The 72089-nt window shown below is 33.3% G+C and overlaps 1 protein-coding gene across 1 annotated transcript; it reads left to right on the top strand.

The window, feature by feature from the left end:
* Positions 1-20522: 20522 nt before the first annotated feature.
* LOC149415695 (caspase-7-like) lies at positions 20523-53408 on the top strand. Its single transcript, XM_089642530.1, has 9 exons — positions 20523-20562; positions 23465-23608; positions 25154-25223; positions 26425-26562; positions 26734-26906; positions 27332-27746; positions 29297-29425; positions 50833-51029; positions 51435-53408. Exons 2-9 carry the CDS (start codon positions 23606-23608, stop codon positions 51753-51755), a joined length of 1446 nt encoding a protein of 481 aa, XP_089498656.1. The 5' UTR covers positions 20523-20562; positions 23465-23605; the 3' UTR covers positions 51756-53408.
* The last annotated feature ends 18681 nt before the right edge of the window (positions 53409-72089 follow it).

Genomic DNA, 72089 nt, shown 5'->3' with positions numbered 1-72089 from the left:
AATACAAAAATGTTAAGTGTTTGAGGGAGGGGTGGACAAAGTGGCAGGGGTAATTACGGGAATTCCAGAAAGAACAGAGCGGTTAACTGGAAATATGTCTAGAATAGAACTATAAGACAGATTAATTTGGTTATTTATTATACTGGAGTTATTATTGAGGGATTTTCTGATTTCAAGTGCTTCTAAATTATCTAATTTTTTGCCTTTATATATCGGTGAAGAATTTTAACCCCTTTATCTTTACTAAAAGTATGATCGGTGGAAATGAGATGATTTGCAAACTCCGAAAAATTATTGTTATTTAAACATCTTAAATGTTCCGTGATTCTAATATTTATATTTCTAGTTGTCTTACCTATGTAGAACAATGGACAATCATTGCAATATAGTTGGTAAATGCCTGAGTGGCTAAATTTGTGATCTTTATCTTTAGTATTTTTAAGTAATTTTCCCAAGTTGTTATCAGTATAGAACGCGGGTTTAATGTGGGTAGGCGAATTTTTTGTACTGAGTGAAGAAAAATTGTATATGTTAATTGGATATATTGGACTTATAGTCCTATTCTAGACATATTTCCAGTTAACCGCTCTGTTCTTCCTGGAATTCCCGTAATTATCCCTGCCATTTTGTCCACCCCTCCCTCAAACACTTAACATTTTTGTATTTATATGTCAATATTTTGTGTAGTAGATCAGTTTTAAATATTCTCCTGACAAACAAATTTATGTGTTTTATTATAAATTATGATGAGCCACAAATTGAATGCTTTTTACAATTAAGTATTTTAAATTTGTTTTCTTGTTCTTGTGTTGTTCATTTTGGGAGGTTTTTTTTGTATGGATGCAATGATTTTCCACACAAATAAATAAGGTCCACAGCACTAAGTATTTGAAAAGACACGTCTCGTATTATACCTATGTCAGCAATTCTTACAAGATTTCTGGCGATATGTAGGTCACTAAAGGAGGACGATTTTGATTTTACTCGTATGTTGTGCTATTCGTCAATAGTTATCTGGACCATTAAAAGGTAGATACTGATTCAAGTGGCTTTGGTTATTTTGTTTATTTCTTTTCAGCTATTCGTCAAACAGCTATCTGGACCATTAAAAGGTAGATATGCTGATTAAAAAAAAAAAAAAACTAAAACGTTGAAGCCGATTGCACCGAAACAAATCCGTACCATTAAAAGGTGGATATTGTTTTTCGTGTGTGTTTTTCAACTTATATTGTTTGTTTTGTGTTATTTCTTTTCAGCTATTCGCCAAACAGCTATCTGGACCATTAAAAGGTAGATATGCTGATTAAAAAAAAAAAAACTAAAACGTTGAAGCCGATTGCACCGAAACAAATCCGTACCATTAAAAGGTGGATATTGATTTTTGTGTGTGTTCTTCAGTTTATATTGTTTGTTTTGTGCTATTTCTTTTCAGCTATTCGTCAAACAGCTATCTGGACCATTAAAAGGTAGATATGCTGATTAAAAAAAAAAAAAAAAAAACCACTAAAAGGTAGACGCCGATTGCACCAAAACAAATCCGTACCATTAAAAGGTGGATATTGATTCTCGTGTGTGTTTTTCAAAGTATATTGTTCATTTTGTTTTATTTCTTTTCAGCAATGACCATACGGAAGCATATCCGATCCATTAAAATGTGGATACTGATTCTCGGGTGTGTTTTTCAGTATATTTGGATTATTTAGTGCTAATTAATGATTTTAGTATATTTGTCGCTTTATATATAAAATATAAACATATGTGTGTGCGTCACGATATACGATGGGAAGTTCTGCCTATATACTGCTCCCTTGTGCAAATATATTTACTATTCAATATTAGTTTCTCACTCCTTATGTGAACTCGATTTTTTATTTTGATTTTTTTTGTTCATTGCCCACTGCTTATTTGCATTTTTTTTAAATATTTTCTTATGTTTCGCTTTCATGTTAACGCTTCTCTTTGAATCGTTCCCGCCGGGGATCGAGACAACTACGCCATGACGAACGAGTTTACGCTACTGCTCGCGGCCCTTTGCAGAGAGAGCCGATGCCATCACTTGCTGCTGTTGCTCTTACGATTATGTGCACCGTATTTCCAAAAAAAAAATATTTATATAAATAATAATTTGAAATGTCGTGCACAAATTTCACCATGTAAAATATGTAACTTTTGGGCGTAGGTTTTTAATGCTGAATCTCTATGTGGATGACTTCTTTTGTAGCTTTTGTCAAAGGGGTTTTAAGAGATTTAGAGTCAAAAAACTTTCATTCCCACTGCAGTTTTTTCGTTGTGTTTTCGGGGAAGTGTTATGAAACGAACTTTCTTAAAATTAAAACATTCAACCCCGTAATATTTTTTTAAAATCAAGTACTTTGTATTTTTTAATTTCTTTCATATGGTAACCCCGTGGCTGCGTTTAAAATGGTGTGACCGTTTCCGGGGGGCGGGGCAAAGCCGCGGATCCCCAAAGGTCCAGGCGGGTAGACTTCTCTTTGGGTTTAGCTTTGGTAACGAGAGGTTCTTATGGGCTCCGCTTTGAATTCGAGACTTGCTTTGCTAAACAGTGTTTGTCAATTAATTACTAGTATATTTCGATTCATTTTTTCTACTGCCTGCCCCCTGGATGTCTACCAAACTACCTGCGGTATCGTTCAATGCTTTATTTTATTAATTTCTGTCTCTGCTTTCTTCCCATTAATTTAACATCATTTTTTCATTCTTTTAACCGTCCACAAAGAGATTTAAGCTTTTCCTACGCGTAGATTCCAGTGCTGTAATATAGGTCTTCTTGAAGGCATTTAAAAGCACCACAATAATAGTGTTTTATTTCTAAGAAATCGCTTTGTTCTGTCCACTCCTAGAAGGCGTCTTATCTCTCTTAACTCAAACGAACTAAAAACACGGTACCTGCTTGAGCTAGCCAGGTATTCTTGAATATATATTACATTTCTATACGCGGTTCGATTCCGTGGAAACCCTTTATCTAACAATTGATAAACACCTAACTTTTTAGAACATATGCAGAAAATAACCTGGCGGAACCTGGTTTTTTCACCCATTCGGTATCTGTACCTACAGGGTTAGTGTTTTTAGGCAAGAGAAAGGGTTTTTTTTACAAATTGGACACTTGCAGGTAATACGATTGGATGTGAAATGTTGGCAAATGCAATTACTTGCCAATGAGCTTATTTAATTTGCAGTCCTATCTCAAAAATCATTTAAAATTAATTTTAACATTTTTTTGTTTATTTTCGATCATCCTTTCCGATGACTTTTTGTGAGTTTTGAAAACCCTCTCTTTATGACCTCATTCAGATTGGGATTCATTCTACGGCGCCGCGACTTTATTGTGGAAGTTGGAGCTCGGCTATTCACAAAGTGGTAAGCTCTAAATTCTATATTTTTATTATGTAATTCACGTGTTTGATCGGAAACTTCATTCAAAACAGCAAATGTGTTAATACAGATTCGAATGAAATAAAAAAAATGGACTGCAGCAATAATTGAAGACCTCCCCGGAAGAACAATCTATATGAAAAACCAATTTTGTTTAGAAGAGACAAAAATCTATGTTACACCTTCGTATTCAAAATATTAAGAAAAGAACAATATATTTAAAAATATATATTCACAAAAATTGATATATAGGCAAAAAAAATTAATAAAACTTAAAAAAACATTACATTGTTACATTTATATAAATGTGATGTAAGAGCAATGCTTTCCCTCACAATATTTTACATCGCAGATACTATACTGAAACAACACTTTACTAAAAAACAATTTCGTATATTTTTTTATTTTTTTTTATTTATTAAAAGTATACAATACAGAATATAGTATATTATATAAAACATTGTACTCCCAGGAGTTAATAAACTCATTGCGGGAATGATATGCATTACATGAAACATATAGTTGTATGTATTAAATGGACATATGATGGGACATATACAACATTATTATTTCAGATAGTCATTAATAAGTTGAAGTTTGAGCATGTTAGTTTGGGTTTTTTTACATTGACTTGCACATTTGATCTCGTTGGGTAGTTGATTATATTTTGTGTGAGCTATGTATTCTAGGGATCTTAGTCCATATTTTGTTGATTTGATTTTTGGTATATGAAGTTTTTTGTGATTTCTTGTGTTGTCTTGGTGTACGTCGCAATTGTAATAGAGTGTAGTGTTGGAATGTGCCGAGTGTTGAATTACTTGTAATATAGTTTTCGTTATTTCAAAAGTGGGAATGGTATTAAAAGGAAGTATTTGGGTGTTTCTGTAGATGTCTTTGACATGTGTGTCCCAAAGTAGACTGAAAATATTTCGCAGGGCTCTATTTTGGACGACTTGGACTTCTGAAATCATTTTTTTTGTATTAAATCCCCAGGTTCCGGCGAAATATATTAGATGTGAGTGAATCATAGCATAGTAAATCGATTTTAATAGAGAGGGAGGAAGTAACCCGCAAAGTCTATATAAAACACCAGTTATAGGAGTAATTTTGGATAGAACATGTTTAAATTGGTGATTCTATGTGAGTTGTGAATCAATGAAAAGGCCAAGATATTTTGTAACATCAGCCCTTTCAAGGCGGTTATTATCAAGACTTATATTAAGACTTACATTTTTTTTATTTGCAAACAGTATGTAATGTGTTTTTTTTATGTTTAGGCTAAGTTTGTTTAATCGCAGCCAGTTTGCCAGGGAAGCTATATCCCTTTCCATTTTCTTTTCAAGTTCGTTTAAATCATTATTGTGATAAAGAATCACTGTGTCATCTGCATAGAGTTGTATTGTACCCTTAAGTCCCCATTTAACAATATCATTTATGTATATTAAAAATAGTAATGGTCCAAGTACGGAGCCCTGATGCACGCCACATTTTATCGTTCCCATGCTGCTTGTCCCTTTTCCAACAAAGGTCTGACAGTGTCGGTTAGAGAGGTAGCTACACAGTAACTTCAGGGGAGTGCCTACTATGCCTAGGTGTTCTAGCTTCTTTAGTAGTATCCCATGGTCAACTGTATCGAATGCTTTTTTTAAATCTATAAATAAGCCTGCAGCATGCTTACCCTGGTCTATATGCTTTTGGAGGGCGTATACAAAATCGAAAGCAGCACATTTTGTGTTAGATTGGTTTCTGAATCCATACTGTTGGGATGCGAGTAAATTGTTTGATAAGAGATATTTAGTGAGCCTAAGCTTAATAACCTTTTCAAAAACTTTAGAGACGACAGATAGGATGGATAAAGGACGATAATTAGAAGGATTTTTTTTGCAATCATCTTTGTAAATCGGAATTATTTTTGCTATTTTTAGTTGATCTGGGAAGATTCCACTATCCAGGGATTGATTAATAAGAAAAACAAGGTGGTCAGCTAATGTATCTTTGCAAAAGTTCAGGTACACTGGTGTAATTCCATCTAAACCTGGAGATGTATTAGACTTTAGTTGAGAGATGATACTGAGAACTTCTGTTTTATTTGTTTTGGCCATGTATAAGGACTGGATTGCTTTTTGATCCGTGTTTATAGTGATAGAATCATCTGGATATGATGCGATTGTGGCTGCTAAGTTCTCCCCAACTGATATAAAGAAGTTGTTAAAAGTTGAAGCTATCTGTGTTGGGCATGTTATTTCTTCATTATTAATGAGAAGACATTCAATTTTATCTTTCTGGGGTGTCGAGCTATTTGTTAGAATTGCATTTATTATTTTCCATGTCTGTCGCGGATTACGCAGGTTTTCTTTAAATATAGTCGTGTAGTATTTGGTTTTAGCATATCTTCTATAGTTGGTAACTTGATTTCTTGTTTTATTTCTCAGTGCTGTGAATATATCACTTTGCTGATTTTTTTTCCAGAGTTTAAACGCATTGTTGCGCTGTTTGATAAGTGCATTTAATTTTGCATCAAACCATGGAGTATTACCCCTCCGTTGGTCTCCTATGCGTAACTCAGATTTATGTTGGGATGATTTTATTGCTGTTTTGATGTATTCATTAAAATTATTATAGTTTTCATTGGCATTACTGGTGGTTTCGTGTGGAAAGTTGTGGGATTCTAAATATGTTTTTAACATGTTTTTATCGGTTTTGGTGTTGTTTGAAAAAGAATGTATTCTATTATTAGTGTGATTTTTCAAGCTGTTTTGGTAATCTAATATCAAAATGTTATGATCACTTAGGTAGGCATCTATATTTGTAGTAGTTGAGGAAATATTTTGTCTGTTTGAGATGATATGGTCTATTAGAGAAGTAGAGGTATCTGTTACTCGTGTAGGATAGGATGTGTTACATATGAAACAGTTGTATGAGTCTAGCGTGTTGATGTACTTAAGAGATGTATTATTTTTTTGAAGAATGTCAATGTCGAAGTCACCAAAGATAAGGGTATCATTTCTACAGTTATTTAAAATAGATTCAAGAAACATTAAGAATTTGTTAATGTTTGAGGTAGGCTTTCTGTATATAACATAAATATTTAACGGTTTAAAATTTCTATTACGGATATTAATTCCTAAGAAAGAATTTTCACTATAATGTTTTTCGATAGTTGTAGCATTTAGTGAATGGTGTGTAGAGAATCACCCCTCCTCCTCTTTCATTGGTGCGAGACGCAAATGTACTTTGGTAGCCGTCGATGTTGAAGAAGCACTCCTCACCATCTTCCAACCAGGTTTCGGATATTGCAAGTACGTGTACAGTGGGTTTGAAGCTCTTTAAAGTTTCTTCAATCTTGTCAATTTTATTTCTGATACTTCTCGCGTTAAGATACATTATTCGAAGGCTATTTTTTATTGGCTTATAGTCCTCAATTTTCTCATATTTGTATTCATTTATACTGGCCTGGGTCCCGGATGCTGTAGTTACAGTTGAGTTAGCCATAGTCAACTCTCTCCATTGTGCGTGAAATCATTATGGTACGGTAGGGGCAGTCCCTATCGTTTGATCTGTGTTTTGGTGCTTCAATTTTGCCTTTGGCCATTTTAAAGCAGTTCCAGCAACGGAATTCTTCTTTTTGTTCCTTTTTTGTGCAGTCAGATGATTTGTGTTCACCAGCACAGTGTAGACAACGATCTTTTGATTCAGTACATCTCGCGGCGGAGTGACCGTATCCCATGCATTTATAGCACTGCATGATTGGGCAGCTGTCTTCGACTCGGACTCGCTGGAATCCTATATTTATTCTTTCTTGTTTTAACATAGCTGAATGTACTTCTTTTTTGACGATCAGAATAACATTTCGTAGCCTATCATTTTTCCTGTTGTTTGTGAATCTTAGAATTTTAATAGCTTCCTTATCATTTCCAGTGGCTTCGTAGATAGTATCATTTTGTTGCAAGATCATGTCTAATATTTCGGAATCTTGTGTTTCTTTTTCGATCCCTTTCAAGATAATATTAGGTCTAAGACGTTTGCCCTCATGAGCAACCAAGTTACCATTGGTCAGCCCTGGAATTGCTGTTAGGATCTTCTGTGCATCTGACTTTTTAGGGCAGGTAATTATGACCTTGTTATTTTTGGCCTTTGACATTCCACTGACACCCACTCTGAGGTCGGCTGGCTTGATATTATCCTTTATTGTTGAGGTGATGGATTCTGACGTCGCTTCTTGGTCTGATGACGACACTATTACGGCATGTCTGGTGCGATCTCCTCGATTCCCTACTGCCGAGGCGTAACTGAGTACGGGTTCTTTTTGAGCGTTGGCGCAGAAAGCTGACATTTCCCTACAGTGTCTTTCTTCCATCTTCAGTTGACATTCTGCATTCTGCACCTTGGTTTCAAGTAATTCGACTTCCAGAGCATGAAGTTGTTTTCCCAGTGTGGCTCCTTTCTCAATTACACTGGTCAATATTTATTTTTTTAAGTGCTGTCCCTTAAGCATAGCTAATTTTTTTATATGTATTTAGTATCCATAAACACGAAATGAAACAAAAAATTTTTTTAATAGGTCAGGTTTTTTTATTATTTAACAAAGTTTTTTTACATAATTCTTCCATAGTATGACGGGTTAACAAAATTTCAAAACTAATTTAATTTAATTTTTTTTGCTCCTGATTTGCGCTTGTGAGTATTTTGAGAGTCTCTCTGCAGGGTCTAGCAATAGTCTGCTAGCATAGATGGACTCCGCTTTCCTTGGTATCACTTTTCCATATCCGCAATGTCCTGGTGAAATCGTTCGCCGTGCTCGTCACTGACATCTCCCATATTTTTGGGGAAAAAATTCAAATGAGAGTGAAGGAAGTGTATTTTTAGTGACATGTTACATCCCATGTTTTTATAGGCCATGAGCATTTCAGACACAATGCTGATATAGTCTTCACTTTTATGACTTCCCAGAAAGTTCTCGACAACATTCTTGAAGGCTGACCAAGCGGCTAGCTCGACTGGTCTCAACACTGTTATAAAATTCGGATCAGTCAAGACCTCCCTTATTTGTGGTCCCACAAATATTCCTTCATTAATTTTTGCGTAATATTAAAAAAATTATATATATATATAATAATTTTTAAAATTTTGCTTTAAGTAAATCATGCCATTTCCATCCTTAGAGAAGCTTTTTGAAAAAATTTCATCAAACCCAATTTAACATGTAAGGGTGTAAGTAAGATATCTTTAGATTTTACTAAGGGAGCATGTTGAACATTCTTCGTGCCAGGTTTAAGGTGCTTTCTAGTAGACCAGTCCTTCTTGGCATAATGGTTTTTCCTGTCTCTGCTGTCCCACTTCCACAGAAAACAACAATACTTTGTGTATCCCGCTTGCAGTCCTAGTAGGAGCCCAATTATATTTAGATCACCACATATTTTCCATTCGTATTTTACAAATTTATTTTTTGTTAACAGCAGCTTCATTTTGTCATAATTCTCTTTCATGTTTGCAGCATGACCAAATGAAATGGATGGTCAAAAATCAAAAAATCAATGATAACTCACGAATAAAAATGAATTAATACACATTTTAGTAAAACTTTAAACCCATAAAAACCTGACGTGATAGAAAAAAATCAGATTTGGCTACTTTCGTTAAAGGGACAAAAAATGTGTTGACCAGTGTTATCAAATTCATTGACTTACTGGATAGTTTTGGACTCCGGCAATGGGTCAACGAACCAACTCATGATGCTGGTGGAATTATAGACATTTTTGTATCCATGTGTAATAGCCCACCACTGATCGCTAAAGTCTGTGATATAGGCTTATCAGATCATCGACTTGTCCGGACCGAAATTCATTTCAACCCGCCAAAAGTGTCATATAAAACAATAGAATCGAGGGAATGGCGTAAATTTAATTTCGAAAATTTCCTTGAAGATCTCAAAAATTCTTCTCTATGCAAAGAAAGCAACTGGGAAATTAAGACGACGACAGATCTCATCGAGGAGTATAACACCAATCTTTCAAATTTATTAATAAAATATGCTCCAACCACCTCGAAAACGTGGAAAGTTCGGAAGTCTGACGGCTGGTTTGACGAAGAGTGCCGAAGCCAGAAAAGGCGAATGAGGAAACTAGAGAGGTCATACAGAATAAACCCCGATGTTACTACACGAGATGAGTGGATAAATGCTCAAAATGAGTACAGAAACAAAATAAGTGCCAAAAGATCAGATTATTGGATCAATAAAATTGACTCTGAGCGGAAAAATCCACGACGTCTCTGGAACTCGGTCAAAACTATCATCGCTGGTAATACTGTTCCAACTGCTACAGAAATTACACCGCAGGCCTTCTCTAAGTTTTTCTGTGAAAAAATAGAAACCATACGCGCCTCCACATCTTCTGCCCCTCCGCCAAGATTTACAGCCAATTCCACAAGGATACTGTCATCTTTTGAACCTACAACGCTGGAAGAAGTAGGAAAGTTGATCCTTAGTTCGCCAAACAAAAAATGTACTCTTGACCCTATCCCAACATGGCTTCTCAAGAAATGTTGCAGCGTGTTATCCCCTTTCCTAGTTCACGTGTTTAATAAGTCCCTAAGCACAGGTGACTTCCCGGAGCCACTTAAGTCTGCAGTAGTTACTCCAATTATTAAAAAACCACAGTTTGATGCTGACAACCTGGGTAATTATCGACCTGTATCAAATCTGCCTTTCTTAGCTAAACTCCTAGAAAAATTGTGGCTTCTCAAATAATCTCCCACTTAAATCTGAATAAATTAATCACCAATCATCAATCTGCATATAGGAGGTTCCACTCAACAGAAACCGGATTACTTCGTGTCCTGTCAGATATAACCCTTGTCATAGAGTTAGGTAAGTTAGCACTTATTTCACTTTTGGATATGAGCGCTGCATTTGATACCATTGACCACGACTTTCTCATTAAGAGACTAGAAGTAACGTTTGGTTTACATTCTAACATCAAATATTGGCTAGAATCCTATCTATCCAATCGCTCGCAAGCAGTAAAAGTTGGAAATAAACAGTCCAACTTCACAAAACTCTCTTCAGGGGTACCCCAGGGATCCGTTTTGGGTCCACTTTTCTTCATTCTTTTTACAAATGACGTCGCAAAAATTATCGAGTCATTTGGTCTTTTATCTCACTGTTATGCCAACGATCAGCAAATATACTTTTACTGCTCACCAAATGAGATCGACTGCCTAAAAATTCGCACAGCTGAGTGTCTAGAAGCAATCAATCTCTGGATGTCCTCAAATAAACTTAAGCTAAATCCTTCAAAAACGGAGTTTCTCTGGGCAGCCACACATAGACGCCAACATTTAATAGAAAACTCACCAATCGCTATTTCCGGCAACGACGTAACTGCTAAAACAACCGTCAAACTTCTGGGAGTTTATCTGGATTCAGACCTTTCTTTAAAAAGTCAGGTAAATAATACCGTTAGCACGGGGTTTTTCTACCTTAGACAACTTAAGTCAGTTCGTAGGAACCTTTCAACAGAGGCAACTAAATTACTTGTGAACTCATATATAGTATCACGTCTTGACTATTGCAACGGCATTTATGCAAATCTTCCTAAATGCGAAACTGATAAACTACAATCAGTGTTCAACGCCGCAGCAAGGCTTATCACTGGGGTACCCAAGTTTTCGCACATTTCGGAGCACCTCCGAAATCTTCACTGGCTGAAGTGTCCTGAAAGGATCCAGTACAAGCTATTCTGGATGGTGTTTAAAGCTATCAACGAAATGGCGCCACCGTATATTACTGAGCTATGCATTCCGGAAAATACTGGTCTAAGGCAGTCAAGTCTTAGATCAGCGACATCATCTGCAATTGGAAGGTTGAAAGAGCCTAAGCGAAATCCGAACACTAAGTTTGGTGATCGTGCATTCGGAGTATCCGGTCCTAAGGCATGGAATAAACTTCCTGTGGAATTGAGATGTATAACCAGCCCAACAGAATTTAGATCCAAACTAAAAACTCACTTTTTCAGACACTCATTTCCATAAATCCGTCATTATATCCAAATATTTCTTTTTTTTTCTTTTTTTTATACTGTAATTGTTACATTACCTAGCGGTTCCGTTTATTCAATTTTTCTATTAACTTGCCTACCAATGGACAATGGACAATATCAGCGGGAACATAACAAGTCAATCGGTTCAATTGTTGGCAGATGAATCATCTAAATGCGTTTAAGATTGACGATTGATTTTATTCATTAATTTCATTCATTTAACATATATATCCAGCTAACAATAAAACACCCTAATATAATGGAACTTCCTTCTTCTTCTGGCGTTAGTAAGATTAGATTGTTAATATTAATTTTAGTTGTAAGTTGCTAAATATGTAAATACTCGTATATATGTCGTTAAGATAGTAGTTATAGGCCTTAGTCGTAATCACTAGATATAAGTCTTAGAGATAAGTCAGTAGTTCTAGTATTAACTATTTAAGAAATATATTTGTACAGCGCCCTTGAGGTGATTTCTCACGAAAACGGCGCTATATAAATTAGCCAAATATTATTATTATTATTATTATTATCTCCAGTAAAGATGAGATTATTGTGTCGCGGATTTCTTTGGTTATGTTATTTTTGAGAGGCTCGGCTGCTTTCAGTGCCAGAGTGGCAATTTGAACAATATTCATGGCTGTCTCGGACTGTTTCGTTTTCTGGAGAAAAGTTTATTGGGGGATTTCAACAGAAGTCAGAATCGGTTTGGTTTTGAGAGGAGGAATTTTGTCTTCGTTGATAGATGGAAGCGCTGGACTGGACTCGTGTGTTATTGGTGAGGATCTTGTAGTAGAGGAGAATGTTGTTGCGGTGGTGGTAGAAAGAGCAGAGTTGGTGTTAGTGGGGATTGACGCTTGTTTATTAGTCTTAATTTCCTTCTTTTGTCGTTTATCCATAACTTTTCTGCTTTCGGCTCGGGTTTGTCTTGGGGACTTAACTAGTTCTGGACTGCTAATGCTCCGGATTATCGGTGACCTCGGCGTGGTTCCCGATTTTTTAAAAGGATCTTAAGCCCCTGGGGGGGTACACGGGGGATCTGCCATTTAAAGTTTATTTTAATGTTTACATGTCACTAAGACTTGTATTGTATTTATTGTAATGTCCTGTTTTTTTTTCACTTGTATATTTATTTTTATATTTATTAATATTTATGGAAAAAAAAAAAAAAACGGTAATTATTTATTTGGAGTTAATGGGGTTCTAACTGTCGTTCTTCGAAACTCGGCGCTAACGCGTTCGCCTCTAGTCCAAATTCCACTTTTGTTATACCGTCAAATAATAAATTATTATAATAATAGTGTCAGCACTTGGGATTTTTAAGAATTTATTTAAAAAATATCAGATAACATTTTATCTCAATATTCATTAATTCATCAATCTTATAACAACAACAGCTGATATAACAGTTGATACGCTAATTAAAGCGGCAGTGTTTGCGACAGTAGAACTGTGATTAGGGGCATTTCTGAACGCAACATAAACATACAAAAGTTTTCATTTGGTTAAAATCATACCACTATTAAGTTTACCATTTTCGTAGTTTCGGGTTTAAGGTATACGTCGAGGATATGGCTATTATCCGCAGCAACACAGATAAAACAAAGAAGTTCACCGGTTTCGCCCTTTCCTAGTACAAAAGCATCGCAGCTGACCTTAGATGATTTCCGGGAAGGTATGAACGTATTTGAAACCCACATCTATAGAAAACTAGAAAGAGAAAACTTAAAAAACATTAGGGTTAATTAGTTCACAATACTAAGAACTTATCAAAAAATTCAGATGGTACTCATTAATAACATATAAATTGGAAAAATCTATTACATAAATGTATTGAAAATTGCTGATTCAGAATACCAACTCAAAACCGACTACATCGAAATAACTGGGATTTATCTTCAAGAACACGAAAAACGTGTTTTTGCCTGCACAAGAAAAGACTGTAAATAATAAGCACCGGCACACATCAGCCCTCAACCTGTGTAATGATTTAAGTAAAACACCGTGACGTGTTCTATCAAAACCATCATATAAGAAAGACGATTCAAATCAAAATTCACATTTTAATTACAAGTATTGTACTGGTATACAGAACGTACAAAGGGGTATAGCTTATAGGTAGTTCCTATTTTTTACAGCCAACCCAGTTCACAATAAATAAAAAATTGGCCAGCCTCTAGGTTTTCAGTATCAATGGCTAATTCATTTGGTAGCCAGGAAGAATTGGACGGCCTTTAGGTTGTCAACATCAATGGCTAATTCAGTCGGTAGTAAGGAAGAATTGGCTGGCCTCTAGGTTGTCAGCATTATTGGCTTATTCAGTCAGTAGCCAGGAAGAATTGGCCAGCCTCTAGGTTTTCAGCATCAATGGCTAATTCAGTTGGTAGCCAGGAAGAATTGGCCGGCTTCTAGGTTGTCAGCATCAATGCAGCAGGGATTGGCTAGCCTCTAGGTGATCAGCGGCAGTGGGAAGTTCAGTCGGTTGCCTGCAGGTATTCGTCAGCCCTTAGGTTGTCAGCATCTGTGGCTGGTTCAGTCAGGAGAAATTCATCAGCCTCTAGGTTGTCAGCATCAATGCAGCAGGGATTGGCCAGCATCTAGGTGATCAGCGGTAGTGGGCAGTTCAGTCGCAGGAATTCAGCGGCGGCATGGTCATTTGATTATAAGGGCCGGTACACAGAGACGCCCCATTATTGTAATGATGACAGATGCGCCTGGCTCAGCTGATATAGTGCCGGCTGTAAACAGCTCGTTGCACATAGTTCAAAAGCATTTAAAATGCAAAATGGAAAATACCCATTTTGCATTTTGAATTTCCATTTGAAATAATATTATTTGAAATAAAGTACATCTCTGCTCAGAACGCTCTTGAAGGGTGAAAGACAGAAAAAGGTGAAGGCATACTATGTTACGGGTGAAGGCATACTATGTTACGGGTGAAGGGATACTATGTTACGGGTGAAGGCATACTATGTTACGGGTGAAGGCATACTATGTTACGGGTGAAGGCATACTAAGTTACGGGTGAAGGCATACTATGTTACGGGTGAAGGCATACTATGTTACGGGTGAAGGCATACTATGTTACGGGTGAAGGCATACTATGTTACGAGAAAATTGAATAACGAACTACGTTTTCTGAAAAATAAGCGTTTTTGAGACATTGTCGCATATATTATTATTATGCAACATTCAATTAAAAAAAGCCTTTTTCTCTTTTTCTCTAAGGTTTTGAATTTAATTTGTATCTTGAAATTTATGAAATCATTGAATTAGATGCCAACTGTTTAACGCGGCGCTCGAAATTCGATGTTCCTTTTTGCATTTTTCATTTAATGACTTTTATAGCCACGATTCCAACACAATGGGCACTTGAATTAATAAAATTACAGCCTTTTTTACACATTTTATGAAAAAAACTTTTGGTTTTTATTGTTCGCTGGAATTTTTTTTATTTATTTTTTATTTTTTTATTTATTGAATAAATAGTTAATACATATCAAGAAACAAGTCCTTGATGTATTATACAAGATTTGCCTTGTCTAGTTAAATTCTATTTAAAAATAACCTCACGTTGGTGTAATTTCACAATTCAACACTATCGAATTCCACCGCCTCGCTTAGAAATCCTAGATAATATAAATAAATACATATTCCATTCAATATAAAACAGAGCACAAAGTTATTCTTCAAGTCCCATAATGTAGTTTACTCATTTGTCAGCTAATAGAGAAGCCCAGCAGCTTACGTCACAAATTTGGAGATAAAAATAACAATCCAACTCTGTTTAAACTCGCTGTACAAGCGTTCAAACTCGTGAGCGAAACGTGAGCGAAGTGTTGTAAAATGGACACAAAGCCCCAAAGAAACTAATGCTTACAGCCACTTTTAGGTGCTAAATAAGTGCTGAATCAGGATTAATAAATAACACAAAATGATTTCAATATATTTGATTTTTGTTCTTGAATTTCTATACAGGTCCTGTAGAAACAAAACATATACATTTTTATTATTTGGCATAGGTTTTCTCTTTAATTTACCAAAGTTTTTATTTAGAATGGTATATACTTATTGAAGAAAGCAAACACTTTATGACTTGACATTATTTTATTTTATTCGGTTTTACGCCCAGCCGGGCTTTTGCATGCATTTTAAAACAGAATATATCCAGTGAGCTATCTTAAATTTTACAAAAAAAAATTAAACCTGATGAATATAAAATAATATGAGTAAAACAGTAACATAAAAATTATAGAGACTAGAACGATACTACTTATCATTAAATAATTATAATACTATCATTAAATGAAGAGTTATTTTGTGTTCAACCCATTGTGTCAACTAGTTTTCATTAAAGTTAACCTTCTTCAAGATAGAATTATTGTAAACTAAGATAAGTACTAAACTACTTTACATTAAATATAATGTAAGATTAACATAAAGAGAGAGATAAATCAGATAATGTTGCGTATATACGAGCCGAGATGTGAAATGTGAATTACCCCCAAGAATTGCATTTTGTAAACACCTCTGGGCTGGAACCCACAATACTGGATAAACCTACTTGATTCTGTGCAAAGGAGGACGGTCCGTCTGATTGACATTCCAGTGTTAGCACACCGATTGCCATCTCTAATACACGGATGCAATGTGGGCATGCTGAGTCTGTTCTACAGATGTTTTAATGGAGCCTGTTCTTAGGAGCTGGTAGCATTGATAGCGGTGCACCGGTGCAAATGCGTGAAACTCAACGTGCACGATCGGAATACCCGTTCACAGCTGGTGTATTCTTTACAAGAACGGGCCGCTTCTTTGTCTGGTTATTGTGTAAGACGGCTCTTCTGTGGAACGAGTTCCCGGCATCTGTTTTCCTTCCGTAATCCGCCTCACAACGCTGCCCAACCGGGTGGCGCCAAAGCTCCCCTGTCTTTACAACATACAGACACTATTATTTGTAGCTTTATTACACCCTCCCCTCCACATAGCATGCACAATAATATACACTATACCTTGTAGATATATTATACCCTCCCCTCCACATGTCATGCTCAATAATATACACTATAATTTGCAGGTATATTTTACCCTCTCCACCACAGCATTCTCAAAAATATACACTATAATTTGCAGGTATATTATATCCTCTCCACCACAGCATGCTCAAAAATATACAATATAATTTGCAGGTATATTATACCCTCCCCACCACAGCATGCTCAAAAATATACACTATAATTTGAAGCTACATTAAACCCTCCCTCCACATAGCATGCGCAATCATATACACTATTATTTGTAACTTTATGAGGTTTATGGGAGGTTTGTGGAATAAGTAGGCAAGGTAGGAAGAAAGGTGATGCATGGTGGGATGATGAGATTAAAGCACTGGTCTCAGAGAAGAAGAAAGCATGGTTATGTCTGATTGCGGCTGGCAGTGCTTCCAGCGAAGAGAAGTATCGAGCGAAAGAAGTATATAAGGAAGGTGTTGTCCAAGTATGGAGTGAATACAAATCTGACTCAGGCAATTGCGTCTCTGTATGAGGGAAGCGTTGCATGTGTTAGGGTAAACGGTGGTTTTACGGGGTGGTTTGATATCACAATAGGTGTTAAACAAGGCTGCGTAATGTCACCGTCGTTATTCAATATATACATGGATAATTGTATGCAAGAATTGACAGAGGTAGGATTTGGGGCGAATTTGAATAATTTGAAAGTATGTTGCCTGTTGTATGCTGATGATGCGGTGCTGATTGCTAGTAGTATAGATGATCTACAGTCTCTCGTGTCTAGGATGAACGAAGTATGCATGAAGAATGAGTTAATGATGAATGTAAGTAAGTCTAAAGTAATGGTGTTTAAAAGAGAGAGTACGAAAACAATGTGCAATATAATTGTGAATGAGGAATACTTGGAACAGGTGGATGAGTTTGTGTATTTAGGAAGTATGTTTACGAGAGATGGGAAGGCTGACAGAGATATTGAAAGAAATGAAAATGCAGGTAATTCCGTTAATGGAGGACTGAACGCAGTTGGCGCTAACAAAAAATTGTCCAAAGAAGCGAAGTTAGCAGTCCACAACGGAGTGCTGGTACCTACCTTTATGTATGGAAGTGAGGCATGGAACTGGCAAAGAAAGGATGAAAGTAGATTAAATGCTGTTGAAATGAGATCCCTGAGGCGTATGTGTGGTAAAACCATGTTTGAACGTCTGAGGAATGTGGAGATCCGCAAAGAGTGAAAGGCTGATGTAAGCGTAATGAGTAAGATTAAGAAAGGGACGCTTAGATGGTTTGGGCATGTAGAGCAAATGAGCGAAGATAGGAGTGTAAGGAGGATATATGATGCAAATGCGAATGGTAGTAGAAGTCGGGGACGCCCGAGGAAGACATGGCACAATCAAGTGAATCAGATACTCGAGTCGGGCCATGTCAAGAGTCAGAATAATAGAAGAGTATGTATGAGACGATGTATGAATGTGAATGAGGCAAGAAGCGTGTGCCAAGACCGAGTTGTATGGCGGTCCGTCCTCTCTGCCTACCCCTTTCAATTGATAATATTTTAATATTGAAGGCAATATTAGTGATTTCTAAACGAAAATCTGAAACAGAAAAATCAGAAAAGGAAACGGTCACATCTGGGACTCGAACCCAGGACCCTTGTCTTTCCGGGACAGTGCTCTACCAACTGAGCTAATGGGACCCTATTCCTCTCGGTCACTTTTAACTGTATCATACTTCGAATAAGAACTACTCACATTGTCTTCATTTTTCGCGTTTCACCGCACATTTTTTTTGTTTTGATTTTTCTGTTTCAGATTTTCGTTTAGAAATCACTAATATTGCCTTCAATATTTAAATATTACAATTTGAGGTTTTACTCAATAAAGTTATTCCGAAAAATAAATGATAATATTTTGGTTATTTGTAATCGAAAACATTTGTTTATTATTAGTCGTCATTAGAAAACAACAATTCAATTATTCCAATTGAGAGTTGAGACCGACCATAATACCGTTTATCTATGGTAGTCATTAATCAAATATTAACTTTAAATATTTATCATTTTGGGTAATGCTTTGTGGAGGTCTTTTAGAGGGAAGGAAGGAGTGAACGTGGGTCTTGAAGAGACCCATCAGGAGGGAGGAAACACAGAGGCCCACAAATTATTCAACAGTTGAATTGTTAAACTCAACTCAATTGAAAAACGGCCCGATCTTCCATTGAAATAACGATAAAACAACGACAGCATTCCCACTCTAGGGTGAAGGGATTTTATAAGTATTTTGGGTCTCCAGACCAGACCAGAGGTGGCTGTCAAATTCAGTTGGGTGAAGTTGCAATTTGTACAGATTCAGCAGTTGTGTACCATTAAAGTATCTTCTGCGGGTCCTGTACAGTATGCTCAGATTGCCCAGCTTCTGAAAGAAATGAATCTTCTATGTTATTTTATGATTTTATGTTACTTAAATGTTATAAAAACAAATCAATGTATAATTTCTCATTAGTCATGAGTCTTAACTTATCAGTAATAAGGTAGGAAAGGCTATCTCCCAGATCCTAGATAATTTTAAATGTAAAATTACCTTAAGCGGCCATTTGCGGCCAACCAGTTTGTTAGTAGTCTCAATCAAGAAACACTAAAAATTTGTAAGGATTTTTAAATATTACAAAACGAAACATGCCGACTACATTTAGATATTATATATTAATTAACATATATTTGTTAGATCGGTGACAGCATAGCAATTTTTTAAAATTACGTTAGCATAATATCTCTTTTATGAATAAAAATAGAATCCAAAGGATCGCAGTGATGAGTAGGAACCACGCTCACATTTGACTTAATATTTCACACCATCAAAGCTTTCATTATAAAGTAATAATATCTGGATGATCTGTATAGCGCCGGTTTTTGTAAGAAATCACCCCGAGGGCTCTGTAAAAGTATGTATTATGTTTCTACAATGCTCGATCTCATAACTTACTATAGAATAGACTTTCACCTTGTCTAAAAGATTGCATCCACCAGTTCGTCGATCACTAATACAAAACTATATGTACAATGCGTTAGACCAATGAACGTGATGTTGCTTTAAAATGTGCATATATTATTATTTATTTGTATTCTCTACAGGCAGATAATATACAGAACCTCCCAGTTCACTTAAGAGTATTACTTTATTGTGTATTAGATAAATTTAGTTACAGTTTGCACGCCGAACTGTCACATTATTAAATATATTAGTTTTACAAATGAATACTATATTGTCCTCCACGCTAGGAGTTCACCTGTGTTGTGGAGGACTTTTTCAATTGTAAAGTTATATAATAGTAAACAATACAGTGGAGTTAGTTACACAGAGAAACAATAAAAATTAAAATAGATTTTAACAAAAACAAATGACGAAATTAAATATTAAAATTGAATATTAAAAGGATTATAGCCAGTTCCATATGTGTATTTTTTATTCTGTAAGATTAGATGTTTTATATTGTGTTGGAAGTGAATTGTATAGTTTTATTGCCTGGAATCTGTAGTGTTTTTGTCCAAAGGATGTGTTGGTTTTTGGTATAAGTAGTTGGTGTGCATGCCTTGTTCTGGTATTGCGTGAAATTTGTGAAGTTTTAAATGTGTTTAGGTTCTTGTAAAGGAAAGTTAGTATTTGTTTTGAATCTTCAACACTGGGAACATTGAAACACAAATAATTAGAAATACCAATATTAAAACTGGTATTTAATAAAAAAACATTTATTTACGTTCGTAAATTAGCGTTTTTAGTTATTAAAGCTATCAGTTCTAATCTACGAGAACAATGACCAATTTACCGACTTAACAAGTTTTCCAAATTTATTAATTGATCAGTTTATCGAATTACCAAATTACTACTATCAAATTAACCAAATCATTAATTTAAAAAAAAAAATTAAATCTTTTACATTTTACCAATTTACAGTTTTTTTAAGTTTAGCAAAACAATGGCACTTTTAACAAGATTTAGTTTGACACCCCTGATTTCTTATCATGCAGCCAAATAATCTTTCGATTATAATAATCCGGCGATACATGATCGATCGTGAACAAACGAAGGAATTGCTCAGTGATCAGAACTACTTTTGGGCATTACCACGTAAGTTTTTTAACTCTTAATAAATTGTAATCCTGCCACAAACTCATTCATAGAGAATTTATAGTCGTTATATTAGTCTTTAGACCGTTTCGTACGCCACATAACTATTATGGCCATTGCCGAAAAATGGTTCGAAATCCCGCTTGTGGTTGCGTCGTTCAGTGATCAAACGATACCCACTTGTAATCTCTATCATATGTGCCCAGCAGTGACAAAAATGAGTTTATAGTTAAAAACAAGAATTTGATCAATCAGTTTCTTTACTTCAATATTTGAGATTACAATTTTTGTATAATTACTTTCACTTATGTTTTTGAAATCCTAATGTACTAACCGTTTTTTCTCATGTCTATACGCAGTATAACATTTGGAATCGGGTCGTTAATACAAGTGAAAAAACCTCGTCCAAAAGTGTGTTCTGTTTTATTTTGCGAAGTTCAGGAACAAATCTTTTAATGTTTTATGATCATTTTCTAAAAAACCTAGTTTACGACATTATACAATATAACCATAACCAAAAAGAGGTCCATAAGAAGGAGATGTTGAACTTTACATCGTATATATTAATATCACTGACCTTAACGAGAGCAATGAGAAAATTAATATCAGGATTCGTGAGACAAAAAGACGATACAGCTTTCCGTCGGAGAGATTATTGATAGAATAAGAGCAAAAATTCTTCTAATATTCACAATATTTGGCAAAGTTAGTCAGGGAGAGAGGAATTATACGAACGCGTGATTTTCTGGTTGAAGGAAGAATTCTCTTCCAGGCGTGTTCTTACAATATGGTTATAAGAAGTCTATAACTTTTTGTTTGTTTTTATTGTAGATAAAAGAAAATTACATTTTACTAGAAATAACTAATACATTACCATAAATACATTACATAAAGATATTTTTCAATTTCATTGTTTCGTTGATACAGCATAAAAGTGAACTTTTTTTTTTAAATGTACCTACACTTTTTTCATTACTTAACAATAATAACATACCTCAATCACAAAATCAATGTTAGGCAAGATAATATTCTTATTTTACTACATCAAAACTATTTACTCCAGATATCTTATAGTGTTAGCTATCATATATTTATTATTTTATAAACAAATTATTATTTCTTATCCAAAAGTACCACAAAATCGCTGACAGCCCTGAATTATTAAAGCCAAATTGCTATACTTTCCCAGCTATTCCAAGAAGAATTTTGAAGATAAGAATAATCTCACTACCAATTACTCTAATGTAATATTTTGCTAGATTATACAAATTATCAAGTCGTCATTTTATACATATTAATATTCTGATCAAATAAAATATTCTCTGTTATCATAACATTCTCTACCTTAATAGAATTTATTTTATATTAATTACTATTCATTATCATAAAGACCTCATACCTGGATTTATGTTAGGTCTTTTACAAACCTAGTATTCATTCAACTATTACTACTCTAGTAGATATTTCTTTAAATTATGTATTGTCTCACTGCAATTCTATTAACAACTGTATCATTTGCAATAATATTTTTGTGTACACATTACTTGTTCTGTAATTTATTACTAATATTCTCCTGTGTAGCACTGTATGCTTATTATCTGACATATAACTTCATTGTAAAAGCCATTTTATGGCGTTTAAATAAATATATATACCAAAAATAAACAACCAGATTCACGTACATCGCCATCTTTGCTTCGCTTCCGCTGTTTTCACTCCCGCCGGTAAACCTGCCAAAGCACAAGTAACTATTTAACAACATGATTTTGCATTACTTCTTTGTGCTTCGCCTTAAGTCTTGTAATAATAATAAATTCAAGTTTTTCACTGTTCGAACAACGCGCAACGTTATACTTACACCGCGATTATAACTACTCTAGGGATGGAGGCTAAAAGTACATACTATAATAATATATTTAATAGAAGAATCATTGTTCAAGCAAAGTTTCCACTTATTGGGAATATTGTATTGTAGGAAGAATTCAAACAGATGAGGTTGTATGGGAATTTTCATTTTTCTTTTGAAAATATAAAGTTTTATGCAGATATCATTTGAAAGTTGCTTGTTAGTTGAAATTCCCGAAAAATAGTACTAAATGAATTCCTAAGCGTTATTAATTTTTAACGTTGACGTATTTTCCGGGCTGGCAGAAACAATATAACTCCATACAACTCTGTCTCGTCAAACACCTCATACTTCATAGTAAATATTTTTATACAATTATGCGTAAGGGTTCCAACTGCTCCCAATCGCCAAAGGAGCCCTCTAGGCTATGGTATCCGCAATTGGGTGAAGTTGATGTTGTGAGACTAAGGGTAGTGTGGAGGGGAAAGAGACGGGGTAGTGGAAGATGAGGAAGTACCTGGCAAACATGGCTAAAGCCATTTCAAACAAAGGTTCTACTCTTTCACCGGGCAATTCCGAGACCATCGCTATTCTGGAACGTGCCACAAATACATTATATATTATTTTTAACGAAATACTTGTGAAAGAACACAAAATAATTGATCCCTCAACCTTTGGATTCGTAATCGAGTACCTTCCCCTCGACCACGGAGGGTGTCAAATTTACTCACATATTCTATTATACTAACCTATTGCTATTATGTTTTTTTGACAAGACCCGACCGCTCGTTTTTTAGAATTTTATTTCTTAATTTTATTTTTGTAATTTATACATTTAAGGTTGCAAATTACTAATTAATTTTTACATGCATACTATATTTTCTCTTGCTTGATGTGGTTCTTACACAACATCTTGAAACTTCCAATTAGAATCTGCCACACCTTTTACTCACAATAAATACATATATTTTATTTCACCTGTATTTTTCATTTTTATTAACAATTAGATTTAGCTATCATCTACTAAATTTATGTAATTTTTTGGTTGTTTTGTAGGTTCCGGACAAATAGAAGTAAAAAAGAAGAAGAATAGTAAATCTCACTTAAGTCCCTAAAATGGTGTTACCATTCTTACCAAAACAAGATAAAGAAACAGATTAAGTATTGGGACCTGATGAAGAAAACTCTCCTGGCAATATGGTAAGTAAATACACAATAATTCACATGGAAATCATTCTCCAGATGGATTATGGTAGAAGTTGTGATGTTTCAGTTGGTTTTGGTGGTGGTTGTTGTGATAATTGTTAGATGGTTGGGGTTATGGTTTTTTGGTGGATAATTCAATGGTTTGGTAGTTGTAAGCGCAATAAGCTAATATTAATAATTTTGTAAAATAAGACAAATTATTTAAGCCGTCAAAAAAGAGTATTATTTGTATTTCAAGATGGTAGATAAAATCACAGTGTGTTCGTAAATGAAAGTATAAGTGCAGTAATTTTGACGTAGGAACTGTAAATTTGCTTAATCGGAATACTGTGTCATTACTTACCGAGAGCGGTTAAATTGCGAGAACATCAAAAACAATATATTTTTTTAACTAAAAACTAGAATTTTTTGTTTTTTTGGTAAAACATGAAAGATTCGATGCTTAATAACCTGAGAAAGACTTCTTAAATAAGACTCGATTCATTTTTGCTAAGTCTGTAGTTGTTTTAGTTACGACGCACAATGGGCCGCATACCTTGAAAGTTGGCACCAAATCAGTGGTTATAATTACATCAAACGTTTATTAATTCTTAGTTCAATACGGATAAATTAAGAAAAAAATGTTAGGAATGTCTAACATATTTAGTACAAAAATTTAACTTATTGAAAAATACAATAGAAATTGAGTTACTCAAAATGCTCACTTCATTCCACGAGCCATTTTTTCGAGAAATTTATTTACAACATAACTAAACGCCTAAATGCAAGACACCGAGATAGCATTTATGTTTTTACAAAAAGATTTCGATGATAAGTATTCTCGCCTTCAATATTTTTTTATTGAAAGTACCGCTCCTATATTGCATTAAATCAAATATATTTTTTTGCAATATCAATTATCACTTTAAAATAACCTAATTTATTTACAACAATATAAGACATAACTGCTTTAAATTGTGACAATATGCTGTCGTCATTACTACTTAGTAACGCTATCGGGTCTTGTAATAACTCTTTCGTACCGTACTTATTGTTTGAAAAAAGATAGATTTCAGAGCTTTTTCCTCCCTATTTAGACAAAATTTCAATGGGTATTTTACGTTTTTCAGTTGGTGGCGTTATTGGCTCTAAGCGCTATTTTTTCATTTGATTTTAATTACACGTTCATTATTTGTATTTTGAAATGTTATTTTTGTGTTTTATCTCGACTTCTGCACCCATCACTTTAATTTTTTGAATTTCATAATAAAATGACATATTTTTTTACTAGGTTGTTAGAATCCTGTTCTTATTTCAAATTAAAGCCGCAAAAACTAAGTAACATAAAATTAATTTAGTCTTTTATTGCATTGTTCTTAACCAGATATCAGATCCACATTGATTTGCTTATGAAATCTTGATAGGTTATGATTTTTAAACTTAAATTTCAAACCAATCTCTTTCCGTCAATACCGCAATGGAGGCCACACACTTTTGGGGAATAATGAAAAAAAATTTGAACTTCAAAACTTTTCATTGTACCGAACACTTGAATTTCAGGAACCCAGCCAATTACCAATTAACAAGAAACGAGGGATAGTCTACATGTTTTTACAAAAAGATTTCAAGGGTAAGTATTCTCGCTCCCAACATTTATTAATTAACTTCGTTACAATAAAAGTAACACTCCTATGTTGCATTTGATCAATCATTTTTTTGAAAAATAATCACTTCAAAATGTTAATTTCATTTGTAAGTAAAAAAAATCCCAAATTTTCAATGTCATTACAATATCTCTTAGGCACGTTTTCACATTTTTTTATTAATCTTTGCACCATTTCGCATTATTGTTTTTCCAAATTGGCACAAAGGATAGCAAATAATTTTAAGCAATAATTACTCCCGAGTCAAAAATAAGCCGATGTAACTTAGTGGTTCAGAGCACCTGACCGGCAATCAGAAGGTGCTGGTTCGATTCCCGTCGGTTTATTTTTATTCGGGACATATTTTCAATTTGTATGGATATTTCTGGCGACTAATTATTGTTTATAATAATTTGTTTTCCTTTTATTCTATGCATAAGAAACCTTGTTTTATAAAAATAAATTTATCATTAAAAAAATAACTATTATTTTACAAGCAATAATTATTCACCTGAAACACTCATCCACATTGAAAAATCTCCTGATAAAAGATACATGACGCCAACGGGACTCGAACCCGTGTCCCTTCGATTTCCGGTCGACAGCTCTGACCACTGAGCTATGGCGGCTTATCTCTTACCCGCGAAATGATTCAATATATAATTTCGCGGGTAAGAGATAAGCCGCCATAGCTCAGTGGTCAGAGCTGTCGACCGGAAATCGAAGGGATACGGGTTCGAGTCCCGTTGGCGTCATGTATCTTTTATTAGGAGATTTTTCAATGTGGATGAGTGTTTCAGGTGAATAATTATTGCTCGTAAAATAATTGTTACCCTTTGTGCTATGCATAAAAAACCTTGTCTTAAAACATTAGTTTACCAAAAAAATAATAAAAAATAACTATTTTCTTAGAGAGGCTGTTATTTTAATTTGTATTTTTTTTAATATGTGCTAAAGAGATCTTGGGTACTGATGAAATTAGTAATAAAAAAGATAAGAATTCATCATTACAATGAACTCACAATAAGAACAGTATTATAATAATAAAAATTTAGATAGTATTAGGAAATTTAAATAAAATATTATTATTTACTTGGTCGATTTTTGATTTAATAATATGTACCGATTATCTGTTACATCATCATGTTTTACATAATTATATTAAAAACTGTTTATTAACTGTTTTAGATTATGTGTCGAGAAAAATAGAAGACATCGAGGCAGATGTTCTGAACATTACAACGTGTTTCCAGAATTATGGTTTTGATGTGTCTCCACCAAACATCAATTGTAAAAAGGATGAAATACTAAATATATTAATTGAGGGTACGATACATACAAAATCTTTTTTGCCAGTTTCCTTGTTCCCTTTTTAGCATAAACTTCCAATTTGAAGTAACTTGATATGAGATATATTCACTGAACTGCCCCGGAGACCGTAAAGGCGGGGCTATTTAATCAGTCCGTCATGATTCATGTCATTTTGGTTGATTTCAGCACGGGAACATATTATAGAGAGTGAGTACGAGTGTGTAGTGGTGTTTGTAGTTACGCACTCCCCAGAAGCAGGACAACTTCTATGTAACGGTGATATAGTTAATGATGAAGACATTATTAAACTGATGAAAGATGAAGAACTTAGCAGTGTGGATAAGTTGCTCGTTTTTCAGGTAGGTACTTCATTTCCCAAACCTTTCTAGTTAAAATTTGGATTAGAACTACAAAAATAATTTTTTTCTTACTTCATTGTTTGTCTGATATTATTTATTCTTATCAGTTCTAATTTTGAAAATTTAATGTTCATTGCAAATGAATAGTTTTACGCATTTCGCAGGAATACGCAATAACTTAATGTATGTTTAATGTGGAATATAATTTTTTTAAATGTTTATTTGTAGTGTGTAGTTACCTACGGGTGTTTATTCACCTCCACTTAAATTTGAATCCTTTTTCTTTAAATTAGTTACTCGTCTTTTTATGTTTGTTCTGCATTACTGGCAAAATTGTAATTATTATCGCAAAATTTTTCCAGGCTTTTCAGTGCTGATCCTTAAGGCCAATGAATTCAGTTAAATAAGGTACTTTATTATTTCAGGCATCCCAAGCAACTGAGGTTTCTAAAGAAGAGTCAGGGTCAGAAGAGGACGCTTTACCATATGATTTTGTTCGTTATCCTATTGAGGCCAATTTTTTCATCATTAAGAGTTCATTTGAACGCAATACAAGAGAAAATGGATCTTTTTTCTTAAAAGTGTTTTGCAAATTTTTTGAGAATATTGGAAGTCAATCCTTATTCAATGTTATGGTTGAAGTCCTTGGTGAGCTAAAAGCTAGTATTTTTCCCCCGCACGAAAAACCACGAAATAATATACTGCCTGAAGTAACTAGCACTTTAATAAGTCCTAGTACTTTTATCACTCCGAAGAATTCATCCCGTTACGAAGAAAAAGATTTATTAGGAAAACTTATTGTTTTTAACTATAATCACACATCTCACAAATTAGGATCCGGTAAGTACTCAATTAAAATAATAATTTATTGTAATTGAGTTAATGAGTAAAACCTCAAATTGTAATTTATAATTACTGAAGACAATATTAATCTTAAACGAAAATTTGAAACAAAAGTTATTTTTATTAAATGAAGATAATGTTGTTAGTATTTATTCGAAGTATAAAACAGTTGAATATGACCAAAGGAAATAGTTTCGGGTTACCTCAGTTGGTAGAGCGGAGTCCCAGTAAGGCGAAGGTCCTGGGTTCCAGTCCTAGATGTGACCGTATCTTTTTCTGTTTCAAATTCAGACTTTTGTTATACATTTTCCAGTACCACCCACACAGCTGACATAGATGACATAGGCCCTGAAGGATTTTTTACCTCTGAACCTTCTTTACAGAGCCAATGTAAAAAACATTTTAACATAATAGAAAACTAGACAAACGTCAATTCCCCAACTCCAAAATGTTATAAAACAATGGGGCAAACTGAATATAAATATCTACTACCCGAAAGTATCGTAAATATAAACAGCATTAAATATTCTAAACTTCATCGTAAAAAGCTCACTGGGAAATATAATTTTAATACTTTGATAACATTTTCATTTTAATCAATAATTATTTACTCGAAATACCTATATACATTGAAAAAATACATTGCCGGTCAGGTGCTCTACCAAATGTGCTTATTTGGCATATATTCAATAATTGAATATCTTGGGATTTGGTAGTGAGACAATGGAAGATAGTGGTTGTGATGTCACAGCGTTTATTTGAGTGAGTCAGTAGCGCAGTTGTGAGATGACTCCGGACCGACGACGATTACACCAGGTGTAAGCGGCAATGAGGGCGGCGGAGTGGTCCAGACGGTAGAGTCAATGGGTCGATACTGTGGGGATGTGTTCAGCACTGACGTCTTCCGGCTAATTCAGTGTGAAACAGGATAGCCGAAGGTATGATGGACCTGGTCGGTAGATGTGTGGGAGATGCAGGCCGGTAACGATGTCGCGGGTCCAAGGCCTCTACGTCTCGACGCACCCGTTTAGTAGGTGCGCCGAATGCTAGCACCATATCAGTTCTAGCTACGATTCGTTTGCATGGGCCAACATTCCCGAATATTCTTATAGCATCGCTACAGACATATAAAAATATTATGAAGAACAAAATAACACATCCTCCATACATAAAAGCCTTGATTTAATATGGGAGTACATCCTATGTATCCTGCGATTAATGTTATGTGATTGTTATATAATTTTAGATTAAAAATATTTTAATGATTGTTAAGTATATAATTTTAGATTAAAAATATTTAAAAAGTCCATAATTTGTCTCGTCACAATTTGATAATGTCTTCGGAAGGCGAATCAGTTGTCACGTAAAATAATAATGTCCAACATTAATTAATTACTATAATAATAATTACACAGTAGAAATTATTTATAATTAAACACAAAAAAAAATTACATAAAAAACTTTAACTTTATTATGTATTGCATTGATAACAAATACATAAAGGGTTAAATTTATTGTAGATTTATATATTTTTTTTCTTATTCTAGATAAATCATACAGAGAAGGAACAGAGCACGATGTTGCAGCTATTGCAAGTATCTTTCCACTTATCGGTTTCGAAGTTAAAGTCCATCATGATTTAACAGCAGACGACGTACGAGAAACTCTGAAGAGAGGTAAGTTAATTCCGCAAACATCACCTACATAGGTACCTACTCCACCAAACTCTGAGGTGGCGCTGTTGTTCCACAAACTCATTCCATCATAAGCACCCTTCCATGACCTCCGAGTGATTCCTGACCACACATTCAAATGCCGTTATAATTAAAATTATTAATTGGTTGAGCGTAGCAATTTCCCGTTTCAACATGGACTATACAAGGGTGTATTGCATTTGAATCTGTTTGTTTCATTCCTGCCGACAGCCGTAAGCCGCAGTTGCCGATGAGCGAGATCAAATAAATCATTTCCCTGTGTATAAGTAGCTACTCTGGGGAAAATACTAATGGTAGATAATAATGTACTTTTTATATTACTGTTAAGTATTTTCTGTGTGTACGGATGACCAAGTAGCTCCGATAGAAAAAATTATATACTTATTAGACCTAGTACAAGAATTGCGAACATCTTTCTACTTAACAGTTTGTATGATAGACCAAACCACCAACGCTAAATTCAATTTATACTGTTTAATTGACCACTTTATAACCACTCGGTATTGCCAGAGTCAACCTCTTTCATTTTTCTACATCATACCCTCTTTAAATTAGAGGTACTCTAAATAAACAATAATATCTAAATATTTCTCATTAGATAGGTACACAATATAATTAATTTCAAAATTTTATCGCGTTTCTCCTTTTCTTGTTCTCCTCTTTCCTTCTCCCTTTCGGATATGTGGAGAGTTCCTGATTTCGGTCGTAACCGCCCATCCACGGCTTGGACCTGAAACATGGAAAATTCAGATTTGAGATACCTCAGAGATTCAACTCGCCCAAATCCGGTTCCTTTGTCTTTGAAGCTTGGGCCATTTCCTCCATCCCAAGAAACATGTAATTCTTTTCAATTGATCCGAAAGTCTTTTCCAAACAATGTTTGAGTTATTTTTTTTAACCTTATAAATTTTATTACCTCTTTTGTTAACAATTACGATGTAGAAAGATGTAAAAACTCTTGTCATTACTTTCTGACCAATATTAAAATATACTTTTTGGCAAACCTTTAAAATTCTTTATAATTTTCCCCGATTGTGGAGAAACTCCATTATTCTTTTCTTCGACGATATTTGTAGCAATAAACCAATCGAAAACTGATATGATTTTTCTTCCGATTAGTAATAAATCTGGTTTATGTGTTATGTTGGTTTTTTTTAAATGTATCAGTTATATTTTTTATGACAATTTCATGTAATAGAATATTTTTATTGTAAAATGGGGGCTTTTTTATGGTAGCATGGAAAAGTATTCAGTTAGGCCCACATTATCATATAATGTTTGAAAAATCATAGTTTTATTAAATCAATATAAAATTAAAACAAAATAAACATCAAAATCTAAAAGTTTATTATCAACATTAACATTAAAGTGCGTGATTCACCGTAGTTTTAAAAATGTTTAAAAATCCTACATTTTAGTTTTACCAATATACTAATCATTTAAAGACCACACTATGCAAAAACTAGCCACGTTATATGTAATCACCACAGACATATGAACTAATATTCAAATGTCTATGGTAATCACTAGACATCGGATTATATGCACTAACAAAGTGCCAAAATATGCATGCAAATATGCACTAAAAAGGCCGAAATATGCACTAAAAACTCTTGATTTGCCCAAAATATGCACAATGTACAATCAAAAAACCATTTATATTTTTATATATTTTAATTAAAGACCGTACAAAAACAGCGAAATATTCTTAAAATTATGCATAGTTTTTGTGACAATATACAACTAAGTATTTTTACAAATTTTCGAGCTCAAATTTGTGACGTTTGTCACCCAGTATTAATTTGTACGCCGAAAACGACCTCTCTACGTCAACTGACTTCATTGGACAAAATTTATAATTTGGCGCCATTTCTGGAGATATCTGTTTAGGCAGGGTATGACCTGTGCCGTTGATGTAGGCATTAATCTTCTTCATATCTTCAAGACTCGGGTTTGCAAAATAGAGTCTAACTTTTTACGAATCTTTTCTGATATTGAATTAGGAAGGGCGTTGGCGAGTTCGATCATTGTTTCCAGTATTTCTATTGATTTAATTAGAGGAAGGTTTTTTGTTTCCATTTTCTTTATGGTATCTGGTAACTTGTGGAAATGTGTTGAGATGAGGGCGATATTCTGTTTAATGGATGCGTCTTCAAATGCTAGCTTGCTTGAATGAATTGCAATGGCGTCAGAACTTTCAAATTGCCCAACTACCTACTTGTTTTACGGCCTCAAAATTTTCAGCATAGAATAATACTGCCTTTAGCCAAGTACCCCATCGAGTAATTATGGGTTCTGGCGGCAATGCTAGATTTGGCAATTCTTCTTTATAAGACTGCACACGCGACGGTGCTTTTAAAAACACTTTTTTTGTAGAGGAAATCAGTTTATTAACATTCCCATACTCTTGCCTTATCTCTTCTGCAAGGCGATGAAACCCGTGAGCTAAGCAGGTAATGTGTAGTAAATTTGGATAAAAAGTTTGCAAGGCTTGGCCAGCTTTCAGATAGAGTAACGAAGCGCGTAGGCGACTGAATCGGTATAGCTTTTGTAAGGTGATTTATGCATAACAATACCTAATCCCTACCGCGTTTCAGTCAGTCAGCCACCACGCTCGTGCCCTACGCGTCATCGTCACCTAGCTCCCTATACGTAGATGATACCTCCCGCTATTAAACGAAGTATGCACGATTTGGGAAAAAAGGCTGAAATATGCATTAACGTCGTAATTAGAGACTTATATGCATTTGCATATGCAAATATGCAAATGCATATAATCCGATGTCTAAATCACCAATCGGGAGTCGAGATTCTCAATCAAGGAGTGATGCTTTTACCGGCCCTCCTTGTTTTCTATGAAAAAAGATGCGTTATGGTATTAATTCATGGGAATATCAATTGCGACTTTATTTATCAAAAGATTCTGAGTATGACTACAGAAATAAGAAGAATAAACTCCTCTAATTGTTATCAAAAGAAACTACACGAGATTATGTCACTAACAATTATAAATAAGCTAAACAAATCGGGGGACCCAAGTGATCCCCCTTCGTGATTTTTTTCTTTCCGGTACGTAAGGGTTTTTAAAAAATGTATTATATATTTTTTTTTATTATAGCGACTATTTTAACATTGTACATACAAAATATGATGTTAAATATATGTATACTAAGTTGTGTTTCTTAGTCCTTCTCATTAGGGTGACCTGTGCAGAGGCGGACTAAAGTTATTCATTTCTATTTTATTAGTTTTCTATGTTTTTTTTAATATTTTTTTCGGAGTTTTTTCATTAATTTCTTTCAGTCAGATTTTTATTCTTGATTCTTGATAATCATTCAAATTTTCTATTAGCATATTGAAGGAATTTCGTCGTCAAAAAAAATATAACTTCTTTGCCCGAATGAATGTTTTATGACCTGGGATATTTTTTATATCATTGTGATTTGGCCTTGATATTTTTGAATAGTGATGGAGTATTTTTGAATAGTTTCAATAATATATTATAACATATATTTGTTGTACATTTGGTGAATCAAAACAATTGAAAATTTCAATTGAAGGCGTTCTTATGGGAACTTTCAGTATGGTCTTTATGATTCCTTTTTGAATTGTGTTCAGGGTATATACCTACTTAGATACAGCAGATACACATCCAATAATTCCATATTCAATACGAGAATGAAATAATATTTTTTTTTCATGTCCTTTTTTATTTACCACATTTCTTAGATTTTTAAAGAAATATACCAGTTTTTCCGTGATACCTTTGATGTAGGTCCCATTGAAGATTTTCATCAATTACTACCTCGAGATATTTTATGCTTTGTGATTTTTTTATAATAGGGCGTTGCAGACTAAGTTAGTTGAGTAAAGATGAGTCTACGGGTGTTGTATTATCAATTTTACTAGAAGATTCAAGTACCTACTTGATCTACTACATTTGTAAAGAAGTTGTCAAAGTTTTCTGCAATGGCCGATTTGTCATTTATAATATTTTTATTTATTATAATCTCATTGACATCGTTTGATACTTTTTTTTTGTTCGTGAATTCGTTAATAATATTCCACGTTTTTTGGTATCATTTTTTGCATTATCAATTTGTTCACGATAGTACTTCATTTTACAATTTCTTATTTACCTATTTAGTAAATTTCTATACATTAAATATTTCGTTTTCATAAAAGGCATAATTCTTGTGTTATTTTTTGACAGGCTTTTTGATAATTTAACATTTATTTGTAAAGTTTATCTCTTTGTTCAATTGAGACTATTAGTCCTACAGTGATCCAAGGCTGAATTTTTCATAATTTCTCTTAGAGATAAAAAAATTATTTGTGCTCTTTTTGAAGTTTAATAAGCCTATGTTCAGCCACATCAAATGTTTCCGTCCAGTTTTCTTCTTGAATTAATATAACGGTATCGTCAGCAAAACTGTTTATGTTACCTTTAATTTTAAGGTTACTGATATCATTTATTTATTTTTATATTATTTAATTATTTATATTTTAAATGCATATTTACAGAACAAGAAAATCCAATAACAAAGATACATTATACAAATACACAATCATAATTGCCTAATTAGCGATTTAAATTTATTAATGCTCGGTGGAAAATGTCGATGTCAGAGGCTAGTGAGTTTAGAAGGACTCTCATTCTTTCGAGAGGCACTGCTAATGGTAAGTTAGTCCTACATCTCGGAAGAATGAATGGTTTGTGTCTACGCGCTCTTAGGAAGTTATCAGGGACGTAAAATAAAATTTTATTCAAAATTTCTGGATTGTTGATGTGACCGTTCAACAAGTTATATGCCATCCTCAGCAACGCAGCTTTCCGGCTGTTGACAAGACTATCGATACCTAGCATTCCGGAAAGGAAGGCTGATGGGTATAAATAGGGATAGTACCCGAAGTCTCTAAGATAAAGATAACGTAGAAACTTCTTTTGTACTTTCTCTACCATTGAAGTGTACGTTGCATCCCCGGGTCCCCATATTACTGAGCGACTTTCCAAAATACTACGTACTAGGCTAAAATATAGCAAGCGAACCACGGCAGAGCTGCAGAAATGCCTGAAGTTACATAGTACAAATCCAAGCATTCTCAAAGCCCTGCTGCATATCGTTTCAATATGAAGGTGAAATGTTAAGTGTGGGTCAAAGGTTATTCCCAGATCTTTCGGTTCAGAAATGTGTTTAAGAAAACATTGAGACATCCTATAGTTGAAGTAAATCACAATGTTTGCTCTAGTATAGCACAGTATGGCGCATTTTTAAAAGTTAAAACCTAATTTGTTAATTTCACTCCATACTACGATAGCAGTTATGTCTCTCTGGAGCTGTGCGCAGTTTTCTAAGGTCCGGATTCTGAAAAATAGCTTCAAGTCATCTGCAAATAACAAAAATTTCGCAAACTTTATGGCATGATGAATGTCATTAATAAAAAGGGAAAAAATTAAAGGACCAAGATTAGACCCTTGAGGAACCCCAGAGTTTGTGGGAAAGTACGTCGAGTTAGAGAAATACTATACGTTACGTATTGCTGTCTACTTGATAAATAGCTCACAAATAAATTAAAAATTTTTAACTAGAATCCAAAACGGTCTAATTTATTTAAGAGTATCAGCGGGTCTACGGTATCAAAAGCCTTTGCGAAGTCGTTGTATGATACGTCAACTTGGTTGTTACTGTCAAGAGCTTGAGATACATATTCCGTAAAGTCCATCAGATTTGACACAGTCGATCTGCCAGATCTAAAACCATGTTGTTCGTCTATTAAATAAGGTTCTACTTGGGCGTAGATATATTTATGAATTATTAGTTCGAACGATTTAGCGGGAGAGGAGAGGATTGCTACTGGTCTGTAGTTAGAGACCAAATATTTATCCTCATCCTTATACAGTGGTGTAACTTTAGAGATCTTCCACAAATTAGGAAATGTTCCCGTGCTTAGAGAACAATTAAAAATGTAAAGTAGGGGTATTAATAAAGGCTCTATACAACCCTTTAATAAAAATGACCGAATAAAATCAGGTCCAAATGATGTTTTCGCTTTGAGTTTTTTAACTGCAGCTAAAATATCAGATTTTGTGGTGTTAGGAATATCAACATTCTGCGCTGCTGCGATGATGTATAATTCCCGGTATAAATTAACTTTAATCCGTAACATGCTGACTGTAAACCGATTAATAGTCGGCGAATGCTTCGGCAATATCAATTCCCGAGTGTGATTGTCCATTCCAAGTGACATGGTTGACAAACCCACCATCACTTCTTTTGGGTGAGACATATTTCCAGAACGACCTGGGATCAGATTTGATGTCTTTTTCAATGATGTTAATGTAATTTGTATGGGCCAATTGCGTACTGCGTTTAACTTCAGCTCTAAGACAACAAAACATTTCACGTTCTCTTACTAGTCCAGTTTTCTTCCATTTTCTAAAATGTCTGAACTTTAGCTTTATATCGCTAATAATTTCATTGGACAACCATTGAGGATACTTTCTTTCATTCTTCGGAATGAGTTTCCTTTTGAAGCAAATATCGAACAAATTATAAATAGTAGAATAGAAATAGTCTACGGCTAAATTAACATTATTAAAATTCATCAAAAGTTGCCAATCGTGCGATTGTTAGTAATTATAAATCTGTTTAAAATTGCCATTTTCGATTTTCCACCCGTGAATTTTACTCACAAATTTATTATTATCATTAACTGGTTCATTTTTACATTTTTTTCACATATAGTAACTGAACGTCCAGTGATGGATGGTAAGGATCTTCGCTAACTAACGAAGAAATAGACTTGCACACATTCAAATCAAAGTTACTCATAATTAAATCTAATGAACGTCCTTTCGAATTTAAAACAAAGTTTTTGTTTGAAATTTGAAACAAATCCAATAGATACGAAAATTCAGAAGTAGTATTTTTGAAATTTAAACACGAGTAGAAATTAAAATCACCTATTAGCAGTATTTTTTTGTTATTTAGTTATTTGTGATTTGAGATAATATTTTCAAAGAGGCTAGTATATCTTTAAACAGGTGATGCCGGTTTAATGTAAACAATACATGTGTATATTTTCAATCCATTTAAATTAATTTTCAGCCACATATTTTCTCCGTCAGTCTCGAGATGTTGAAGTCTCTTGGCACGAGGTCCATCGTTATTCCGCCGCAAGGCGACCAGTACTCCTCCTCCTCTTGTCTGTCCTGTGTGACGGTCTCTTCTCTGTACTTCATAGCGATCATCGAACAGCTGTGCATTATATACACTACTGTTCAGCCAGGTTTCTGTAATTACAATGATGTCGGTCTCTTGCTCTAGCACGCTCATTAGGAAGTCCTGCGATTTGGACCCGAGTCCTCGGACATTCTGGTAGTAGAGAGACGAATTGGTGACATTATCATCGCCATCTAGTCACTTCCGGGCGCTCGGTTCCTTATCTTGGTGAGATGCAGTTTGCGGCGTCGCAGTAGTTTCTCGCTTTTTAAAGTACCTGTAGTGTCGTACCGGTACTCCTCGGGGCCACAAGTCTTCCTGCAGGAGCTTTTCATAGAATTCATATTTTACTCCGATTAGGAATGCAGCGTATTCCTGAGAGTGTGTGACGATTTTTTTTATTTCACAACCCATAATTTTATTCACCTCTAAATGCTCACGTATGTGATCCACTGTAGTATCCTTTTCAATCCTAGATATAATTATGTTCCTGATCCTTGGAACTACTTTCACATTGGAGGTAATCTGAGAGTTACCGACGATCAGGTTCTTCGCTGTCTGTTGACGTTTTTTGCGTTTAATAAGCATCCATTATTTTTTATTAGATAGACCTGATTCCGATTCGAGCTCTGTAGCTGGATTCAACGCTGATTCCGATAATTCCGTTTCCTTTGCGAGGGCGCCACTTGCAGAGGTAGCCGCGAGTTGGCTTTCAATTATTTTGGTAGCCGCTCTAGTCCGTATACGTTTTCTGGTCACTGCGTCACAGCGGCAGCATTGCGGGGGGCTGCGTGCGGCAGGGGGGTCGTGGCGTTGGCTGTAGCGCTCGCTCTGTGGCGGACGGTAGACTCCGGTGATGTCGGTAGTTTTGCATCTTTGCCTTTGTTCACAGAATTCACGTTTGACACTTGCCGATTCAAAATTGCCTCCACGCATTTCACACCAGTCAATAACTCATTAATCATTTTGCTTTGCTGAAGCACAATGCTCCTTAATTCTTGGAGCAAGGAATCATATAGCAAGGAATCACATTATAAAGTCATAGTTAATATTCTAATGATTTTAGACCAAAATGCGCCTTTTTCCATAGAAAACAGAGAAGTCGAGCCCAAAACGGACATGACTCTCATAGAATCTCTACCAAACTAGGTACGGGTGTTATTTTAAATATTATAGAATATTAAGATATCAATGAAGATATTAATTTTAATCTTCGAATTTATGATTATATATATATATTATATTTACATTTAGGTTGAAATCGTAGTGTTTGCCTTACTATAAATGATGGTTTGGTTTGCAGGTACATTTAACGGGCGTAAAATTAAAAATATTCGATCCAGTGAGCGGTAAATGCGGTATGATGTTAGGCTGAAAGTATTGGGTAGGGGAAGGAGATGGGGTAGAGGAATGTGGGGAGTACCTGGCTATTCAGATCTGGTCACCAAACAAGACCAAAGCCATTGCAAGCTACGTTTGAACCGAATGGTGGTCAGTAAATTGTGAATGTATATCACAAAGTAATCAATTAAAATTTACTTGCGCACACCGGGATTTGAACCCGCGTCCTCCGGTTTGCTAGCCTTACCCCTCAACCACGGAGGCCGTCATTCGATGAACAATATTTATGAAAGATCTCGAAACTGTATTCATAAACTTGTAATAGGGTACAAGTGGGTAACCGGGTAACATTTCTCTCCTTTTTAATGGAGGCCTCCATTGTCAAGTGGGGAAGATTCTGATCATCGCTGATTCAAATCCCACCAAGGGCAAATAAAACTTTATTATTATCCTATTCTGAAGCTTGATGAGCGAGTACCATCGTTCGATTAAATTATAAGTCGTTCTGTGGTTTGTGAGATAGAGTTTTTTTATTTTTTTTTTATAGTGAATACCTCACAAGAGTCCCAACTGCTCCCGTCTGGAGCCAGTGAGACTATGGCATCCCCAATTGGGGGATGTTGTGAGGCTGAGGTAAGTGGGTAAGTACCTGGCTATTCAGATCTAGTCACTAAACACGGCTAAAGACATTTGGAGCAACGTTTCAATTCTGAATGGTGGTCTTACACCAGGGCGATACTGGTAGTATCTTCCACTCTGGAACGTGCCGCAAATATACTATATATTATTTTAATTAATTAACTGTGAAATAACACAAATTAATCAAATAAAATTTATTTGCGCACGCCGGGTTCGAACCCGCGACCTTTGGAATGGCAGTCCAATGCGTTACCACTGGACTATGCCGGCCGTCGGAGTTAGATTATGTTTCCAATACCAGACGTATTGGAAACATAAATGTGTATTTACATATTGTTTGATACATCCATAACTATAACTGAAAAATAAATTATAAAGTTGTATACGTTTTAAACCGTGAAGACATTATATAAAGTATAGTTTATCCTACAGGGATAACAATATTAAAAATGTTTATGGAAAAGTTAAGATAAAATAGTTAATGAAATAATAAATGGAAATTAATATAAGCAGTATAACCTTAGATAATATATTTAACAATATTTCATAACATTAAAAGACAGAGGTGAATCAGCATCTAGTTGGAGTACATACTTATAAAGAGGTTTTTATAAAAAAAATATCTTAGATCTGTCTTGGCTGATGATCCAAGACTTGGTGTCTGTTTTATATTTCAAAAAAATTGTGTTCAGTCTAATGGCTAGCGGAAGAGCATTATATAGCCTTGTTGAAAAAAAAGTGGGAAAATTTCTCTGGCCAAAATTTCTTTTAGCGAAAAGATTAAGTAAGAGATTATGTCCTTTGGTTCTAGTAGCACGAGCAGTTTGGACATTGCCAAAAGCAGTTTCGTGTTTGAAGAGGTAAGCAAGTATGTTTTGGCATAAAGTTGCCTAATGTCCATAACACAGATTTTCCTCAAGATTTCATCCGAGCCGCTTGTGATCGATAGTTTGAGGATAATCTTTATAATAAGTTTCTGAACTTTTCAGAATGGATCAATGCCGGCAGCGTTTGCTCCTCCCCATGCTATGATACCATAGTCTATTAAAAATTGACAAAGTGCGTAGTAATTTTTTTTAGAGCTGGTTAAGGTTGAGAAAGTTGCGAGTTTGTCTAAAAAAGTAAATGAAGTTTGTTTGCTGTAGTGGTTATATGTTTTTTCCACTTCAAATTGCTATCAAACATAATACCCAAGTATTTAATTTTACTAATCTGTTCTAAATATGGGCAATCACATGTTATCGCATTTTTGTGTGGGCAGCACATATTTTTATTTTATTTTCTGGGGTTCTTTAGGAAGGATTAATACTAAATTCAATGTATTTATTTTTTTGTTGTTTAACCGTCTTTTAATGACAGTTATTACCTTGTTTGCTTTTAAGTAAAAATCATTCCAATTTCTCGATTTGAAGAGGAGAATCGTGTCATGAACGAAACTAACTATTTCGGCAACTATTTGAAGATTAAACAATTCATTCATGTATATTAAGAACAAGGTAGGACCCAAAACGCTTCCTTGAGATACGCCGTAGCTAATTGGTAATTGATTGCTGTTTCAGTTATTGATTTTCACACTTTGCTTTCGGTTTGACATGCAATCGGTAATAAGTAAGTTCATTGCCATTTATACCAATGTTAGATAGTTATTGTAATAGTTTAGAGTGTGAGAGAGTATCAAATACTTTGCACAGGTCTAAGAATATTGACATGCATTTTGAACCCTTGTCTAAGTTTTCATTTATAAAATCGGCAACTGTTTCCAGGGCTTCCGAGGTGGAGGTCTTTCTTGAATCCAAATTTGTTGTGGGATAGTATGTAAAGTTGTTCAAGTTATTCAATTAGTTGATTATTGATGGCTCTTTCAAAGACTTTAGATAGTGAAAATAGTAATTTAGTTGGACGATAGTTAGTTATGTCCGCTCTAGAGCCTCCTTTATGTATTGGGATTATGATTCCGTGTTTTAGTTTGTCGGGGAATGTCGGGGTTAATAAGATTTGATAAGGAGAGTGGAGTGGTTATTTCTGATACAAGTTTTTTTAAGGCAATATTTGATATATCGTCCAAGCCAGTTGAAGATGAGTTTTTTAATGAGTTTATTAATGAGTTTATGATCAATCTAGTATCTTCATTTGCATCTTTTTTAGACTAAAATGCAAGTTTTGGGCAAATATGTATTACAGTTTAGTGTACTGGAGTTGGTATAATTAACACCGATATTTTTTGCGAGTTCTTCGCCTAGTTTTGAGAAGTAGTTATTTGCATGATTAACAATAATATTGGGATTACTAGAAAAACTAAATATTTTATTATTTACTTTTAGTTGTTTTGAGCATTCGTAGGATTAGGTTGGGAGTGGGTGGCTTCTTTAAGTATTTTATTTATTTATTCATTTTCGGGAAATGAACAGTTTACATTTAATCAGTTTGTACATGAGTATTATATAGGAAAATAAAACCAATTATGGATTTCCTCCTTGTGACTTTAACTCTACTGAGACAGCATAATATGGAATAAGTTATTTAAATTTGTGCGAAAGGAATATAAATTAAAAAATTTATACAAAACGATAAAACGAAAAATTTACAAAACAATACATTTATTTTCAAAGCTCTTTAGGATCATTTTTACAGTTTTTATTTTTTTATTTTATGTTTGTAAAATAGCTGTTCAACCTTTCTTATTATTTGGGTACAAATGTTTCTATGTCTTTTTATAAAATTTTCGAAGCTGTATATCATGAGGATTGTTAATTACGTTTTTGTGGAGTTTGTTACGTTTACGGATATTTTTAATAATATTGTGGTTAATCCATTGCTCAATTGGTAAAATGTTATTTGTAACATGTTTTTAATTATGTTTGTATGTTGGTTAATGGTAGTCTGTAACTAATTAATTAAGTCTTCGGATTTGTTACGTTAAATAATTCTGACCACGATTTACTTATCAGAAATTGACCAATACCGTCATAGTTGATTTTTTTTTCATATTTGTTGTGTTTTTATGTTTGTCTTTTCTGTTGTATGTTTGTATAAAAATAATGGCGGTATAGTGGTCGGTAAGTATAGATTCATATACAATAGATATCACTGGGTAGTTGGATTTGACCATGATGTGGTCAATGCATGAGATGGAATCTAATGTAACACGTTTGGGAGTGTTTATGGTGCTTTGGAATCCATGGTATGTGAGCGTATTTAGGTAGTCTTGGTACTGACAATGTTTGTGGGCAGAATATTTATGTTGAGGTCACCAGCAATAATACAATTTTTAATATTAAATAATTCAGTTAAACAGTTATTAATCGATTCTAGGAATGGTGAAATATTATAAGAGAATGGAGAATGGTATATTGCTGAAATACATTTGTCATGAGTTATTTGCAAACAGTTTGCACCGTTGACTTGGATTTCATTGACAGATAGAACAATCATGTAAGTACTGATATATACAACAACTCCATCATTTCGTTTAGTATGTATTAAAGTGCTGTGGTGAACATATTTTTCAAAATTTTAGGAACAAATTTTTTTGGTATCCAACATTCAGAAAGAATAATAATATGAAAAGAGGTTCCAATATTATCAAGTTGTAGGAAAAATTTGTCAAAATTCTTGGAAATTGATCTAATATTTTGCTGTAAGATTTGAAAAGAGGATGAGTTTATTTGTAGTACATTTTTACAGAATTTAGGATTTGAATTAATATTTTACAGCCCTTAACAGTTTTTAAAAACAACATTGCCAATGTTGAAGATGAAACTGGTGTCGCTAAATGAACGCTGAGGAAAAAAAATACACAAAGGACATTTTAAGCCACTCGGGCATTTATAAAATTAGTTTAATGATTGTCCAGCCGTCTATATTGGACAAACATCACGTAATGCAGAAACTAGAACAAAAGAACACTCAAGGTGAAGCTGTAAGTTTTTTTTTTTTTTTTTTAAGTTTCTTTATTCAATAAAATTATTGGTTACATGCATTGAGGAATTTTTCGACCACCATGCTAGGCACATGCCCGTGTTATGGTGGTCGATTTTCTATACATTAACATAAGGAATGTGCGGGAATATAAAATAAAATAACATATTATTAAAGAATATTTAAGAACATAAAATAATGTAAATCACTATAGTAATATAAGGAAGTATGGAAGAATACAGTAGAATATAAAAATATAATAGCATAATATTAATATAATATAAAAGTATAATATAATAATATATAATTATATTTATATAATAATAATAATTAATATAATCATAATTATATTTTTTAGTTGTTGTAAGTGTTATTTTTAGATACATAATACAATATTATATTGAGGAAATCTCAGTTAGGTAAATTACATATGTATTAATGAACCACATTGTAAACTGTTGATTTCCCTAAAGTAAAATAGATACATAAAAAAGAATATAAAAAGTATACAGTTATAAAATGAAACATAGTACTATAGAGTAGGCAAATGAGAAAGGATTATTTTTACTATGGAAATCTATATGTGCTTGATTAAATTGGTAGGTACATTATTTTGCAGCAATTTTGTACAAATAAATCAAAGTTAAAATTCATGTTTCAAGTCCGGCGAATTACACTGAACACTTGAGTAAATTATTATTGTTACAGTGGTTTCGTCAGCTGGTAGCTAAGGTGGCACAGTATGTACATGGAACTTGTATGCCGTACAGTGGTGCCAAACAGTTTTAAGTAATTTATGTAAAAGTTTTTAAACTTTCGGCTATTAATATTATAGTAATTATATATAGTTCTTTACAAACAAAAACTTTTATTGGTGGTATAACCTACGTTCTTTAAAGAAATTCTTTAAAAAAATACCTCAAAAAAATTCTTTAAAGAAATTTCGACCCTTTCCGGATATCCATTTTTGGACACCGGCTGCAAAGTGAGTACGTGTACTGGATCTTTTGATGTCGTTATTTAGTGCATTGTATATTTTTGGTGCGATGTATGTGTATTGTCTTTGTGAGAAAGTGGTTTTTGTTATCGGGATTGTGCATTTTCCATGCGTTGAGTAGCGTGTATGTATATTTTTTTGAGTAGAATTTATCAAACCATTTTTCCAGATATGGATGAGAACTATCTTAATATATAGTTGGCGAATGTCCAGGACTGCTGGTTTCTTGAAGAGTGGCTCTGATGGGTAAGAACGAGAACATTTGAAGATGATCCTTAACAAAAGTTTTTGGACAGTCACTAGAGGGTAGAGAATGGATGCAGCACAACCTCCCCATCCTATAATGCCGTACGTAGCTATAGATTAGAATAAAGCAAAATAAACACTTTTGAGTGTTTTTATATCAAGGATTGATCGAAGAGAATAAAAAATATAGCATAACTTACGGAGTCTTTTTGTTATGGAGTTGATTTGGGCCTCCCAGCGTAAATGGTTATCTATAATGACACCTAGGTATTTTTATTTCAGTTGACGGTTTAATAATTGGGCATGAACAGCTTGTAGTGAGAGATAGTGGGGGAGTGTCTAGATTTTGTGGGCAAGTGTGAATAATTAGTTTAGGGAGGTTTTATGAGAGAGTTAATTTTCGGATTGAAAAATGTATATATTGTGTTTTTTTAATATTTAGGGTGAGGAGGTTGGAGTCCAGCCATTTTTTAATTTTGTTCAGTCCAGAATTCGCCTTCTCAATTGTTGTTCTCCACATTTTACTCGTAAAAATGATAAGCGTGTCATCAGCGAAAGATATTATATTACCTTCAATATCCAAATTCAACAAGGAGTTCATATATATTAGAAATAAGAGCGGGCCTAGAACACTTCCTTGGGGTACGCCGTAGGAGATGGGTAAACATTTACTCCTGTATTCTTGATCGGAGTGGATGACGGTTGTTTGTGATCTCTGCGTGAGGTAGTTTTTAAACCATTTCAGGGCAGTACCTTCTATCCCAATCTGTTGCAGTTTTTTTAGAAGAATGTGGTGGGAAATAGTGTCGAAGGCTTTAGACAAATCTAGAAAGACAGCAAGAGGTTTATTGCCTTTATCGAGGTTATCTGATATAATATTGGTAAAGGTTGCAATTGCATCGGCAGTACTACAGTCTTTGCGAAAACCGTATTGGTTTTTGGAGAGGATTTTATTGTCCTCGAGGAATTTGAGGAGTCTTATTTTTACTACTTTTTCAATGATTTTGGATATTGTGCTCAATAGCGATATAGGCCTGTAACTATTTAGGGAAGATCTGTCACCTGATTTGAAAATAGGGATGATAGAGGCATGTTTAAGTGATTTTGGGAATAAACCGGATTGGAGGCTTAAGTTAATAACATGTTTGAGAGGGCTGGCAATAAGGGTTTTTAAATGTTTAGTGAGTTTAGTAGAGATTTTATCTATTCCTGTTGAGTGACTATTTTTTAATGTTGAGATGATTTCTGTAATTTCCAATTCTGTGGTAGGTGTGAACATAAATGGAGTATAACTGAGATGAGCCAGGGTTATTTCGTTTGCAAGGTCATGTTCCGAAACATTATTTCTAGTTAGAATATTATTGGAAGACTGAGGTGAAAAATTCATTGAAATGGTCTGCGATTTTTATTGAGTCATTACGTGTATTTGTTAATGATCGGCCCTCAATTTTAATCTTATTGATGGGTGTAGTCGTTTGTCTAGTGTGGGATATGTCCTTAATAATACTCCATATTTTTTTCTTGTCATTTTCGGCGTTTTTGATTTGTTTTTTATAGTAATCTTCTCTGGCCTTAGAGGTAATTTTTTTGCAGACATTTCTGTATTTCTTGTAAAATATGTAGGATTCATGATCGTTGGGATTTTTTTTACAGAGTGCGTGGAGTTTATCACGCTTACGTATAGAATGAAGGATACCTACAGTTATCCAAGGTTTGAGTTTAGTGTCAAAATGTTTTGTTTTGTGTGGTGTGCTGGATGTAGCGTTGGTTTGGTGGTTATGTAGTGTTTCGACAAGAAAATCGCAGGCTAAATTAGGATCATTTTGTTTGTAAAGATTTGACCAATTTTCTTGTGAGACCAGCTCAAAAAGTTTGGTATAGGATATTTTATTTTTTGGAATTTCATGCGGTTGTGGTTTATCTACTTTGTAAGAAAGAGAAGTTATGGTAGCGTAGTGGTCTGTGATGGTGCATTGGTATACAAGAGATATAGTTTTTAATTTACATTTTGAAAAAACATGATCAATACAACTTACAGACGAGCCAGATACTCTTGTAGGTGCTGTTATAGCTGGGACGAGGCCATGAAGAGTTAGCATATTTATATAATCATTGGCTTGAGGATGCATAGAATCAATTATATTTATATTGAGGTCACCAATAATAAGGAGATTATCACAATCACTCACACAAGATAGAAATTGGTTTAGTGAATTTAGAAAAGGGGTTATGTTAGACGTGCCTGGTGATCGATATATAGAAAATATGGTTACGTGTTTATCTATTACAATTTTGAGACAGTTAGATTGACTGATTATGATTTCGTTTACTGAGTGAGATATGTGATTTTTTATGTATATGATAACTCCATCGTTTTGGGTTATGTTATTCTGTGTATTGTAGTGGGTGTAGTTTGTTATGTTTTTGGGAAGGTAATTTTCATTGATCCAGCATTCACTCAAAATGATTATGTCAAAGTCGGAGTTCAGGTCTGTGAGAACTATCAATAATTCGTTAAAATTATGGTTTATGCTTCTGATATTCATTGAGAAAATTTTTATGGCCGATAGAGTTAATATTTGTTGAACTTCTAGAGAACTGTTTGTTTCTGTACATGGAATTGGAGACAAATTGTCTAGTTGATCGGCTATTTCTACCATTTATAAAGTTTGTAACAAAACACAGTAAGTGGCATAAAAAATTTCAATGATTTTGACACATCGTTTAAAATAACAATGAGAGGCTCCACATATTCATATGATAGATTCAACTTAACATTTAAGACAGTGGTGATAACAAGACCTATGGTCAAAAATAGTATCTTTGGGCTAGAGACATACAATAATAATTTACTGCTGTATATAATGAAGAGTTTTAAATAATAATATAAAAATAGATAAAAGAAAGTTATGTTGCTCAGCGAGCATTGTTTATTGTAAGTGAAATCACTATTAAGATTAATCTTTACTGCGAATCAATATAGCTTATGAATACCAAAAATATACTATGAATACATTGAAGCTTTTTCAAACGCTTGGCTTCATCATAATTAAAATAAAAAAAATTAATTACGTTATGAAAAATATAAGCGTAAACTACTAAATAGATTTCTTTTTCATGAGTCTACACTATGAACTCGTATAAGGAACAATTTAAAAAAAATACTGGTTTATGGCTAAGTTTATTTTCTACCACTTGACATGATTAACTTTTTTCGTTATTTTTTAATTATTCACAAAATAAATAAAAACAAAATTGGCGCTTACGTCAACCATTTTTTGACTGAAATATTGTATTGAATTATAGTACTTATTGGAAGCTCGTGGAGAGTGGCAACTAACAGACATTAGATCTGTGCCAGTTTTTTTAACGGTTTTTTCCGTGTTGACTTAACTTTGGCTGCATTTTTAGTTCTCAAACTGTGAGGGTAAGCTTGTGTTATTTCTGTTTTTATTATTTTTCGTGACAAAAATATTATACCTTCTCAAAACATCTATTAGAAATTCACTTACGTTTTCTTGAAAGAATGTATCAATGAAGAGAATTCATGGAAGAGGAAATTAACCCACTACTCGACATCCGATCGAGCTGACTCGTTCTCGAATATAATGAATTTTGAGGGCACATAAGTGGGCATATACGCATTTATCTGAAATTGGATGACATAACAACAGTTGATATACGCAATAAATGTAGGTCCTACCAAATTGGGATTTGGCTCAATTGTCAGCGTGGTTGACTCCAGGCCCCGGGGAGGAAGGTTTAATTCTCGGTAAAACAGTTATTTTGTAATTAGGAATCTTGGAAGTGGAAATTAACCCACTACCCTTACTTACTCGCTGTCGATCATAATACATTTAAGTGGCAAGACACGCGTCGATAAATACACATTTATTTGACATTGTATGACATTACAACAGTTAAGAAGATTAGAGAAAACATTTGGTTTGAATTCCGACGTAAAAAATTGGCTGGTATCCTATTTATCCAATCGCTTACAAGCCGTGAGGGTTGGAAATAAACTCTCCAACTTCGCAACACTTTCTTCAGGGGTACCCCAGGGATCCGTTTTGGGTCCACTTCTCTTCATCCTTTTTACAAATGATGTCGCCAAAATAATCGAGTCATTTGATCTCTTGTCTCACTGCTACGCTGACGATCAGCAAGTTTATTTTTACTGCGCTCCAAATGAAATCAATAGTCTCAAGATCCGTATAACTGAATGTCTAGAAGCAATAACTAGTTGGATGTCTTCAAACGAGCTGAAGCTCAATCCATCTAAGACTGAGTTTCTCTGGGCAGCCACAAACAAACGTCAACATTTCATAGACAATTCACCTATTACTATTTCCGGCAGCGATATCATCCCAAAAACAACAGTCAAACTTCTCGGTGTCAATTTAGATTCAGACTTTTTGTTTAAAAGTCAAATAAATAGGACTGTAAGCACCGGTTTTTTTCACCTAAGACAACTCAAGTCTGTCCGAAGAAACCTTCCTACAGAAGCAACAAAACTACTTGTCAACTCTTACGTAGTCTCACGTCTCGATTACTTCCAAAATATCAAATTGACAAACTTCAATCAGTGTTTAATGCAGCAGCACGGCTCATAACCGGGGTTTCAAAATATTCGCACATTTCAGAACACCTTCGTAACCTTCACTGGCTCAAGTGCCCTGAAAGAATCCAGTACAAACTGTGCTGGATGGTGTTTAAATCCATCAATGAAATGGCCCCACCCTACATCTCTGAACTATGCGTCCCGGAAAACACTGGTCTGAGGCAGTCAACGCTTAGATCAGCAACATCAGCAGCTGTAGGCAGACTGATAGAACCTAAGCGCAAGCCAAATACTAAGTTTAGTGATCGCGCTTTCGGAGTATCTGGGCCGAAGGCTTGGAATAAACTCCCTCCGGAACTAAGATCCATAACAAGTCCAACAGAATTCAGGTCTAAACTGAAAACTTACCTTTTTAAGCTGTCGTACCCTTAAATTAAATATACCATTCCTAAGAGAAAGTCCAGTTATATTCAATTTTTCAATAAAGTCCTAAATCCTGTATCTAAATTTCGCCAATAAACAATTAGATAATGTTAATTAAGTGTTAATCTCAAGTGACCTACCAGGTAAGTATTGTACTGTATATTTTCTCCATAAATAGTTAAGTAATAACATAGATCACTGTAGAAATGTATTATAAGTTTGTACAGCGCCCTTGAGGTGATTTTGCACAAAAACGGCGCTATACAAGTCATCCAATTTTTATATTATTATTATTATTAATATTAGCAATAAATGTCGGTCTTTCCAAATGGGGATTTGGCTAAATTGTCAGCGCGGTTGACTCCAGTCCCAAGGGGAGGAATTTTTAATCCTCAGTAAAACCATTTTTTAAACTTTTTATTTATAAAAACAGATATATTATAGCGAAAAAAAAATTATTTTGTTTTTCACAGTTTGATTTTTTAAATCTAAAAATACTACTTGTTAATCGATGGTTTTGTTCCTTATTTACATGAATTAATGATTTATGTCTCATGGAAAAAATGCTTTTGAAATGTATTTATAATGATAATAATTAGTTTTTATAGCTCTATAATTTCTAATATTGAGATTTGTTAGAAAAAATTGTTTGTTAAATTGTATTTGTAAAATGGTTTTTATAATGATTCTAGAGGGCCGAGGCAGATGTTGTTCTGCCACAGACCGCCTTTATGAAAGGAGGTTAAATTTTGGGTTTGTATGTACTTTTCAGATTTCTCATCCAAAAATGATGAGAAATCTGAAAAGTAAAATTGTCGTTGTAAAAATATTTTAAGATCTCGACAACAGCGCCACATATCGGGTCTACAACATTCCTATATTTCAAGCTGGAACCAACGATACACTTTTATTGAAATCGGTAGGGTGGTTTCGGAGATTAGCGTGTACGAACACAGTAACACGTGATTTTTATATACTAAGATTATGTAAGGTCTTCTGCAGCACATCATTTTATAAATGAAATACAATGAAAATATAATATAATAGTTATAATAAAATATATTTAGCAAAGGTATGACCGGTCAATGGCTTATTTGGCATTGCGGCTGGTTCCCACCCTGGCGTCGTGAGTTCAATTTATCGGCTAGCTAAGTCCTTCATCGTGACACAAGCAATATTTTCCGCTTACTGTGATGGTAGTAGGAGATTTTCAAATATTGTCAGGTTATTTGTGATTCGGGAATGTTTGCCTTTTTTAAAAGTATTATTACTAACACTTCCGGCGGGAAGTGTAGTTTTACCTCTTACGCCAGTCCTATTTGAATGGCGAGTTATGCATTGCTGTCCGATAATTTTAAACTTATATTTTTCGTTGTGTACGGAAACCCTATAATATAAAATTTCTTGCCTCGTGCAGACTAGACAACTCTGAGTGCGTGATTATTATTTTGAAAGGGGTTAGAACAAAAATAATTTTTGCTTTTATATTCCTCTTAAAGTGCTTAACCAGTTCAGGTTTTTCAGAGTTCACGGAACATTATACAGGTATCAAAGTCATACATAAAACTGGAATAGTTTTAAGACTAAACAATTTAGAAACTTTGGATAAAAAAAATCAGTAAATTACTATTAATTTAATTATTACTTAGTATTTACATTCAGTGGAGGAGATCTGCTTACATACGATGATTGCCGCATTATTTGAATTTACTTTAACAGCCCGAATCGCGCTTAACCTTATTCTAGCTTATCGACGGTACACTGTTCGCAACCTTGACCCTGTGTCAACATAACATGTTCAATGCACTCTGCGGTCTGTACACATTATTCGATAGTGTAAGATTCTAAATCCTGGGCCAACTGATCTCCAGATTCAATTCGCCTTCCCAGAACTTCCTCTCCATCCTTACATAAAAAAGACTCTCCACACAACGTTCTTTAAGATGACTTAGATATTTGGAACTAATGTAAAAATAACCTTTTAACATTTTTTAATGAATTCTTTCATAAAATTTTCCAGGAAGGGAGTTTCCGGCATCCAACTACGAAGACGACACTTGTGCAGCTGTTGCGATAATGACTCATGGCAAAAACGACAATGTGGATACAACTAGTGGGGTGATCAGTATAACGGACATAATAAAAGGATTCATTTCAAACAAAAAGGATGTGGAGAGAGAAGATCTCTCCGGTAAACCAAAAATATTATTCCTTCAGGTAACTATTTATTCTCTAAATTATCTATAAAAGTCCATTGTCTGCAATATTTGAGTATTTGATTTACTTGATTATGCTTTGCCTTCATTGGATGTACATGACTTCTCTTACCATTCGCATTATCTTTACACATCTTACATCGTGCATCCCTAATTTGGGAGGCGGGTGTGGGTACCGCTGCTTGGTAACCAGTCGTTGGATAACCAACTCTTCTGCCATCGGTCACCCTATTCTAACACATACCTCTTTCATTACCAAAACTTCTTCTCCTTCCTTTCCTTAGAAATTATTTTAAAAAGTTAAAAATAGGGCAAAAGGAACGAACCACCACAAGACGGGCTTTGAACGAATATTCTTCTCTAAAAATGTTCCAAATATTATTAATAACTTGATTGTTTCCTGAAGGTTTGCCGCAAATCCAAGGAAAGTGATTCGTCTAACCTGCCGCCCAACATGCCGCTGGAATTCGATGACACGCTGCTCTTCCATAGTACTTTCTATGGAAATCTTTCAAACCGAGAACGGGAATCGGGGTCTTGGTTTATTCAGGAAATTTGTAAAAGTATCGATGCAATTAAGGTTGGCGAATCCATCTCACTAACTGACATATTACAAGAGGTGCAGAAATGTTTTGTGGAAGAACATAAGACACGTCAGATGCCTGTTATCTACAGTACTTTGACCAAACATATTTTCATTACAAAGCGTTCAACTCCTACACTTTAAGCTTATTCTGAAATGAAAACTTACTTAAAAATTTTCATGCAAAAAGATTATTTTATTTCTTTTAATATTTTTTTTGTTTCATTTTGTTACACTTTGTCGTAGATTATAACAACAAGCCTTCTCTTCAAGCGGCAAGAATATTTTTTTATCAAAGTAAAAGAAGAAAATTAATATATAAGTTAGCAATGTTTACATATACATATTTATTTTATTTACATAAGAAATTGTTTATATACTTATATAAAAAATACAATCTGTAGTTACAGACATATAAGTAAATTATAATTTAAGATTTTGAACAGTATGTAGTTAATGGTCAGTATCTTTGGTTCTATTCCTGGTTTTTACATCATTTTTATATGTGATGTATGACATTATATATTACAATAAAAGATATAAATTTCTTTTAGACCACTTTAATTTTAATTGCACTGTACCGGTTTCGGAAGCACCCTTCCTTCGTCAGGAGAATATTAAAACTAACCTTTAGGGTGCTTCGGAAACCGGTAGAGCGCAATTAAAATTAAAGTGGTCTAAAACAAATTTATATCTTTTATTGTAAATTATGACGAGCCACAAAGTAAATGCTTATTAAAAATACGTATATATTACGCTTAAATTCTAAAGACGATAAATATACGATGAATGATACATTTTTGAGTAATGTAAAAATGACGTATCTAGCTATTTTTATAGTTTCCCTGAATTATTTTTAATTTGATCTATTCCTAAAGCGATTATCGTTTTTTGGAAATAATATATTTCGAAAACTTTATTATTTTCACCTCTGTATAGACAATGCTTTTGTCATATTATTTTAAAAAAATCATTATTAGTCTAAAACGTCGAAATATTCAATTTATATAAGTGTTTCTGGCTAATAATTATTGTATAAAAATAATATGTTTTCCTTTGTGCTATACATAAAAACCTCTTGTCGTAAACAATGAATTAAACAATTTCACACTCAAGAAATCACACCTAATATAAATTGCACGTGTTCTACCCTTAAATCATCAAACGCAGTTAAATATTTGGGAATAATCATAGACAACCAACTACGGTGGGAAGCCCATATCAGTGACACAGTAAACAAACTCTGCCATGTATTTTGCTCCCTTGGGTCTATCCTTGATTTACAGACTTTAAGAAGCGTATATTTTGCCTTTTTCCAATCTATAGCAACATATGGTATAGTGGGATGGGGTGGTTGTGCTGAATCCATTATTAATCCTATTATTACAGTTCAAAAACTAATTTTGAGAATTATATTTAAATACCAACCTGCCCATCCCTTTAATGAACTCTTTGCTAAAATCAGGGTCTTAGATATACGACAGTTATTTACTAAGGTAAGCATTTGTTACATACGGAAAAATAAGCTACTGGTGGCTCCACAACACCAAGCTCACACCCGCTTTTCATCAAACCTGGGTTGCGTGGTTCCTCAAACTAAAACCTCATTCGCTCAACGGCAATTCTGGTTCATTGCGCCTAAAATATACAATGCATTCTATATCCATATTTACTGCCCGTGTACATCAAAGGATATTTGAAAGGGGACGACCTTTCTTTAAGATTATATGAGTTCCTAACACAAAAAAAAATTATAAAAACTTCTGTCCAACTTGTCTCATATCACGAAAATTAAAATTAAGTGTTGAACATAAACATGTTGTCTTATAGATAATACCTACGATAAATAAACATGTACACAAACAATTATGCATTAAACAATCTTTATTAATTAAGTTTATATTTTATTCTTAATGTTGAATATATTTTTAATTGTTTCTTTTTAAATTTACATATACTTTTTCTTTATTTTTCAGTTTACTATTAATTTTAATATTTTTTTAGTTTTATTTATGATTAAATTGGTTTTTTTATTTACTTCTTTCTTATGTTTCTATAAAATAGTATTTTTTAGTTCTTCTAAGTTATTTTTATTATTATTTCATGTATGATTCATACTTGCATACTTATGTTTCTATAAAATAGTATTTTTTAGTTCTTTTAAGTTATTTTTATTATTATTTCATGTGTGATTCATACTTGCATACTATTTTTTTTATAAAATAGTATTTTTTTAGTTCTTTTAAGTTATTTTTATTATTATTTCATGTGTGATTCATACTTGCATACTTACGTTTCTATAAAATAGTATTTTTTAGTTCTTTTAAGTTATATTTATTATTATTTCATGTATAATTCATACTTGCATACTTATGTTTCTATAAAATAGTATTTTTTAGTTCTTTTAAGTTATTTTTATTATTATTTCATGTGTGATTCATACTTGCATACTTACGTTTCTATAAAATAGTATTTTTTAGTTCTTCTAAGTTATTTTTATTATTATTTCATGTATGATTCATACTTGCATAGGTACTTATGTTTCTATAAAATAGTATTTTTTAGTTCTTTTAAGTTATTTTTATTATTATTTCATGTGTGATTCATACTTGCATACTTATTTTTCTATAAAATAGTATTTTTTAGTTATTTTATGTTATTTTATTATTATTTCATGTGTGATTCATACTTGCATACTTATGTTTCTACAAAATAGTATTTTTTAGTTCATTTATGTTATTTTTATTATTATTTCATGTATAACTACCACAACACGGGCATTAGCCTAGTATGGTAGTTAAAAAAATGTAACATGTAAACATTTATTAAATAATAAAAAAATATAATGATTTATCATTTAAAATAATATCGTTTTTTCTTTTAGTATATGAGTTCAACTCCTCGGAATAATGGCTTGGAGTAATAGGTAATATCTTTATGCAACCGTATTTTTAGTGATTTCAAGTGGCTTAATAGACTTTTAAATACCGACATTTTTGACATTCATAAACTGCAAAATAAATCTTAATCATTAAATATTTGTCTGTCGCCGTCTGTGTAACTCGATATTATCATCCATTACGCCCCCCATTCCGTTATATCTGTTATAACTTTATTATTTTATTACAGTCAAACATCGACAAAATTACATAATTTGTGTATAGCCAACAACTTATTCCTCAATATCGATAAATGTAAAACATTCTTATTCATATATACAATAGCAAGCGAAATCTTAGAAAAAGTCTGCAAAATTCAGGATCTTGGAGTTATCTTTCAAACTCAATTAAATTTTGTAAATCACGTACAACAAATAACCAACAAAGGTATGAAGACACTGAGATTTATAATCAGAATCATCCAAAAACTTCAACTCGTTGGAGATTATAAAAATCGAGTATCTGTCGCTAGTACGCAGCTTGTTAGAATACAATTCAATAATGTGTTCCCCATACTACCAGATTCATATAAAAAATATTGTGTGCAGCAAATTTTTTTACGATCTATTAACTTCAAATTACACATACCTATTCAACACATAAACTTTAAATTCTTACTAAATATATGTAAAATACATTTCCTAGAAAATAGAAGAAAAATAAATGACCTTACTTTTTTATTTAAGATTATTCACTCTAAACTACACGGTTGGGAACTCCTGCAACTCATAGATTTCAGAGTACCTACTCGAGCAACTAGGCAAAATATATTATTCTGCAATAATAACTTCAGTTCCAACTACCATATGCATGCACCTATTTCTCGCTTTCACACACTTGGAAACAAATTCACCTCAAATATCGACATATTTAAGTTTGTGTGTGTTCAAGAGATACCTGAATGACATTTTTATTTAGCATATTTATAGAGCGATTGCGTATATTTGTTGTTTTCTTGTAGATATGTTGTAAACCTAAAAAAAATGTTATTTTTTGTTGATGTTTTAAAAATAAAAACCTTCTGTTGTCACAGTATTATGCAGTAAAATATGTAAAATATGTATCATGTATAATCCCATCAGGGCGTTTAATTTAATAAATAAAAAAAATATATATAAGTATTATCGTATTAACTAAGATATTTATCTTCATCTTCGCTCTTCATTTAATTTCTATACTAAAATGGTAGTAAAAATCGGCAAAATGAAGTTGGAAAAGTTCGTGAATCGAATGACCTTTTGACATTTCACTGTTATTTTTCATTCTGTTGACACTTTTTATAACTAACCCTTTGATGAGCCGGGGATAATCCAGTTCCTATACTTGACTCTCGTTCCTCTCTGTTGACCGATGGTTGATCGCTACATTAACAAGAGTTGTGTTGGGAAGAGCGTAGTTGTACATTTGAGCAGTGTTGAGCCGAAATTCTGGTCAACGGTTGATCAGTAGGATATTGGGAACAACAGCCGTTACTTTACTTACAAGCTTTTCTAAACGAATTGTCCATTTGAGTAATCTGTCTATTCTTCGAATGCATTTCTGTAACATTAAAACTAGACGAAATAAAAAAATTAAAAACTGCTAACACTTACATCACATCTACCAAAAATATATTTTTTTACTTTCTCTCTGTAATGTACTCGTCCTAGACAGCGTCTTTTTTAGATAAACCTATCTTATTGTTTTTATTTTTAATGTGCGACATCTATTAACTTTTCTGCAAGTCTAGAAATGAATTATTATTTTTCGGAATAACTTTTATTGAGTAAAACCTCAAATTGTAATATTTAAATATTGAAGACAATATTAGTGATTTTTTAAACGAAAATCCTCCAATAATTCATTTCTAGACTGTTCTAAAATGTTCAAAAACTAAATGTTCCCAATATCCTACTGATCAACCGTTGACCAGAATTTCGGCTCAACACTGCTCAAATGTACAACTACGCTCTTCCCAACACAACTCTTGTTAATGTAGCGATCAACCATCGGTCAACAGAGAGGAACGAGAGTCAAGTATAGGAACTGGATTATCCCCGGCTCATCAAAGGGTTAGTTATAAAAAGTGTCAACAGAATGAAAAATAACAGTGAAATGTCAAAAGGTCATTCGATTCACGAACTTTTCCAACTTCATTTTGCCGATTTTTACTACCATTTTAGTATAGAAATTAAATGAAGAGCGAAGATGAAGATAAATATCTTAGTTAATACGATAATACTTATATATATTTTTTTATTTATTAAATTAAACGCCCTGATGGGATTATACATGATACATATTTTACATATTTTACTGCATAATACTGTGACAACAGAAGGTTTTTATTTTTAAAACATCAACAAAAAATAACATTTTTTTTAGGTTTACAACATATCTACAAGAAAACAACAAATATACGCAATCGCTCTATAAATATGCTAAATAAAAATGTCATTCAGGTATCTCTTGAACACACACAAACTTAAATATGTCGATATTTGAGGTGAATTTGTTTCCAAGTGTGTGAAAGCGAGAAATAGGTGCATGTATATGGTAGTTGGAACTGAAGTTATTATTGCAGAATAATATATTTTGCCTAGTTGCTCGAGTAGGTACTCTGAAATCTATGAGTTGCAGGAGTTCCCAACCGTGTAGTTTAGAGTGAATAATCTTAAATAAAAAAGTAAGGTCATTTATTTTTCTTCTATTTTCTAGGAAATGTATTTTACATATATTTAGTAAGAATTTAAAGTTTATGTGTTGAATAGGTATGTGTAATTTGAAGTTAATAGATCGTAAAAAAATTTGCTGCACACAATATTTTTTATATGAATCTGGTAGTATGGGGAACACATTATTGAATTGTATTCTAACAAGCTGCGTACTAGCGACAGATACTCGATTTTTATAATCTCCAACGAGTTGAAGTTTTTGGATGATTCTGATTATAAATCTCAGTGTCTTCATACCTTTGTTGGTTATTTGTTGTACGTGATTTACAAAATTTAATTGAGTTTGAAAGATAACTCCAAGATCCTGAATTTTGCAGACTTTTTCTAAGATTTCGCTTGCTATTGTATATATGAATAAGAATGTTTTACATTTATCGATATTGAGGAATAAGTTGTTGGCTATACACAAATTATGTAATTTTGTCGATGTTTGACTGTAATAAAATAATAAAGTTATAACAGATATAACGGAATGGGGGGCGTAATGGATGATAATATCGAGTTACACAGACGGCGACAGACAAATATTTAATGATTAAGATTTATTTTGCAGTTTATGAATGTCAAAAATGTCGGTATTTAAAAGTCTATTAAGCCACTTGAAATCACTAAAAATACGGTTGCATAAAGATATTACCTATTACTCAAAGCAATTATTCCGAGGAGTTGAACTCATATACCAAAAGTAAAAACGATATTATTTTAAATGTTAAATCATTTTTTTTAATTTTTTTTTTTTATTATTTAATAAATGTTTACATGTTACATTTTTTGACATTTTTTAACTACCATACTAGGCTAATGCCCGTGTTGTGGTAGTTATACATGAAATTATAATAAAAATAACATAAATGAACTAAAAAATACTATTTCAGAGAAACTTAAGTATGTAAGTATTAATCATACTTGAAACAATAATAAAATAACATAAACGAACTAAAAAATACTATTTTATAGAAAAATAAGTATGCAAATATGAATCATACATGAAATAATAATAAAAATAAGTTAAAAGAACTAAAAAATACTATTTTATAGAAACGTAAGTATGCAAGTATGAATCACACATGAAATAATAATAAAAATAACTTAAAAGAACTAAAAAATACTATTTTATAGAATCATAAGTATGCAAGTATGAATCACATATGAAATAATAATAAAAATAACTTAAAAGAACTAAAAAATACTATTTTATAGATACATAAGCATGCAAGTATGAATCATACATGAATTAATAATAAAAATAACTTAGAAGAACTAAAAAATACTATTTTATAGAAACATAAGAAAAGAGTAAAGAAAAAAACCAATTTAATCATAAATAAAACTAAAAACAAATATATTAAAATTAATAGTATACTGAAAAATAAAGAAAAAGTATATGTAAATTTAAAAAGATACAAATAAAAATTAAAAATATTAAACATTAAGAACAATCTTTATTAATTAAGTTTATACTTAATAAAGATTGTTTAATGCATATGATTGTTTGTGTGCAAGTTTATTAATCGTAGGTATTATCTATAAGACAACATGTTTATGTTCAACACTTAATTTTAATTTTCGTGATATGAGACAAGTTGGAAAGAAGTTTTTATAATTTTTTTTTTGTGTTAGGAACTCATATAATCTTAAAGAAAGGTCGTCCCCTTTCAAATATCCATTGATGTACACGGGCAGTAAATATGGATATAGAATTACTTGACTTTAAGTCGGTACTCAATGCATTGTATATTTTAGGCGCAATGAACCAGAATTGCCGTTGAGCGAATAAGGTTTTAGTTTGAGGAACCACGCAACCCAGGTTTGATGAAAAGCGGGTGTGAGCTTGGTGTTGTGGAGCCACCAGTAGGTTATTTTTTCGTATGTAACAAATGCTTACCTTAGTAAATAACTGTCGTATATCTAAGACCCTGATTTTAGAGTTCATTAGAGGGATGGGTAGGTTGGCATTTAAATATAATTCTCAAAATTAGTTTTTGAACTGTAATAATAGGATTAATAATGGATTCAGCACAACCACCCCATCCCATACCATATGTTGCTATAGATTGGAAAAGGGCAAAATACACGCTTCTTAAAGTCTGTAAATCAAGGATGGACCTAAGGGAGCAGAATACATGCAGAGTTTGTTTACTGTGTCACCGATATGGGCTTCCCACCGTAGTTGGTTGTCTATGATTATTCCCAAATATTTAACTGCATTTGATGATTTAAGGGTAGAAAACGTCCAATTTATATTAGGTGTGATTTCGTGAGTGTGTAATTGTTTAATTCACTGTTTACGACAAGAGGTTTTTATGTATAGCACCAAGGAAAACATATTATTTTTAAACAATAATTATTATACAGAAACACTTATATAAATTGAATATTTCGACATTTTAGACTAATAATGATTTTTTAAAAATAATATGACAAAAGCATTGTCTATACAGAGCTGAAAATAATAAATTTTTCGAAATATATTATTTCCAAAAAACGATAATCGCTTTAGCAATAGATCAAATTAAAAATAATTTAGGTAAACTATAAAACTAGCTAGATAAGTCATTTTTACATTACTCAAAAATTTATCATTCATCGTATTTTTTTAAATTTTTTTTTTTACTTTATTTATTTTCATTTCTTTACACATATTATACATATTAATAGATAGTATATAATAACATAATATATAATACCAAATAGTGTACACAAGAAATGAAAACCCACTAAGGCACTGACTGCCTGAGTGTGGGTAATATAAAACGATTACTATATTTCAAGTACCTAAAGTATAATATACATTAGTAGAAAAAGTTTTTTTTTTCTTTACAGTTATTAAAAAAAAAGTAAAGAGAAAACATTATGTACAATAGTTTATAAAAATTTTCAGCAAGTGAGTTGTAGAAAGGATCAATAAATTTATAGTAAAAGCGTTTCAATATCTGCATCAATAAGCCATAATTTTACCTCTTTAATATATTCTATCTTTTTATTTATCATTTGAGTTTGTAGTGGTAGAAGGTTAAATGTACGAGGACCAATGAAACTGCTATGTGTCTGCATTAATTTAGTATTGGTTTGGGGGGTGTAAAATATATTATTTGTTCTTTTGCTCATTCTGTTTTCATTTATTTTGAAATTATTTTTGTTTTTGAATAAATATTTCATAGTTTGTAATATAAATAATTTACGAATGTTAAATAATTTAGAATCCTTGTATAATAGGTCGGTCGAGAATGTTTTATTTTTGTTATATATGACTTTAATTATGTGCTTTTGAATTATTTGTAGAGGCTTAATAAATGTATCAGGTGCACCACCCCATCCTATTATGCCATAAGTGATTGCAGATTGCACCAGGGAGAAGTAGATCATTTTCAATTTTTCAGCGTTTAAAATTTCAGATTTTCGTTTAAAAAATCACCAATATTGTAAGACGCTGTCTAGGATTGCATTTAGTTCGGGTTGAATCTTGCGATCATACATAAAGATAGTTGCCAATCAGTCAGAACAAGCTATACCGAAGCTCTGACTACCTGCTCTTTATTCTAATTATCGTGATAAAACTACTGACTACCGCTTTATATCGCCATTTCATACTCTATTACATAACAGCACTATATTATATGAACACCTAGGTTTTTGCATAACTCCAATTTGTACTGGAATAATTTTAATTTTAATTTTAACTTTAATTTTAATCTTTATTCTCTCTAGAATGGTAACTACACTTATTATAAGATTATTATTTGATTTATTAGTAATATTACTAATAATTCGGCAAAAGAGAACTCTAATCAACATATTTTATATAACCCAGATATTACTTATTTTTCATACTTATACTACTTTTTACTGTCTTTTGAAAGAGAAAATGCCACACACTAACTACATACGTTATTTATTTCCTGGATTTTATTTCAGATATTATTTCTTACTCAGATATATTTTATTTTTCCTAACTACATCATTTTGTTTACAGTTTTGTCGCTACATATTTCGTACTACAAGTATTTATATGATAAAAAAATACTGTTTTAAAACTTTACCAAGAAAACAACAATTAATTTTTGAATTCTAATGGTAATAAACGATCTTCAACATGAAATCGATAGTATCTTAGTGCCAAATACTGAAATAATTTTTAAAAACATTAACAAAATTGTGCAATTTAATTGGGAATCTAATAGGATTAATATTGTTCATCAAAATATTAGAACGATGGGAAACTTGGATGATTTTCTTATATTTTTGGAAGAAATAAAAGCTGTGGTAAAGTTCCATGTACTAATTCTCACTGAATGCAGGTTAAATGATTCATACATAGCCAAACAAATTTCAGGCTATAACGAATACCATACAACATCGCATATTAACCAAAATAGCGGAGTAGTAGTATATATCGACAACACATTAAATTCCTTAGTACAAGAAATAAACATAAATCAGTGTAATTGTTTAAAAATCAACATTAATGAGAATTTAGGTATCCTAGCTATCTACCGATCACCATCGTTCAATGACATCCAAGATTTCCTGGAAAATTTTATTGGTGAGTTAAAAAAAACTAAGGATTATGCACAATATGTACTGATCGGGGACATGAATATAAATACTATAGGAGAAGTATTGCACAGGCAGTCCGATGACTACTTATGTGCTATGGCTGAAAGTAACTTTATTTCCAATATTAATTCTCCAACTAGGGTACAAGGTAGCTCAAGCTCATGTTTGGATCATATATATACCAGAAATATAACAAATTCAAATGCATTTGTAATACATAATACAATCACTGATCATTACACCACTGCAATCAGTATCCCAAACTCAACACCCAAAAAACATAAAATTAATCACAAACAGATTATCGATTATGAGGCTTTATTAAATGATCTTAATAATAAAAATTGGGAATATGTTTATAAAGAGACTGAAGTTAACAATGCTCTAAACTATTTTATTAATGAAATCAATACATTCATAACAAAACACACAATAACTAAACGCATTCCATATAGTAAAATACATCTCACACCATGGATTACCAACGGCATTGTTAAATCTATACACAAAAGAAATCACCTTCATAAAATAGCTAAACGAGACCCATTGAACGATACTAAACAGCAAAACTATTACCGATACCCTAATATTTGCAAAACCGTTATTCGCAAATGTAAAGAGCGTTATTATAAATTCTTACTTGATAAGGATAATTCCAGCAAAAACATGTGGAATGTTGTCAGAGACATAACTAAAAGTAAAAGAAATACCAATGCATCTGTAACTGAATTAAATACCGGAAATTTGATTATAACTGACAATCAATCAATTGCATGTCATACTAATCAATATTTTGCATCTGTTGGATCAAATCTAGCAAAAAATTTTTTATTAGAAACCCAGAAAACGGAAGACTCTTTAGCATCGACAATTGAAACAAAGGAACAATCTTTTTCATTTAATATTAAACCAACTACTGTAGAAGAGGTCTTAAAAATAATCAACAGCCTTAATACTACACATGCGAAGGGTCCAGATAGTCTAAATACACAAATATTAAAAAAAATTAAAAATCAGATTTCTGCTCCGCTATCATATATTTACAACTTAAGTTTTGCATCAGGAATATTTCCTGATCACTTTGAAAAATCAATAATTGTCCCAATTCACAAAAGTGGACCTAAATCTCTTGTAGAAAACTATAGGCCAATATCACTATTAAGCGCGATATCCAAAGTCATTGAAAAGCTTTTCAAAACTAGGTTAAACGAATATGTGGAGAAACATAACATTGTCTAATAACAAGTCCTAACCAATACGGCTTTCGGTCGGGTAAGGGAACGGATGATGCCATCGCATGTCTCACTGAAACTATTGCAGGGAATATGAACCGTGGCAAGAAAACTATTCATCAGTTGTTTTGTTTTGCTCTATCTAAAATAAAATTTTTTACCATTCATTTTTGTTTTCTGGCAAAAAAAAGTGTAGTTTGTTGTGCCTTGAGGTTTCTTCTCCCTCCTGATCTTCCAGGAGTCACTTTTCGCTGCTGATTTCCAGATATTTATAAACTTTTTTCACTTCTGTCATTTTCCATACTATTATTGTAGTTGTTTACTGTTTACTGTTGTGAATAATGGAGGAAGATTTCCCTCCTGGACCCCCTACAAAGCCCCCAGATCCCTCTCCAGACCCCCCAGACGGGGAAAATGGAGAAATTTCTGACAGTGATTCTGTCATTTTGACTTCTACCAAAAAAAGGAAATTTACTCCTTCTTCCCCAATAAAACTTGACTCTCCTTCGACTTCACAGTCCCCACCAGCACTTTCTCAACTTCCTCCAACAAACTTTTATTCTCCTCATTCCCGTGGCCCATTCATAGTATACGCCCAAAAAACTGAGCAAGGAAAAACCATCCACCCTCTTGAATTTGGTAAATTCCTATCAAATAGCAAGAATCTTTTAATCAAGCCTGGAGGTGTAAAAGCCGAGGGTCGCTTCCGAATCTCCGTCGAATTCCTCTCAGGGTCAGCTGCCAACAGTTTCATAAAAAATATCTTCATTTCATCTAATTCAAAGTTCAAGGCATATATCCCTACTTTCAATGTCACTCGCATGGGCCTGGTCAGAGGTATCTCGACCGATCTTTCCATCGAAGAAATTCTCTCTTCTCTTTCAACCCCCCAACACATTGGCAATCCCCTAAAAGCCAGGAGGCTAAATTACAAGGACTCCTCTGAGGGTATATTTCCTGGAAGCTCTCCCAATCTGTCGTTATCACCTTTGAAGGTCAATCTCTTCCCTCCCATATATATTTATTCTTCAACTCATTACCAGTTGAAATGTATACTTATCCCACCACTCAATGTTTCAATTGCTGCCGTTTTGGTCATACCAAAGCTGCATGCAGATCTCAACCCAGATGTTTTAAATGTGGAGAAAACCACGCAGCTGACCAATGTCCTTCTTCCTCCTCACCCAAATGTTTTAACTGCTCAGGCTCACATACAGCTATCAACACTTCTTGCCCAAAACAATCTCGCCAAAAAAATATTAAAATTTCTATGGCCTCTCAGAACTTGTCTTTTCTGCAGGCTTCTAAACTTTTCCCGCCTGTCAAAAAATCATTTGCTGAGGCTTTATCCAGCAACTCCTCATTCAACCCTCTTCCCTCTTCTACAACAACTTCTTCTCGTTCAACTAAATTCTCATACAAAAACGCTATCTCTAAACCGGCTCCTGGATACGATCAGCAACAACACAACTCACTGCTCTTTAATCCCAATGGTTCATCTCTTTCAAATGCCACAAATGGGTGTGCAAATAATTATAATCCGTCCTCAATGAACTCTCTAAAACTTTCTGAAAAACTCTCCCAAGACAATTCTTCATTTATCCAAACTCTTATTATGCTTCTAATTGACCTTATTTCTTCTCAAACTAATCTACCGTCCAACGCTGCTACTATTATTTCCACATTAAAATCATTTATTCAAAATGACTCTTCAAGATGTCAAAATACTTCAGTGGAATAGCCGAAGTGCTATTTCTAACAAATCTGATCTCCTTAACCTATTAAATTCCAACTTTATTTCTTTGGCTGCTATCTCGGAGACATGGTTTACTCCATCCACCCACTTTAATGTGGGAGGGTATTCCTGTCTCCGCGACGACCGCCCGGAAGGTTCGGGCGGCGGTGCTGCCCTTTTTATTAAAAAATCCATATCATTTTCCCCAATAAATAATATCAAACCCCCCAATGCTGACTTCCAAATGGTTGCAGCTAAAATAAAGGACACATTCTTTATTTCAGTCTATCTTCCCCCAACAGCTCACTTCAATAAACAAACTTGGTTGCAAATTGTAAGTCAACTAAGCCCTTCTTTCTTTATACTAGGCGATTTCAATGCCCATTCCCCCGTCTGGGGTTCTGCTTTCTCCGACCGAGATGGTGGAAGTGTGATGGATTTCCTAGATCAATCCAACCTTTCTCTTTTGAATGACGGATCTCCTACTAGGATCTCACGCCCCAGCACAAACCCCAGTGCAGTGGATCTCTCGATATGTTCTACTAGTCTGGCTTCTCTCTCCTCGTGGGTGGTGTCCCCCGACCCTTGCTCCAGTGATCATTTCCCGATCACCATTACTTATCAAACTTATTTCCAATCGGACAAGTCTCATATTTCGACAAAGATTAAAACGAAACACACCAAATGGGATGAATTTAACTCTCATATGGACAAGTTCCTACTAAATTTACCCGCCACTGATATATTTTCCGTCAAAGATGACTATAATAACTTCAAATCAATGCTCATAACTGCAATAAATAAATCAAATCCTCCCCCTAAAACTAAATCTCTTTTAAAAAAACTCCCTCCAACTCCCTGGTGGGATGAGGAATGTTCCAAAGTAGTAAGAATTCGGAAAGCTAAATCTCTTTCCTATCGATACAATATGACTATGGAGAACTATCTTATATACAAAAACGCTGAATCTAATGCCAAAAGGGTATTGAGGTCAAAAAAAAGATCCGGGTGGTACAACTTCTCCAGTTCAGTATCTCCGAAGACTCCAATTTCGGAAGTTTGGTCTATGATCCAAAGATTTAGATCCTCCTTCAGTTCACCATCTCCTCGAGCGTCTCATTCTAAATGGATAGATGAATTCTTGGACAAAATTGCCCCCCCTTCTGTACCAAACTTAGATGAAATAACGCCTATCTATAATACTCCTATGTCTAATCATTGGCTAGACTCTCCATTCACCTTAATTGAGCTAAAAAATTGTTTATCAATAGTCAAGGACTCATCTCCAGGCAGAGATGGTATACCTTACAGCATAATCAAAAATAGTAATGATAATGTTCTAAACCACTTCTTAAGCATCTTAAACAAAATCTTCCAGACTGGTATTATGCCTGATGACTGGAGTTGTCAAATAATCATCCCTATTTTAAAAACAAACAAATCACCAAATTCTGGATCCAACTACAGGCCAATCGCTCTTTCATCCACCCTCAGTAAACTTTATGAAAAATAAAAACCGATTAGAATTTTTTGTCGAGAGTAAACAGCTTCTCTCTCCATCTCAATTTGGATTTAGGAAAAAAAATCCACTCAAGATAACCTTGCCATCATCAGTACTGATATTAATTTATCAATTTCTAAACAGGAAGTTTGTCTTGCCGTCTTTATAGATATAGAAGGCGCCTTTGACAATGTTTCCATCCCAATCTTGAAAAAAAAACTTCTAGGCCTTGGCCTTCCCCCCATGTTTGTCCAATCTATTATTAATCTATTTCTAGATAGAAAAATTTTCATTGAACTTCCAGATATTTTTCCTCAAAGTAGGTCAATTTGGAAGGGTTTACCACAAGGCGATGTATTGTCCCCCTTACTGTATAATATATACACATATGATATGCATGTCACTATTCCCCCACAAGTAAAAGTTATTGAGTTCGCAGATGACATAGCTTTCTTCTTATCATCCAAAATCATCCCTCTCGCCGTCAAATATCTTAACGAAGCCATGAATGCCCTTTGCACATGGCTCACGTTAAATGGTTTTGAACTTTCAATCCAAAAGACTCAGTGTGTCACCTTCTCAAACCGCCATAAAAACCCCCCCGTTCAAATTTTATTTAAAAATTCTCCAATCCCCAACGCTTCTGAAGTAAAATTTTTGGGAGTAACATTTGATAGGAAACTTAAATGGTCTTCCCATATTAATAATTTAGTTACTAAATGCGAAAAAAATTTAAATATCATCAGATCATTATCTGGCGTTTGGTGGGGAGCTCACCCTACTTGCATTAAGTTGCTTTACAACGCACTTATTCGAAGCCATCTCGATTATGCCTGCCCACTTTTTAGTACTGCCTCAAAAAATGTACTTGATAAATTAGACAAAATTCAATCTAAATCTTTGCGAATTATAACTGGAGCGATGCAATCGTCACCCATCAATTCCCTTCAAGTAGAATGTTCTGATCCTCTTCTTTATTTAAGGCGTCAACTATTTGCTGACAAATTTGTTCTTAAATGTTTAAATTCTAAATGTCATCAGGTTATCCCCAGCGTCTCGTTGTTCATTGATTCAACCCATTCATCTACAATCAGAGCTTCAACTAAACCTCTTCCTGACATCTGTAAAATTTTTAAGTCTCTCTCAGAGCTTCAAATCATCCAAAATGATCTACTGCCCTTATACAAATTAAAATATAGTCACGTCACCCTATCCCCAACAATATTTGAAGGGATCGGAATCTTTAAAAGTCATTCCAATCTCCCGGCCCGAACTGTCAATAATATGTTCAATGACATTATTTCATCTAAATGGCCCAACTTTTCTCTTTTATTTACTGATGGATCCAAATCTCCCGTCTCTCCTAACTGTGGTATAGGTATTAACGTTTACCACAATAATTCTTATGACGGAATATTTCATTCAATTTCAAATCAATTTTCAATATTTTCAGCCGAGTGCATCGCAATAATAGAATCTCTCAAATATATAATCAAAAATAATTTCGAACATTCCCCCGTTCTCTCTGACTCTCTCAGTTCCCTCCAAAAACTTAAATTCAGTCCTCTTCTTCATCCTGATGATCACTTTGTATGCCTTATTTGAGAGATGATAGCCTCCATTCAAAGCTCTGGTAAAACTGTAACTCTGATTTGGATTCCTGGACATGTTGGTATCATGGGTAATGATATTGCGGATGCCTTGGCAAAACAAGGAGCGTCCAACCCTGTTGTTACCCTCGTAAACCACATTCCCCTATCTGACATTTTTTCCATCATCAAAGATAGATCCCGCAATGTTTAGTCGGAGTATTGGCACATTGCTAGTCAATCCAAGGGAGCCTGCTATGCCTCAATACAAAGGACCATTCCATCAAAACCGTGGTTTCAGCAATTCCCTCATTTTTCCAAAAAAGAAATTTCTTCACTCATTCGAATGAGGATCGGACATTGTTCCGTTCCTTCCCATCTTTTTAAAATTCACGTCGTTGACTCCCCAGATTGTACATTCTGTGGTCTAGAAGTTGGAACTTTAGACCACATATTTTTTGGTTGTCCCTCTCTAAACAAATATCCTCTCTTCTATCAAGCCTTATCTAAAATTGCCTCCCCTCCATTCAACATCTCATCTCTTCTAAGTCTGAACTCGACTCCAATTTTCATTATTATTTTGAAATTTGCCTTTTTAAATAAAATTAATATTTAAATTCACCTTTCATTTCTCAATAATTTTAAATGATGGCCAAGAACACCCTTGAAGGGTGAAAGCCAGAAATAATCGAAAAAAAAAAAGAAAACTATTGCCCTTTTCCTGGACCTGGCCAAGGCATTTGACACAATATCTCATAAAATTCTTTTACAGAGACTTAGAAATATAGGAATAAAGGGAAAAGCTTTTCAATGAATAGAAAGTTATATATCTAATAGATTTTAACAAACCAGAATTAACGAGGCTATTAGCACTTCACTAAAATACACTTTTGGGGTCCCACAAGGAAGTACACTTGGGCCCCTTCTCTTTATTATATACATAAACGAACTTTGTAACCAACACATTGGTGGCAAAATTATCACGTTCGCTGACGATACAGTTATTTTGTTTGAAGGAGATGATTGGAAAGAAACACACCACCTTGCGAACACAGGTATAAACAGAGTAAAACAGTGGCTGGACAGTAATTTGCTTACACTAAACATACAAAAAACAAAATATCTCACATTTAGCGCTACCCTTGCAGGTCAACCCAAAACACCTCATCACCTCACAATACATAATATTAAGTGTAGCCTTGGAAATAATAACCATACTTGTAAATGCGAAACCCTTGAATGTGTTAAATCTATTAAGTATTTAGGTATAATAGTGGATAACCAACCATCTTAAATGGAAACAACAAATTGAAAACACAGCTAATAAAGTGCGCAAGCTTATTTATATATTTATAGCATTGCGGGAAATTATAAAAACTCAAGACATTAAAAAAATATACTACGGGCTCTGTAACTCCGTCATAACCTACGGTTGCATTGGATGGGGTGGAACAGGATTAACAATTTTATACCCGCTACTGAAGGCACAGAAATCCATTCTACGCGTCATTATGAAGAAACCCTTCAGATACTCGAGCGACGCTCTCTTCAAGGAGTTTAATGTGCTTGATGTTCGACAGTGTTACATAAAAAAAATAACAATCTGCGTCCACAAAAATAAAAACAAAACGATAACAGTCGATCATAATCATCAAACCAGAAGTAAGAGCAGAAACGACCTTTCTATTCCAACTAGCAATACTGCGGCTTATCAAAAAGTTTTCTCATACCTGGGACCAAAAATATACAACAAAATCCCCTCTCAATTTAAACGGTGTGAATTATCAGCCTTCGGTACTAAAATTACAAAATGGTTATTAGACTTAGGTAGGACAGATTCCGAAAAATTATTAAAAAACGTAGTCTGAGTTGATTTCTTCGATTTTGTATTTTGTATTTACCTAAAAAATATTTTTTTATTTTTCTTTCTTACATTGATATATTATATTTTAATTTTATTTTATATTTTACATGTACCTACCTGGAATTATGTACACGCAACCTGCCAATTTGACTGTCCTAAAACGGGAAACTTCCTAGTTGGACAGTCAAAGCTTCCTTTTATATTTGTATATCTTGTATGTAATAAATGTAATAATAATAAATAAATAAATAAATAAAAATAAAAATGTGCGGTGAAAAAATTAAGACAATGTTGGTAGTTCTTATTCGAAGTATGATACAGTTAAAAGTGACCGAGGAGGATAGGGTCCCATTAGCGCAGTTGGTAGAGCATTGTCCCGGAAAGACAAGGGTCCTGGGTTGGAGTCCCAGATGTGACCGTTTCCTTTTCTGATTTTTCTGTTTCAGATTTTCGTTTAAAAAATCACTAATATTGTCTTCAGTATTTAAATATTACAATTTGAGGTTTTACTCAATAAAAGTTATTCCGAAAAATAATAAACCACCAATTCTATTGAAACACTGTATACATGCCTTGTCGTATCCCCTCTATTTCGGGATATTTTCCAATTGCATGGAAAAATAGTTACATCACACCCATATTTAAAAAAGGTGACAAATGCGATATACGCAACTATAGACCTGTGTGTATACAGTCAACTATTCAAAAACTACTAGAAAAAATAATTTTGGATAAAATTAGTTTTAAATTAAATGGGATTATAACAAGGTTTCAACACGGTTTCATGAAGAATAGATCAACTCTAACAAATCTACTAATATATGAAATCTTTATAGCGAATGCCTTTGCAGATAAATGTCAGTAGATTCGATAAATACTGACTTTAGCAAGGCGTTCGATAAAGTTTGTCATAAAATATTGATAAATAAATTAAGGAGTATGGGTATAACCGGGAACTTTCTTAAATGGGTAGAGAGTTATTTAAAAAATAGGCAACTTTTTGTAAAGTTAAATGACGTAATATCGGATGCCTTTTCTGCCACTAGTGGTGTGCCACAGGGCTCCCATTTAGGACCAATACTGTTTATTTTATTTATTAATGACATTGTAGACGTTTTTTTCGATGTTGATATCCTGTTATTTGCTGATGATTTAAAATTATATAAAAAAATTAAAAATATTTCTGATTGCATAATTTTACAAAAAAAAATTAAACAACTTGTTTAATTGGTGTATATGCAATAAACTGGCACTTAACATTAGTAAATGTCAAATAATAAGATTTTATAAAATAAAGAAACCGACAATTTATGAATACAATCTTGACAAAATTATATTTAACTCAGTAGAAACAATAAATGATCTAGGTATTATTTTTAACTCAAAACTTACATTTATTAGCCATATAACTAATATTATTAATAGATCAATGAAGATTTTAGGATTTATTATTAGAATAACCAAACAATTTTGTAACATTGATACTATTCGCATATTACCTATACATAACGCTAGTTAGAAGCATTTTGGAATATAACTATACGATTTGGGCTCCACATTACAATATCCATATTCAAGCGATTGAAAAAGTCCAGCATAGATTCCATAGGTATATTAATTTTAAATTAGGTATTCCAAGAGAATCCGTGGACTATAATTTTTTATTGAACTGGACTAATCTCGTAAATTTATCAGATCGCAGAAAAATCTGTGATCTATTAATGTTATATAAAATAATTCACTCGGTCCTGGATACCCCTGATTTAATAGAACTTATTCGATTTCATTGCCCTGGTCGCGCTAACAATAGACTGACTCTACCGTTCTACTATAATAACACACATACATTATCACATTATTACTCACCAATCAGTCGATTACACATTTTGGGAAATGAACATGCCAACATCGGCGACATTTATTTCTTAAAATTAGCGCAATATAAACATGCACTCAAAAATTATTTTTCCATAATGTAATTTTATATACGCAATATGGACATGTTGAAATGAAATGATGACATTTCTCATGGTTCTTTTTTTGTTATTTTTGGTTGTGATACACAAAATAATTGTATGTTATTTTTAAGTTTAAAACTACTATTATGTAAAGATATTATTTTTCTTACTTTGTACTCTATTATATGTTTATTTATAAAAGGCAGTATAGCCGTTTATGTATTTAAAAAAAAAAATAATAATAAAAAATATATGTACCTATAATACGTAATTACTATTCGTATGTAAATGCGGCGTTTATTTAAAGATTCGCTAATATTTATTTATAAATTTAATATATAAAACTGGCGATTAGTTTTTTAAGAGCATATTAAAATAATATAATTTTA

This window comes from Hesperophylax consimilis, chromosome 18 (assembly GCF_061612785.1).
Source record: "Hesperophylax consimilis isolate HC1 chromosome 18, BYU_Hcon_1.0, whole genome shotgun sequence".
Lineage (NCBI taxonomy): Eukaryota > Metazoa > Arthropoda > Insecta > Trichoptera > Limnephilidae > Hesperophylax > Hesperophylax consimilis.
Note: the sequence above shows the minus strand (reverse complement) of the source record. Positions and strands in the feature narration are given on the sequence as shown.

What these genes read in the sequence shown, in the direction of transcription:
- LOC149415695 (XM_089642530.1), top strand. An exon ending in TTTACAAAAAGATTTCAAGG is followed by an intron (nt 25,224 to 26,424) that starts GTAAGTATTCTC and finishes TAACTGTTTTAG; the next exon opens with ATTATGTGTCGAGAAAAATA. An exon ending in ACTAAATATATTAATTGAGG is followed by an intron (nt 26,563 to 26,733) that starts GTACGATACATA and finishes GGTTGATTTCAG; the next exon opens with CACGGGAACATATTATAGAG.